General features: G+C 35.7%; 4 protein-coding genes and 2 long non-coding RNA genes across 9 annotated transcripts; 5 read left to right on the top strand and 1 right to left on the bottom strand.

Annotated features, from left to right (window-relative positions):
- Positions 1-22,874: 22,874 nt before the first annotated feature.
- On the top strand, positions 22,875-25,935 carry LOC140006266 (uncharacterized). The gene is made up of 3 exons (XR_011813905.1): positions 22,875-23,093; positions 24,877-24,953; positions 25,742-25,935. It is a non-coding gene; the product is annotated as an uncharacterized lncRNA (long non-coding RNA).
- A 15,213-nt stretch (positions 25,936-41,148) lies between these two features.
- Positions 41,149-41,825, top strand: LOC140006986 (zinc finger BED domain-containing protein RICESLEEPER 2-like). Its single transcript, XM_072049655.1, has 2 exons — positions 41,149-41,724; positions 41,820-41,825. The coding sequence occupies exons 1-2, from the start codon at positions 41,149-41,151 to the stop codon at positions 41,823-41,825; spliced, it is 582 nt and encodes a 193-aa protein (XP_071905756.1).
- A 42-nt stretch (positions 41,826-41,867) lies between these two features.
- LOC140006985 (zinc finger BED domain-containing protein RICESLEEPER 2-like) lies at positions 41,868-42,551 on the top strand. Its single transcript, XM_072049654.1, has one exon. It carries the CDS (start codon positions 41,868-41,870, stop codon positions 42,549-42,551), a length of 684 nt encoding a protein of 227 aa, XP_071905755.1.
- A 1,693-nt stretch (positions 42,552-44,244) lies between these two features.
- On the top strand, positions 44,245-46,727 carry LOC113743396 (L-idonate 5-dehydrogenase). 4 transcript variants are annotated; one of them, XM_072048532.1, is made up of 6 exons: positions 44,245-44,506; positions 44,995-45,062; positions 45,199-45,435; positions 45,642-45,932; positions 46,050-46,243; positions 46,366-46,727. In XM_072048532.1, the coding sequence occupies exons 1-6, from the start codon at positions 44,401-44,403 to the stop codon at positions 46,457-46,459; spliced, it is 990 nt and encodes a 329-aa protein (XP_071904633.1). In that variant the 5' UTR covers positions 44,245-44,400; the 3' UTR covers positions 46,460-46,727. The 4 variants fall into 4 exon arrangements, with proteins under 4 accessions (XP_071904633.1, XP_027127187.2, XP_027127188.2 ...); XM_027271386.2 differs by having other exon boundaries at positions 44,252-44,506; positions 46,349-46,727; XM_027271387.2 differs by lacking the exon at positions 44,995-45,062 and having other exon boundaries at positions 44,252-44,506; positions 45,269-45,435; positions 46,349-46,727.
- Positions 46,728-48,345: 1,618 nt separating this feature from the next.
- Positions 48,346-49,650, top strand: LOC140006265 (uncharacterized). The gene is made up of 2 exons (XR_011813903.1): positions 48,346-48,607; positions 48,736-49,650. It is a non-coding gene; the product is annotated as an uncharacterized lncRNA (long non-coding RNA).
- Positions 49,651-59,972: 10,322 nt separating this feature from the next.
- LOC140006984 (uncharacterized) lies at positions 59,973-60,698 on the bottom strand. Its single transcript, XM_072049653.1, has one exon. The coding sequence runs from the start codon at positions 60,696-60,698 to the stop codon at positions 59,973-59,975; it is 726 nt and encodes a 241-aa protein (XP_071905754.1).
- Positions 60,699-72,089: the final 11,391 nt, after the last annotated feature.

Here is a 72,089-nt window from a genome sequence, read left to right as displayed (position 1 = left end):
CCTTCATTAGGTGGTACTCGAGAGTCTCGATGCACACATGTCCTAGTGCTGGAAGATTGATTGGAGAACAAAACATCACCAAATCTTATTGAATGCTTTGGATCTGGTACAAATAACAAGATATTGGTCATGTATATTTACTTTATCTTGCCTGTGAATTGTATATGAACTGCAGTAACAATATATACCTGAGTAGTGGGTATACTACCCTCATTAGCATTGGTATTAATGCTCAATTGTGAGCCTCCAGTCAGGGGGTCATTTGTCCACTAATTACACATGACATTAGTTAGTTCAAATGCAGCGAAAATTAAGCAAAAATGTACAAAAATATAGCTAAAATACTTACCATTTGAATTGTCCGGGTTTCAGAAGTGTTATGAGGTTGCATGGCCACCCTTGCCACCTGTCATTAATGAGAAAGACATTAGTATAAGTTAAAAAAATGACAAAATCTGGAAATATACATAATGCCTAAGATAGGCCTTGTTTGGCACTTGATTTTTTGTCAAGTTTGTCTGCTACAAGTTTTTTAAAAATTTTAACTACAGTAACCTTAAAAAATTTTTCAAAGTTTTTAAACTATATATTTCAAAATATTTAAAAATTTACGCACTTTAAAAAATTTTTACAGTAAATTACAGTAAAGTTTTAGATAAATACCCAAAAAATTCACTTGCCAAACAGGGCCATAATATTAGATCACCATATCAGATGGGATGAAGTTTTTGCCATCAAACATGCCAATACCATTCCAATTTCCAAATCCAAAAAGCGATGGAGGACATCCTGAAAATGCATCTCTCCATCTTTTCCCTGTTCCCCAACCTCTAGTTGATGATTCCATTCCCCTACCATTACCTCTTCCCCTTCTATTACCCCTTCCATTACCACTAGTCATATTGACATTAGCATTTTGTGTGTCCACATTAATCGTTCTCGGTCTTCCACCAACATTTCTTAGAGGAGCTGTACCTCCGCCCCTTCTTGTTTGAGTGGCATCTTCATTCAACAAAAGTAACCAAATTAGTAAATAAGCTAAGTAAGGAAATTATTAAACACAATTTAAGGCATCATACACAACTTGTCTTGGTTGCTTTTATGTCTTTTTATTATGACTAGGCATATTACAGTTGCTACAGTGAGCTATAGTACCCTTTCTGGATACCACATCACTATTCACAAGCTCATCTTCACTTTTTCTTCGTAACTTTCTTGGTCTGCCAGGTTTTCTCCTTAGTTTTGGTAGTTGAATTGGCAATCCACCTGTTTGAACCTATAGACTATCTTCTTGAATAGGAATCACCATACCCTTATAAGCTCTACAATAGTACTCTACACTATAGTATGGATGGACAAGGTTTGGTGGTTCTTGATTAGAATCTATAATTGCTGCACATGCATGTACACAAGTAACACCAGTTATATCCCATTCTCTGCAAGTACAAGTTCTTGCATTCAGGTTAACAATTTTGTGCCCTGCATAGCCTGTGATCTCCTATATGCCTTGACTAGCTTGAACAGCTTAATATTCTATTGCTCGTGCCTTAATTTCCTTCACCTTGTCATGGATTCTTGGACAAATTTTTCCCTTGACCTTAGATATGAATTCTCTCTTTTCTTGGTTCTACACATAATAAGCCTTCTAATCGTTTCAAATATAGATAAAATTGGCTACTCCCTTACCTCCTTAATAGGGTGGTTGAAGGGTTCACTAATGTTGTTGTCCAAAAGATCGCACTTTGATCTTGGATTGAACATGCACCTTGACCAAAGATTAGTTGGAATAGCACTCAACTAGTCATAAGCTTCCCTATGAGCAACCTGGAGTTCTATCATCTTTTGTGTCTAACCATCTGCATCATATGCCCTCGCAGTAGCCATATGATGTCTCTACGAGTTTTGTCCTTAAACCTAAATTTGAAATTGGCATACATATGCCTAACACAAAACCCATGTTCCACCCTAGGAAACAACACATCAAATGTCTCTACTAGACCCTATAAAATAGCAACACCATCAATCAGATTGGGTTTAATTGTATAGTAGTAACAAACTAATGTATGAATATTGGGAAAATTTAATGGCAAGTTTACCTTTTGTCTGTTAGAAATGAATACCCAATTCATGTCAGCTGGTGATCCAATATGAGTAACCAAAAGTTCTAGAAACCAATGCCAGCTTTCCTTACATTCAGATTCCATGCATGCCATTACTATAGGATACATCTGATTATTTTCATCCCTCCTAACAGCATGCATTAGATGTCCTCCAAATCTTCCTTTGAGATGGCAAGCATCTAAACTTATAACTAGTCTGTAGCCATTGATAAACCCATCCTTTTGTACACCAAACATAACAAACATTCTCTGAAATATATGATTGATAGAGGCTGGAACAACTTCTGTCATTACATAGGCTATAGAAACAGGATTTTTCAACATAATGGTTGCACAATAATCTCTAAGTCTAGAATATTTTGTTTAAGGAAAATTACTTATCTTGCTCTTGGGCAAAACCATAAAAAGATTTTCGCACGCACTTCTGTTCTTACAATCATGTAATTTTGCATGATAGTTGATCAATGCCAAGTAATCAGAGAAGAAATTTAACAACTGAGTTCTCAAGACCAACCCCTTTACACTTCACGATTTTGCCTGAAGATATTTAAATATTAAGAGATGTGATCCTTAACAATTTCAGTTCTCATGCCCCACTGGACAGATCGGCTGGCATGGACTGGATCTCTTGCTGGTCTAAGGAGCCCAAAGATGATAACAGTGATACTTCAGAACATTCCTGCTATATGTCATTTTGTTAAGGAACATATTGAATTCTTACTAACAATTTGTACCTTAAAATCTTGTAACCCACATGCGAGCATAGATTGCTTCGATTTCCAAATTTACACTAACAAGTAACAACTAGACCCTTTGAGCTCACTGGATTAACATAATGGGAAATATATTGTACCTGTGATGGCCCCACCTCCTCCTAAGGTGAACCAAAGGGTCGGCGGACCGCCTGCCTAACTCTCGTCAGGACTACAGATCAAATCATTCATAAACCTTACCAAACGGTCCAAGAAACTTCGAAAAAATGAATCATTGGAAAACGCAAAGGACTGCGGCCACGTCAAAATCCGACCAAATGTTTTTTCTTCCTTGTTCAAGGTTCGCACTCGCTCGATTTTCCCAATGGATACAAGAAAGTTCACATAACCATAGAAACATACAATCTCATACGAATACGCTTGAAACCCTTGATTAAACACTTATATACATATATACATCAGAGTTTTCAACGAGTTAACTTGAAATACAAGTCATAGTAACCATACGTATATAAAATTACAATTAGGGTTTCGGTTATAGAGGAGCATGATTAAAAAAATATCTACACTAGCTAGACTCTTTCTTCAAAAATCATAACTCTCAAAATATTGAACCCTGTAAGGAAAACAAAGATAACGGGAACGGGGTGAACTTACACTCAATGAGTTACCACAAGTACAAGTAGTCAAGAATCATAGTATTTCACTCTCAAGGCACATATACACAACATATAAGGAAATGAACAAACACCTCAATAGAAAGGATACAAGTAGCTCTTAGGAGTCAAAATTTTCATTGCAATATTTGATCCCAAAACGTTGACGCTCCGTCAACGTTTGAAGACACAAACATGACCATAGACCCCACTTGACATCAAATTCCGTCCACCGAACATACCCCTTGCCAGATCCGAACACCACATACAAAACTGAGGTGGTAATACTCGAGTATACCGGAAATTCAGAGTTTCCAATACCTAAAGATTTCCCAGAAACAGACTATCGTGACTCGTTATCTAATCGATCAGACCCTTGCTGGCTCGACTCGAGTAACTAGCCACAGGATTTGAGCTCAGAGGTCACAGAAGGGTTATTGGATACAAGCCTCCAAATGACGTCAGAACAGATACAGATAACAGATTCAAATTCACACAGTAAACGATCACACAGGCAAGAGAACGAGTGTGATAAAGTACACCCTCGTCTCATTCAAAATAAACAGAGTTCATAGTCATTCAAGTCACAAATTTCAAGTACATAGCAACCAGTTAAGCAACAAATCAGGGGAGTGGTACACTCACCAGTTCAAGCAAAGATAATTTCAAAAGTTTTCTTCCAAAGGATGGCTTTGATCACCATCACGTCCTAGCAACAACCAAGGTAAAATAATTATGGTTCCCCTATCCACAAACCCAGGAACGAAATGTACAAATGAGCCTCGACTACAAGTCGTGTGCCTAGTCAAGTTAACTATTAGGGCAAAGAAATAACAATGTGGCGTTGGAGTAAAAAGGTAGCAGTTGGTCTTAAAAACATGAACAACCCTAAAACCTTTCGCTCAAGTCGCGAGTACATCCAACTAGCTTTCGAATGAAAATTTGGACAGCACGTCATTTGTATTTACCTATTTTTCAATCATTTATGGCTTCATTATTTTCCTCAATTCAGCCCCAAAATCACACACAAATAATCTTACCACAATAGCCTTTCACTAGGCTCCATGTCATTCAATTACAAAATAATGCTAGCAATGCGACCGGAACTAATGTTCAAGACAAATAACAAAATAATAGGTTTGACATCTCTTGGTGTTTCGGTTACAACCAAAACTACGCTTATTGAATTGGAATAAACTTTATACCGTTTTGAAACTAAGACAGAGAACTACATTTCTTATGAAGATATCAACATTCAATTCGTGCATTTTCAATATCAAAATGTGACATCTTTGAGGAAAACAAAAAATTGTCCGCAAAACAGTACATTTGGCAGTCAAGGGTATTTTTGTCATTTCATATGCTACAGTGCTCTGATTAAGCTAAAATTTTGTAAGCAGATAGTTAACACAATTTTCTACAACTTTCATTTTTTGACCTAAACCTGATTCGACCCCTAACATGGACGTACGTACAGGTCAGTTTCAACCTTAAAGCTGGAAATTTGAACTTTTACTCTAAAAATTCATATCTAGCAAGTACTCTATCATCGAAACCATCAATTACTAGTTCAATAACATCAATTAATAGGCAAATAACCATAATCAAGGCTGAAAATGTAAACCCTAGCTAAACATTCTACCATATCATGCACAATTCACTAATTAACCGTCATAACCCAAGATTAAGAGTTTCTATCCAAACTTTAGCAAGATTAAGAAGAGAAAAAGGGAAGACAGCCAAGATACCTTCCAAAGAGTGCTTGTAGGTGAGAACCACACCACTTTCTTCCACAACTTTTACCACACAAAACTTCCTAAGTACTAAAATGAAAGTTTAATTGGTTTGAATTTTGGATTCCAACTCAAACAAGATGGATTCAAGATGAAATTGCTAACTTTCCTTCCTCTCTTTTCTCTCTTCAACTCACGGCCAAATGTACAGAAATGAAGGCTGAAATGAAGCTTCAAAAAAGATAAGAAGGTAGGAATTGATTTGGGTCAAAGTTTAACAAGTGTCACATTTTGATTGGAAGTCAAATTTTTTCTTCTTTTTCCTTTCTTTTTGGTCAATAATTTCGGTTCTCTCTCTAGGATAATTAAGGGCTGATATTTATGAAATAATAACAATAGAATTAAGGTAATAAAGTGGTAATCAAGTGGTGTATTCAATCGGTAGCAAACGGTACATGTCGGTTCAAACCGATTTTTCTTAAATCACGTGTACTAGAGTTTTCACTTACAATTCGCTAACTTATTACTATTATTTCTTATCACACACTTTTTTTTTATCTAAAACTCACTTTAAACTATCAAATTTAGTACACGCTTCTCCATAATTAATCACACTAGCGGGTCCCACGTCCAATATACACTACTAACGTCACATAGACTAACTTGTACTGGAAAAATGTCTTAACAATTTAATTTCCTTATAAAAATCTCTCAAAAATTAATATAACAAAAAAAGATATAGAAATGGTATGCAAGAAAATAAAATAATGACTAGAAAATAAAGAAATTTTCGGGTCCTCACACTCTCTCCATCTTAAAGAAATTTCGTTCTCGAAATTTTCTTACGACCAGAATTTATCCAAATCTTAATTAAACGATGAAATACAGGAATCATATCTTCTACATCCTCAAACGAGTCAGGGACCCGATATTGCTCTAGGGAATACACCTGAGTCGGTACTTTCGATCCAGTCTCTTCCTTTTTTGACTGTCCAAGGTTAGTCTTGGTTGGTTGTTGGGTCCCTTTCCTTTTTCGCAATCGAACTGGACAGTCAGCAATGCGATGATCGGCGCTCCCATAGCGTAGGCATTTTTCCTCTTTCTTCCAACAATTATTTTCCGTGTGATTTGGCCCCCCGTAAAATTCGCAGGGACTACGGGATGTAAAAGACGAGCCTCCCCGTGAGGCACCACTCTGTTCTCGCCCAACCTGATCACCTCTGGCCTAGGCTCCCTTTGACTCCCTGGGAAGTCTTACTCCTCCAGCTCCTCTTCCAAATTTGGGAGGGGTATTTTCATTCTCTTATCCCGAACTACTTCCAGGCCATCCCCGTTTCTTCGTTTGGAATGTTCAAAGTTGAAATCTCGCATTTTCAACTTGTATGGCTTTCTCTACATCATCACTAAATGTATTGATCTGGGCTACGGCTAAATTCTTTTGAATCTCAACGTTCAACCCCTGAATAAATCGCCGTATCCTCCTCTGCTCAGTCACAATAAGTTCAAGAGGGAATTTAGACAATCTAGTAAAGTGGCTCTCGTATTTTGCCACGGTTTGAGCTCCCTGACGAAACTTAATGAACTCATCCTCCTTTTGGTCTTGAACTAGAGGAGGAAAATATTTGGCATTGAACTCTCTCATGAAATTGACCCAAGTCCTTGGTGTTCGCTCTCTCCCCTACTTCATTCTGATCACATTCTACCAAGAACGGGTTGCTCCCTCCAACTGGAAGACAGCAAATGTTACCTGTCTCTCTTCAGTATAATGCAGAGTAGCGAAAATGTCAATTATCTTCTCCAACCACTTCTCGGCCTCATCTGGGTATGGTCCTTCAATAAATTATGGTAGAGAGAACTTTTGAAATCGTTCGAGAGCTCTATCCTCACTCTCTACATGGTTTCCAAGGTTTTCAGGTTGAGAAATAGGGTTTTGACTCTGATACTCCACTACGTGGGCCAACAGATCGGTCATACGCTGAATAGCGGTGGCTACCTGAACATTAGGGTCAATCCCCGATTTAGGATTCTGTTCAGGTACCGGTTCACGGTTACCCTCTTCATTCATGGGTTGCCTCGATCCGCGCCCACGGCCTCGTCCACTACGAGTACCCTCCATTCAATTTAATCAATCTAAAGTTGAAGCGCGAAGGTAATATGAAAAAGAGATAAATGCATGGACAAGTTACAACAATACACACAAGTCAAAAATCAAACAGTTAACACAACTTTAGTATATATATCACACAGTAACAGTCATATACAAACAAAAGTAATCTCATGAAAGTAGGGAGTCATTCAAAAGTACAATATACAAATTAGGCTAGAAGTACAAAAGCATCTGAGCTTTCCTAACTGCCCCTCACATGGAATCAAACATGGCTTACAGGAGGTCTAACCTAGTTCCCAATCGAGCTAACGAACTCTCCCTCATGGGTAGAACTAGATGTGTCTCCCTCTCTAGGAGCTCCATCCGTAACCAACAAGAATAACGCAGTTTATATCGTAGACAGGATTAATCATACTTAATGATACCTTAACACATCACACGGAATTCCGTAGAATCAAAGTCCTAGTTCGCCTAAGTCATTTCTAACCTAGGCTCTCATCTTTAGTATTCGGGTACAAGAATCCAAACTAAGATAATTCACAACTTGAGCTAGCCAGTCCCAAAAGTAAATCATCTACATATGAGATTTCTACCAGGCATACATATCTATTATCTCCAAATTCCATGATAAAGGTTTGAAACTTATAACATTTCACGATCCATAGCTTATACGCAAAAGAGCACTTAATCCTTTACACTCATTCACGATATCAGGACCATAACACCACTCGACCCAAACTCACTCCGCTCAGAGACCACGCGAAACAGCTCTGATACCATCTGTGACGGCCTCACCTCCTCTTAAGGTGAACCAAAGGGTCGGCGGACCGCCTGCCCAACTCTTGCCAGGACTACAGATCAAATCATTCATAAACCTTACCAAATGTTACAAGAAATTTCGGGAAAACGAATCATCGGAAAATGCAAAGGACCGCGGCCACGTCAAAATCCGACCAAATGTTTTTTCTTCCTCGATCAAGGTTCGCACTAGTTCGATTTCCCGAATGGATACAAGAAAGTTCAAATAACCATAGAAACGTACAATCTCATACGAATACGCTAGAAACCCTTGATTAAACACTTATATACATATATACATCAGAGTTTTCAATGAATTAACTTTAAATACAAGCCATAGTAACCATACGTATACAAAATTACAATTAGAGTTTCGATTACAGAAGAGCATGATCAAAAGAATGTCTACACTAGCTCGACTCTTTCTTCAAAAATCACAACTCTCAAAATATTGAACCCTGTAAGAATAACAAAGATAACGGGAACGGGAAGAATTTACGCTCAATGAGTTACCACAAGTACAAGTAGTCAAGAATCATGGTATTTCACTTTCAAGGCACATATACACAACATATAAGGAAATGAACAAATACTTCGATAGAAAGGATACAGGTGGCTCTCAAGAGCCAAAATTTCCATTGCAATACTTGATCCCAAATCGTTGACGTTCCGTCAACGTTCGAAGACACAAACATGACCGTAGACCCCACTTGACATTAAATTTCGTCCACCAAACATATCCTTGCCGAGCCCGAACATCACATACAGAAAAGATGTGGTAATACTTGAGTATATAAGAAATCCAAAACCTCCAATACCCAAAGATTTTCTAGAAACAGACTACCGTGGCTCGTTATCTAATCAACCAGACCCTTGCCGGTTCGACTCGAGTAACTAGCCACAGGACTTGAGCTCAGAGGTCACAAAAGAGTTGTTAGATACAAGCCTCCAAACGACGTCAGAACAGACATAGATAATAGATTCAAATTCACACAATAAATGATCACACAGGTAAGAGAATGAGTGTGATAAAGTACACCCTCATCTCATTCAAAATAAATAGAGTTCATAGTCATTCAAGTCATAGATTTCAAGTACAAAGCAACCAGTTAAGCAACAAATCAGGGGAGCGGTACACTCACTAGTTCAAACAAAAATAACATCAAAAGTTTTCTCTCAAAGGATGGCTTTGATCACCGTCACGTTCTAATAACAACCAAGGTAAAACAATTATGGTTCCCCTATCCACAAACCCAAGAACGGAATGTACAAATGAGACTCGACTATAAGTCGTGTGTCTAGTCAAGTTAACTATTAGGGCAAAGAAATAACAATGTGGCATTGGAGTAAAAAGATAGCAGTTGGTCTTAAAAACATGAACAACCCTAAAACCTTTCGCTCAAGTCGCGAGTACATCTAACTATCTCTCGAGTGAAAATTTGGGCAACACCCCCTTTGTATTTACCTATTTTTCAGCCATTTATGGCTTCATTATTTTCCTCAATTCAGCCCCAAAATCACACACAAATAATCTTATCACAATAGCCTTTCACTAGGATCCATGTCATTCAATTACAAAATAATGCTAGCAATGCGACCGGAACTAATGTTCGGGTCCTCACAGTATCAGTCTGAGCCATTCAATTTATAACATTAGGAATCACTTGCACGAATTGGTGACAATCTTAAGCATGGGTGGTAGCAAAGACCCTTCCATGAAATATTGTTCAACAAAATTTGTTGCCTCTCATTGGGAGTGAAGAAGAAGAACTCCAACTCAGATGTCTGTCTCGATTTAGGACGCTAGTAATTTTACAAGAATGGAAACAACAATGGATACAACCAAAAGAACACCGTACTGCAAATCAAATACCTCATGTAACAACAAACACAAGCATAATCAAACAAATAAGTGATATCACAACAAACAGGAGAGGTTGGTAAAACTTAGGCCAGGTCATGATGGATTGGAACCATAGGAGGACAGAAATGACCTAGGCAACAAGTGGACACTTACTATCAATTTACCAGTCATGCCGGTGATGTGAACCTGGAGTCGAACATAAATCAATCAATTTGATAGTGATAATATCACATGCATTATTGCTGATGAGACCATGGGATGGGCACTAGAGATTGCAAAGAAAAATGGGAAGCAAGACGGTAGCCTTCTGGCCAGATTCAGCAATCAGCTTCGCTGTTAGCCTTGAAATTCAGCATCCCCAAGCTCACAGATGATGGGATTATAAGTAGCAGCGGTAACATTACTGGCTCGTTTCAGATCATCTAAGTCTAGAATATTGTTTCTTATAATCTCCCAACATTTCAGAAAGTGCATGTTTCTTGGCCCTATACACCTTCCATCTAGAAACTCTTAATTTGAACTTTTTTTTAATTGTCTTTCAAAATCCCTTAAGTTTCCAGTCAGGATCATCAGCCAATTCCTTTTTGAAGTGTTCAGCCAACCATCTTGAATTTGCACTAACATTCTTATAAGACCAAGTACACCTATGAGAGATACCCTTTATGCTTTTGACTTGCAATGCTTTACTTTTCCTATAATAATTTGCATATATCCTCCAACCACATTCTCTGTTACATATTGCAATAATTTTGTTGCTATCATTTTTTTGAAACTTCAACTCAAAACCTTTAAGGATAGAATACATTTGAATTGCCTTTCTGAACGCATGTATGGTTATGAAAAGGAGGCCTACCACAATTTTAGGATCAACCATGTCTCTTTCCTCATTAAATTTAGGAAATTGTTCTCTATTTTCATCATTAAAAGACTGAATGGCAGTTTCTAGTACTTCAGCATCAATAATATTTTCATGTTCAACAAACTTATCCTCTTTCCTAACCTTAACAAAGGGTCTATGCTCATCACTAATTAACTCAGCATATGTTTGGTACTGTCCTAAATTAATATTGTTATCCAACCCATTAGTTACCTTAGTAGTATCATCACCAATATCACAGCCATCACTTAATGTGTCCCCATTTAAGAAATAATAAAAATTTGAGTCACATTTAGGAGATTGCTCACTTTCAGGTGTGTATGATTCATCAGATTCTGTTTCTGATTCATTCACATCATGATCAACCTCTGGTTCAAAATTATCATTCACCCCATCGGCCCCTAAACCACCATTAGCATTCCAAGCTCCTTGATTAGCATTCATATTGCTATTACCTACAGGTCATTATCATAATGCTCGTCCCCATTATTATTTTTTACATCCCCATTATCATTTACCTCTCCAACATAGATATAAATGTATGGTTCACCCTTAAATATTCCAAACATTTCCATGATTGCTGCTTCACTATTTAATAAGGCAAATTATCATCCGGCACTTTATAGCAAACTTGAGTGTTTAGGGCAGTTCTAGTCCTTTTAAAATCGCTTAAGTCTCTAATCTTGACATATAATCTGGATCAATATCATTGAAATATTTTATATTCCCATCCACATATGTTAGTCCTAAATTATGTACAAAATGGCCCCTATAATGGACTTCAAATGAGAACATATTCTCCAACTGTGATGATCACACTAGTATGCGACAAAAAAATAATAATACAAGTGAGGGACCACAAAAGCACCTTTATCGAACTTGGTTAACATACTGTAATTAGCAATAATAAGGTTAAAACGCACTACCAGACACCGACCCATGTTCAACACAATAGAATCTTGTAAAGAAACCTATAAACAACCTAATTATTGCATGAAAAGGACAAATAACAAAATTTGGTCGCAATCAACCCGAAAATAAACCAACATAAGGACCACATGTAATATATTCCATCACAACTATAAAAATACACATTCTAAAACCCAAACTGCAAATTTGGACATTCAAATCCACATAAAAATGGGTAAAAAGTCTATTAAAGAAAGAAAAAATTAGGACTTTGCATATTACCTGATTTGCTAAGTTTCTATAAAGATTCCACCTTATTTTAGAATCTTTAAACCGTTATTTTTTCACTTCTAGTCACCCTCTGCAGTGATTCCACTTTGAATCTTCCTCGATCGCAAGAAAAAAACAAAAAATTTTGACAAACTCGAGAATTTTGGCAGTGAAAAGGAGTTCAGACTTTCTTTTGCCCTGTACTTCCACCCAACATAATGGGTTTAATTGGGATGACGGGTGCTTTTGTCCATTCAGTTATTATCTGAGGATAAAGTTGTCATTTGAGTGATAAATTAAACGGTGTGTAAAGATCCGTTACTTTTCAGTGGAGTTTGGGTGCAAAGTGTCTATAAACGTAATTCCGGATGTATTGTGCAATAGCTATGAAAGTTCATGGGAATTTTCTGCATTTAACCTTAAAAAGAATTATGCAAGCACCTGAAGGCACAAGCAATAGCAATGTTACTGTTGCTCATTGTGATAGTGAATGAAAAGGAAAGGGAATGGCCACAACGCGACCATTTATTTGTAGATGCTAACATTTTCTAAACTTTCAATACAACTGAAACCTATAATGGCATGCAACACTAGACGACTAGTCATCCTTTAACCCCCAAAAACTTCTCAATCAATCATCATGCTAGCAGCCATATGAGGAAATAGGTGAACGTGGTCCACTGCCTTGATCAAGAAACCCTTGTAATTGTTTCTTGCGAGGCCAATGACAATTGTGGGGTTGAAGTCATCATGTGGCCCAAATGTAACGGCACTATACAATTTCAAACTGTGGATTGTCATCTCCAAACTAAATCTGAATTCTTGTATTGGCTTTGTATCTATTTTCATTAAAGTAGTCTCTAACTATCCAATTGTCATAGTCTGCTCTAAACAGCACATACTATTCGAAAACTATGAGCACGTATCATGTTCATGTTTCACATGAGTGCCTTTGGCTTGAAAACGTAAAAATCATACAACATCACACTACCAAAGCGACATTTGGGAATGCTGGGGATGTCACTGATATGATGCCTGGCCAAGGAGTAAAAAACCTCCTCATTAGTGGCATTAGTTAGATTAGTCTTTGCAATGACAAGGTGGATAGGTGGGTTAAGTGTAGTTGGGTAGTTGTTGATAAATACGGCTACCCTTTCTATAAACCACTGGATGACAATCAGGTTCAAGGGATGTATTCCGTCTTGAATGAATTTCTTTGTATCAGGGTATGTTGGGATCGCATGTAGTTGTGGATTAATCTGAAATTGGTGCAGCATAATGGTACAACAAGTCAATGAGGTTGGATTTGCATAGTTAATCAAGTTGTTTTAGTAGTGTGCTGGACTATGCGGTTGAATACATGAGTCGTCCTTCGGCATTTATAACATATTATTTGTTCATTGCCGCATATTATAGCACATGGCTAACATCATATGCCTATTCACATTAAGCTGCAAATCCTATGAACCATATATATCTGTCCACCTCGAGTTGGTAATTGGTTGTATCCGTAGTAGTTCGATGCATCGTTAATTGTGGTTGCCATACAAAATCTCGTATGGACTAATAAGCACCGTATGTTCAATCTTAATCAATCCCATAATGATGGAACAATCGAAACACCAAAGTGGAAACTGATGTTGATTCAAGCAACAAGAAATGCAAAGGCTTTAGTATAATGCTAGAGATGGTAATAATGTGTGTACATACATTAAATTATGTCAGTTGCCTATAAATTTGTGTGTGTGTCCCATGCATGACCGATTCATTGGTCAATTGCTAAATCATTTGGAGACGCATTCTATAAAATTACGTTTTATAGCGATCATACTAATTGTTATTTACTATTACAATTACAATTAATTACAAAGTATTAGTCCTCTTGATTGTTATTTGCAAACACTTATTACTAATTCAAATTGCATGTGTGTGTGTCATGGGGTTTAAATGAATTTATGCATGCTAGCCCTTTTAAAGCCTATTAAATATTTTTTATTAATAACCAATACTACTATATCTAATTAATACGACTAATTACTATTCAATAGGGGTTAATATGAATTTCTGAATACTAGTCCTCTTAAATCCTACTAAATATGGCGTATTAGTAAGTCAAATTACTATTAATAACTAATATGTCTATTTAGTATTTACTAATACATCTATTACTATTCAGTATTGTTAATTGCTACGTCCAATTATTATGTAATAATATTACTACTAATTACTATTGACAATTCGTTATTGCTAAATCAAATTACTATAACTACCTAATACAACTAATTACTATTTTTATGAGACTAAGGACACCTATGAGAGGTGCCCTTTATACTCTTGACTTGCAATGCTTTAGTTTTCCTACAATAATTTGCATATATCCTCCAACCACATTCTTTGTTACATAATGCAATGATTTTATTGCTATCATTTTTTTGAAACTTCAACTCAAAACCTCTATAAGGATGGAATACATTCGAATTGCCTTTCTGAAGGCTTGTATGGTTATGTAAAGGAGGCCTACCACAATTTTAGGATCAGCCATGTCTCTTTCCTCATTAAACTCAGGAAATTGTTCTCTATTTTCATCATCAGAGGATTGAATGGCAGTTTCTAGTACTTCAGCATCAACAATATTTTCATGTTCAACAAAATTATCCTCTTTCCCAGCCTTAACAAAGCGTCTATACTCATCACTAATTAACTCAGCATATTGTTGGTACTGTCCTAAATTAATATTGTTATCCAACCCACTAGTTACCTTAGTAGTATCATCACCAATATCACAGCCATCACTTAATGTGTCCCCATTTAAGAAATAATAAAAATCTGAGTCATATTCAAGAGATTGCTCACTTTCAGGTGTGTATGATTTATCAGATTCTGTTTCTGATTCATTCACATCATGATCAACCTCTGGTTCAAGATTATCATTCACCCCATCGGCCCCTGAACCACCATTACCATTCCAAGCTCCTTGATTAACATTCATATTGCTATTACCTACAGGCCCATTATCATATTGCTCATCCCTATTATTATTTTTTACATCCCCATGATCATTTACCTTTCCAACATATATATGAATGTATGGTTCATCCCTAAACATTCCAAACATTTCCATGACTGCTGCTTCACTATTTGTAAGGCAAATTCATCATCTGACACTTTATAGCAAACTTGAGTGTTTATGGCCAGTTCTAGTCCTTTAACATTCCCCAAATCTCAAATCTTGATATATAATCTGGGTCAATATCATTGAAATATTTTCTAATCCCATCCACATATGTTAGTCCTGAATTATGTACAAAATAGTCGCCAGAATGGATTTTGAATGAGAACATATTTTTCAACTATGATGACCACACTGGTATGGGATAAAAAAATAATAATACAAGTGAGGACCACGAAAGCACCTTTAGTGAACTTGGTTAACATACTGTAATTAACAATAATAAACTTAAAACACACTGCCAGACACCGACTCATGTTCAACACAATAGAATATTGTAAAGAAATCAATAAACAACCCAATTACTGCATGAAAAGGACAAATAAAAAAAATTGGTCACAATCAGCCCGACAATAAACCAACATAAGGACCATATGCAATATATTCCATCACAACTATAAAAATACACATTCTAAAATCCAAACTACAAGTTTGGACATTCAGATCCACATAAAAGGGTAAAAAGTCTATGAAAGAAAGAAAAAATTAGGGTTTTGCATATTACCTGATTTGCCGAGTTTCTATAAAGATTCCTCCTTGTTTTAGATTCTTCAAACCATTATTTTTTCACTTCTAATCACCCTCTGCAGTGATTCTATTTTGGTTCTTCCTCAATCGCAAGAAAAAAGCAAAAAATTTTAATAAACTCAAGAATTTAGCAGTGAAAAGGAGTTCAGACTTTCTTTTGCCCTGTACTTTCCGCCCAACATAATGGGTTTAATTGGGATGAAGCGTGCTTTTGTCTGTTCAGTTATTATTTGAGGATAAAGTTGTCATTGGAGTGATAAAGTAAACGGTGTGTAAAAATCCGTTACTTTTCAGTGGGGTTTGATTGCCAAGTGCCAATAAATGTATTTCAGGATGTATTATGCAACAGTTATGAAAGTCAATGGGGGTTTTCTGCATTTAACCCTAAAAAGAATTATGCAAGCACCTGAAGGCGCGAACAATAGGAATGTTATTGTTGCTCATTGTGATAGTGAACGAAAAGGAAAGGGAAAGGCCACAACGTGACCATTTATTTGTAGATGCTAACATTTTCTAAACTTTCAATACAACTGAAACCTATAATGGCATGCAACACTAGACGACTAGTCATCCTTTACACCATAAAAAACGTTTCAATCAGCCCTCGTCATGCTTGCAGCCATGTGAGGAAATAGGTGAACGTGGTCCACTACCTTGGTCAAGAAATTCTTGTAATTGTTTCTTGCGAGATCAACGACAATAGCGGAGTGAAGTCATCACGTAGTCCAAGTGTAATAGCACAATACAATTTCAAACTGTGGATTGTTATCTCCAAGCTAAATCTGCATTCCTGCATTAGTTTTGTATCCATTTTCATCAAAGTAGTTTCTAACTATCCAATTGTTGTAGTCTGCTCCAAATAGCACATACTATTCGCAAAACTATGAGCACGTATCATGTCCATGTTTCGCACAAGTTGCTTTGGGCTGAAAACGTAGAAATCATACAAAATCACACCAGCAAAGCGGCATTTGGGAATACTGGGGATGTCACCTATACGATGCCTAGCCAAGGAGCGAAAAACCTCCTTATTAGCGGCATCAGTTAGATCAGTCTTTGCAATGACAAGGTGGACAGGTGGATTAAGTGTAGTTGTTTTTGATAAATACGGCTGCCCTTTCTATAAACCATTGGATGACAATCAGGTTCAAGGGATGCATTCCGTCTTGAATGAATTTCTTTGTCTCGGGGTATGTTGGGACCACATGTAGTTGTGGATTAATCTGAAAGGGGTGCAGCATAATGGTACAACAGGTCATTGACGTTGGATTTGCACAGTCAATCAAGTTGCTTTAGTAGTGTGCTGGACTGTGCGGTTGAACACATGAGTCGTCCTTTGGCATTTATAACATATCATTTGTTCATTATCGCATGTTATAGCACATGGCTAACATCATATGTCTAGTCACATTAAACTACAAGTCCTATGAACCATGTATATCTGTCTACCTTCGGTTGGTAATTGGCTGCAACTGCAGCAGCTCGATGCATCATTAATTGTGTTCGCCATATAGAATCTCGTATGGAGTAATAAGCACCATATGTTCTATCTCAATCAATCCCATAATGATGGAACAATCAAAACACCAACGTGGAAACTGATGTTGATTCAAGCAGCAAGAAAGGCAAAGGCTTTAGTATAATGTTGGAGATGGTAATAATGTCTGTATATGCATTAAATTATGTTAGTTGCCTATAAATTCGTGTGTGTCCCACGCATGACCGCTTCATTGGTGAATTGCTAAATCGGTTGGAGACACATTCTGTAAAATAACGTTTTATAGCGATCATACTAATTGCTATTTACTATTACAATTATAATTAATTACAAATTACTAGTCTTCTTATTGTTATTTGCAAACATATATTACTAACTCAAATTGCATGTGTGTGTGTCATGGGGCTTACTATGAATTTTTGCATGCTAACCCTCTTAAATCCTATTAAATAATGTTTATTAATAACCAATACTACTATATCTGACTAACACGATTAATTATTATTCAATAGGGGTTAGTATGAATTTTTGAATACTAGTTCTCTTAAATCCTACTAAATATTGCATATTAGTAAGTCAAATTATTATTAATAACCAATATGTCTATTTACTATTCACTAATACATCTATTACTATTCAATATTACTAATTATTATGTCTAATTATTGTGTACTATTATTACTACTAATTACTATTGACAATTCATTATTGCTAAATCAAATTATTATAACAAACTAATATGACTAATTACTATTCAATAGCGGTTACGGTGAATTTCTGAATACTAACCCTCTTAAACCCTACTAAATATTGCATATTAGTAATTCAAATTGCTATTACTAACTACTACACCTGGTTACTATTCACTGTTACGATGAATTTCTGTGAGACCCCGAAAATTCACTTGTCTTTATAACCCTTATGTGAACTCACTTGCCTTTGATTCTTGGTTGCTTTAATGGTTGAATTTGAGCCAAGGGAGTAAATTTTGTTAAGAAAAGTTTTATAATCTCAAGTTGTTAGAAAATCTAGAAATTTTCGCAGGAGGCTCTGTGCAGCTTTGGGAAATTGACTATAACTTCGTATTGGAAAGTCGGAATTGAGTTCCGTTTGTTGCGTTTGAAACTAGACTAAGAGGGCTTCAAACGGTGTAAAATTCAGAGTTTGATTCAATGTCTATAAATTCTAGAAAATTGGCAAAATTGACTGAAAATTCTGCCCTGCACAAGTAAACATAAGAATGTTGTAGTAGCTTATGGCTCAATTTGGACCAACTTATGAACTAAATCTCTTTGAGGTATCTTCTAAAGATTCTTAGTATTTGAAGTCTAGTTTTTAACAAGCCAAGTTATATAAATTTTTGATATTTTTAACTCAAGTTATAATTTTTCTAAAGAGAGGGCATAAATTAGAGTTTTTGTGCATACTAGGGTTTTGGTGTGTGTTTTTGTGTGCATTTTGGTTGTGTGATTGTGAAGACTTGTAAATTCCTCATATTTTCTTAAAAATTCCCTTTTATTTGGAATCCATTATTTTACAATAGCTTTACTACTCATTCACTTCCTCAACAGTTACAATTAATCATAGAACCAAGGGTTTTCCCTTTATTTTCATCGTTAAGGTAAACTAGGGTTTTTACGTCTTTTCGTAGTATAATTATTCGGTACGGAGTGTGTATCAAATTTAGTGACTTAGAATGAGTTTTATATGATATTAAGTGTATGATTAGAAGTAATAATAATAAGTTACTGAATTGTAAGTGAAAACCCTAGTACGTGCGAAATAAGGAAAAACGGGTTGAATTGATGTGTACCGTTCGTTACCGATTGAGTGCATCACTTGACCACCACTTTATTACCCTAATCTCCTTGTTTAGTTGAGTTAATTAGCTCTTAATTAACCCTTAAGTCAGCCACCATTATTGACTAAGGAAAAGAGAGATATTTTGGTGGAAATATTTGTGATTAAGCCATTTGTCAAAAATCCAACCAAGGTCTTGACCAAGACTATCATTAGTCTTCATCTTGTAAAATAGAACTAAAAACACCTCATTTTCTTCATGCTTGGTCGTGACTTAGGAAAGGAAAAAGAGAAGAGAGAAAATTTTCCATTTTTCCAACTTGAGAGCTTGCTTGATTCTTGAGAAAATTACCGTTAAACTTGATTCTACTCCGATCAATCATTGGGAAAGCTTGGAGGTGAGCTTGGTGGAACTTTTGGGAGGAAGAAAATTCTTTTATCACAAGTTATTTTGGAGATTTTGAGGTATTATACTAGAAACCTCCCTTGTTTCTTTCTTATTTTGCTATTTAAGCAAAGCATGGCTTGATTGTGGTGGATTGTATGGAAGATTTCATGGTTTGGCTTATTAACTTATAATTTTCAGCTAGGGTTTGTAATTTTCTATTTTTATCAGTGTTATTTATCTAGAATATGATGTGAATAAGCTTAGATAGAGAGTGGTAGTAGTGGTTTTATACATGAATAAGAAGATTATCACTTGAATGCATTAATTCCAGCTTTAAGTTTTTGTACTACCATGTTCTGACCAGTTTCATTCGGCCATGATGGAGGCCGAATTGGATTTAGCTCAAAACATGAAAGTTGTGGACAATGATGTTTTATAGTTGCCTGTAAAATTTCAACTCAATCCGATTACTGTATCATGTGAAATGATAAAAATACCCTTGACTGCCATAGGTATAGTTTTGCGGGCAGTTTTGACATTTCATCATCCTGACTGCGTTTTTTTCACTTTGATCTGTTTCAAATTAGCCTTTGGCCAAAACATGAAAGTTTTAGCCCTATGTTTCAGCTTTCCAACGCAACCAAAAACACCTAAAACGGAATTGTGTAGCCTGAGTTATTGCGTTTGAATTCAGTCATGAACTTCTGGTTCTGTAATTTGTAGATTCGACCTGGATAAACTGTGAACTAGGTTGAGTTGTCTTCATCAAAGTTGTAGCCCTTTGTCTTACCTTTGAAATGGTACAAATTTTACCCCAATCTGATAAGCATAGTTTCGGTTGTGACTGATACGCTAAGAGACGTCAAATCTGCCATTTAGCTATTTGCTTTTAAACTTGATTTCCGGTTGCCTTGTTAAGACTTGTGTTGTAATTGGATTATTTTGGAGCCTAATTGAAGGGCTATGGTGGTAACATTACTTGCGTGTGATTTTGAGGGCTGATTTGAGAAAAATAATAAAGTCATAAATGGTTGGAAAATAGCTAAATACAAGGGGCATGCCGCCCAAATTTTCACTCGAAGGTTAGGCGGATGTACTTGCGACTCGAGCAAAGAATTGAGGTCGAATTGCACTTGAATTGTCTAGGGTATTCGAGTCTTCTTTCGTAGAGGTATATAAGTTGGAATTTGGCCAAAACTCGTACCCTTGGAAAAATAGAAATACGTTTTCCTCGTCTTTTCAACTCAAATGGGGATTCTAAAGTTTTAATCGCTTCCTTACCTAAACTAAAAGAGCGAGCATGAATTTTCGAGAGTTTAAGAAGTCATGTGACTACTACTTAAACAAGTTTCATTTACTTGATCTTCTTGAAGTGAAACTCCTATGTTTCGAATCCTAGTGGATTTTAAATTCTTAAATGATATTTTATCGCAGATTTGGACTCCAACCAAGGAGTTGGATCTAAACGTGATTTTGAAAGGCACTACATCTTTGGTGAGTGCTTCCAAATACCTGATTGAACCGGACACTTGTTTTCAATACTTGACCCATGTGATTTAATGATATGTAATTTGTTGGATCGGACAAAAGTCTATTTTATCGCACTTGTCCTAATATGATCTATACTTGTTTATTGTTGCAATTGACTTGATATACTTGTACTTAACTTGTAAGTGCTGAGCGGCAACATGTACCACACTTAATGTGAGTGGGAGGTACCTCTCATTCCCGTCTCCGTACTTTCATTTTGATTTAGTCGATTGGAGATGTTATCTCATCGACTTCTTGAGGACCCAAACCCCACTGTCTAGTTAATCGAGTCGAGTAGGCAAGGGTTTGGTCGATTAGATAACGAACCATGGGTATCTAGTGTTGTCGAGTGGAGTGTTATCTTCTCGACTAATTGATATACTTGAGTATTATCATTAGTGTTTAGTTGGTGTTCGGGCCCGGTAAGGGGGTTGAATGGTGAACGGATTGGAGTTAAGCGAAATACTACTGGATTGGTTACTTTACTTGAAAGTTGACGGAGTGTCAACTAATACTTGATCAAGCTCTGGTGAAGCAATGGGAACTTGGCTCCTGAGAGCCATCCGTATCCTTATACTTTGACATGATTATTGCTTATTGGATTCTTGTTTTTTTTGAAAAACAAAACACTTTACACTCGTTTATTTTGAGATTTGCTACTTGAGGCGTTATTGCTCATTTTCTTGACTTGTTATGCTCGCTAATTTGCTACGTTGATATTTGTACTTCTAAAAATGGTCAACTTATTATTTGGAACCTCACTTGGTTTTTAGCTCATTGCACCCCATTTGTTTTCCTTACAGGGGGTGCGAGCAAGGCGTGAGACTGGTACAGACTAACTTAGTCTAGTTTTTAAATTTTTGCAATTGTTCTCGTGCTAGTGCTAGACTAGGGTTGGATGAACTTGGATTGTAAAGATTTTAATGTATTTGGGCATGTATGAGTCTTGGAGCTGGATTTAAGTATTAATGTATACTTTAAGCTTGGAAATTATTATTCTAGTTCCTTTCTATGGCTGTAAGTTGTTTTCTTTCAGTGAGTGAGTCATGGTGAGAGTTGGACAGGCGGTTCGCTAAACCCTAGGGGGAGGTGGGGTCGTCACAATTTCTGCACGGTAGTTCTCTTAAATCCTAACAATGATTGCTTGTTAGCAGCCAATATTACTATTACTTACTAATATGACAAATTACAATTCACTATTACTCTGAATTTCTGAATACTAACTGTTCTAAATCCCATTAAGTATTGCTTATTAGTTACCCATATTACTATTACTATTCATTATTACTAATTACTATGTCTAATTATTATGTACTATTATTACTACTAATTACTTCGCACTATTATTACTGCTAATTACTATTGATAATTCGTTATTACTAATTTAAATTACTATAATTGACCAATATGACTAATTACTATTCAATAGGAGTTACTATGAATTTCTAAATACTAACTGTGAGGACCTAGAAAATTTGTCAATTCACCTAGTTTAAATACATGGTATTTTATTTATTTGATCATCTATTTGTTTATTTTTTGATTTGATGATGATTTTTTCTTAATACTTTTATTAAATTTTACATGTGAAAGTTAATGTGTGGGATAAAATGAAAATTTTCTTTGTAGTGGGGTGAAAAAGAAATTTTTGGAAAAAAAAGGAGGACTTTAGTGTAATAAGAGAGAATTGGGGCACTTGGAGTTAGAGAGCTCTAGAAGGACAAGTGTTGGGACACTTGGAGTTAAAGAACTCTAGAAGGTGATAAGTGTCACCATAGGAACCAAGGGAGACTTTTGATCAAGTGTTTTTGTCATTTAATTTTTTCTTTCTTACCTTGAAAAAAATAAATAAATAAAACAACAAAAATCAAGAGCAAAGGAGAGAGAGATGACCGAGAGCTAGGAAAATAAAAGAGAAGAAAAGCTCAACTTTTTTTCCTCCATTTTTGCTTCAAATCTTCCCCAACTTTGGATGATTCTTGGAATCTTGCTTGAGTTTGGAAGAAAGTCTTGCTTGGGAGCAACTCTTGGAGGAAATTTGGACTTGTCGCTTGATTGAAATTGCTAGGAAAGGTATTGGTTTGAAACCCTCTTTTTCCTTCAAGTTTCTAGTAGATTTGTAGTTAGAAAAATTGAATGTTTGATGGGTTGTTGATGGGTTTTCTTGAAACCTTGATTTAGGTAGATGATTTGAGGAAAATTCCTTATATTTTCAAGGCAAGTTAGGTAGATGACTTGAGGTTTATTCTTGTGCTTTTATGATGAATGTTTATGGTAGATTTTGGTGTTTAAAAACTTGATATTGTGGCTTGTGTGTATATTTCTTAGAAAGTTTGAATCTTGATTGGATTTTGCTGCAAATTTTGGTGAAAAAAATTCTGTTTTGAAAGCTTCTTGATGGCCGAAACTTTTGAGTGCTGTTAGCCCTTATTTTCAAGAAATTTTGGGAAAATCTTACTCCACAAACTATGTTGGACATTAAATTTTGATTGTGAGTTAGATTTGAACCAAAATCATGAGGTTAAATGGGAAGGTTGAGTCAAGGATTGCTGAAAATTTTTTCCCGTAGGAGACTTTGAGCAGTTTTGAAAAATCTGTTATATCTTGGTGAAAAAAAATCTGAATTGAGTTCCGTTTATTGCATTTGAAACTAAACTCTCGGCTCTTTTAACCGTGTAAAATTCATGGTTTGGTTCACTTTCAATAAATACCAGTAAAATTTCAAAATGGGCTGAAAATTCAAGACTGTCCTGTTTTTGCACTTAGTTAAGCAGTGAATTGAGACTGAGATTTGACTAATTTATGGGTCTGAATTTTATGAAGGTGTCTTCTAGAGAGTTGCAGTCGTTTGAGTCTATTTTCTAATGGTATAAGATTTATGATTTTTGGGCTTATGAAACTCAAGTTATGACTTTTCAAAAAGCATTACAAAAATTGGAATTTTTCTTATGAAATGACAAAAAACTTGGAAGGGTCTTGGAAACATTTTTTGGTTTTTAAACCTAACTTTCTTGATTACTTGCACTCCATTTCACACTTGGATTATGGATTTATTATGTATATGAGTTTTCTCTTGACTTGAATAAGAAAACTTGACGTTTTGGATCAAGAACTAGTGGTTTAAATCTTGAAAGTTATTAGGCCTTTTAAATGTGTTTTTAGTGGTGAACTCTCATGGTTCACTCAAGTTGATAACTTTGCATTTTAAAAGTGAAATGAGGAGTTTTTCTTAAACCTTGTTTGCTGGAAATTTTGGAAGGTTTTGGCCGAATCTTGGATTGAAATTTGTCCCGTTTTCTCTAGCTTTAAAGTGAAATTTTGCTCAACATAACTTGCTAATCAATTGCCCTCGAATGTGCTTTTAAAAGGAGCAACAAGTTTGAATTAAAAAGGGGTGAAAAGTGGAGCATCATGCCAAGAGTTTTGTGGAAAAATTTCACTTGCTTGATGTTCAAAACTTGGAGGATTTGTTGGTATCTTTGCTAAGAAATAAATGATGGTTTTGGTGAAGTTTTGACTTCATAAGTTTTAGTAAACTTGAATGCTCATTTATATATATCAAAACTTGAGCAAAAGATTAGGAGTTAAGGAAGTGAAAGTGGTTTTCCCTCCCATGTGTGTTTTGTTAAACTCTTGAGAGGTTTGGCTAACTTTTAAATCGAAAACTCTTGCCATATTTTGACTTACAAATGGAACACTTTTGAAGCTTTTCTTGAGTGTTATCTTAGTGGTTAAATAACGAGAGTTTCTCTCTTAATTCAACAAGAATTTGAGCATGCTTGAGTGAAGGGTTAAGGGGAAATTGTTTGGCCTTGGTTGAACGATTATAGGTAATCGTTGATTATGTATGTCTCAGGTATTCAAGAGGAATTCAAGGGAAACCCCGAGGAAAACTTGTGAAAGTTTTCTCTTGTCTTGCTTATTTGACTATTGGTGAGTGTCAAGTGTATGTTTCTTGATATTTTGATTTGAATGATATCATGTGTTATGTGTTGAATATTGAACTTGATGAGGCGAGGGTGTACTTTATCACACTCGTCCTCTTCTTCTTGAATGATCTTGTACTTGTTTGAATTTGATTGACCTGTATTTGTGTTTGTACTTGTGCTTGACTTGTAAGTGCTGAGCGGAAGCATGTACCACACTCAATCCGAGTGGGAGGTGCCTCTCATCTCGTCTCAGTACCTATATCTTGATTAAATTGATTGGAGAATTATCTCATTGACCCTAGTGTTGAGCGGCAGCATGTACCATAATCAATCCGAGTGGGAGGTGCTTTTTATCCCATCTCAGTACCTCCATCTTGATTAAGTCGATTAGAGTGTTATCTCATCGACCATACTTGTTCTTGCTTGGGTATACTTGAGTATTACCATCACTATTTCTATTTGGCTTTCGGGCCCGGTAGAGGATGAAACGGTGGATGGGGATTCGTGTCAAGTGAATTCTATAGATTTGTTACTTGTATGGTTGGCGGAGTGTCAACAAAAGAAAATGATATCCAAGATCGTGATATGGCAAGCTTGTGGATTAGCTCCTAAGAGCTCCTGTATCCTCTTAATGAACATGTTTTAGTCCTTTTGTGGCTTTACGTGAAACCATTGTTGTTATTCTGTACATGTGCTATTTGAGTTGAATTATGGTACTTGCTCTACTTGCTTGCTTGTTTCTTGGCCTCACTAAGCATCTGCTCATCCCTTTAAATTGTTATTCCTTAACAGGAATTTGAAATGAAGAATTGGAGGCGCTAGACTAGCCAACTTTTTTCTAGAGTTAGTGTGATTCCCTGGGCAACTTTTGGATATTTGAAAGTGTAGATTTTATTTGTATTTGAAATATTATAATTGTAATAGTTAACACTATTGCCTAAGGATTGTGGTTGTTGTTATTCAAGTACTTTCTTGGTTTTAAGAAATTTTTTGGCTTGAAAATCATGATTTGGTTCGAGTGAGTAAATGAGTTCTGACGAGAGTTGGGCAAACGTCCCGCTAAATTCTCTGGTTCGCCCTAGGGGGCGGTGGGGGACTAACCCTCTTAAATCCTACTAAATATTACGTATTAGTAACTCAAATTACTCTTACTAACTAATACATGTAATTAATATTCACTAATAGGTACTAGTACTATTCACTATTACTAATTACTACGTCTAATTACTATGTACTATTAATATTATTAATTACTATGGATTATTATTACTACTAATTACTATTGACAATTCATTATTGCCAACTCAAATTACTATAACCAACCAATACGAATAATTACTATGCAATAAGGGTTACTATGAATTTCTGAATACTAGCCTCTTAAATCCTACTAAATATTGCATATTAGTAACTCAAATTACGATTACTAGCTAATACATCTAATTACTACTTACTATTACAATAAATTTCTGCATGGTAGCTCTCTTACATCCTAGTGATGATTGCTTATTAGTAGTCAATATTACTATTACTTACTAATACGACAAATTACAATTCATTATTACTAAGAATTTCTGAATACTAACCCTCCTAAATCCAATTAACTATTGCTTATTAGTTACCAATATTACTATACTATTCACTATTACCAATTACTATTACTAATTACCACGTACTATTATTACTACTAATTACTACGCACTATTATTACTATTGACAATTCGTTATTGCTAATTCAAATTACTATAAACGACTAATATGACTCATTATTATTCAATGGGGGTTACTATGAATTTTTGAGTGCTAGTCCTTTTAAATCCTGCTAAATATTGTATATTAGTCACTTAAATTACCATTACTAACTAATACGTATAATTACTATTCACTGATACGTCTAATTACTATTCACTATTACTAATTACTATGTACTGTTATTACTACTTCTATGTACTATTATTACTACTAATTACTATTGACAATTCGATATTGCTAATTCAAATTACTAAAGACTAATTACTAACATGGCTATTATTATTATTATTATTTATTACTACTTGTTACTATAACTATTACTAATTACTATAACTACTTACATATGTATGCATGGATGCTATGTCAAATATTCTGGCACGTTAATGCGGGCGCATACCACCACACACACGTAAAGCATGTGTGGTGGATTGGGCCACAACTGATTTGGACAGTGACACTTACATGGCCTACTCATGAGATTCCTTAAGAACTTATCCACAAATCTGCAGGTTTGGCCTATTACAATAACAACTGGATACAATTAATCAATAGCAATGTCTTCCCCAAATTATTACAGTGTATCAGTTCACAATTAATGACAACACTGGAATAGGTGAAATATACGGCTGTAACTGTTCAATGGACATGCATGCACAACTTCATGCTTGCTGGAAATCCCTCATCATGGCATGTTGGATGATTATAATAAAAGCGCTTTGTTAATACAGGCCCCAGACCATGTTAGACTGTTGCTGGGATGGTAGATGATCATATTCCATACCCACCCACATGTTTTGGCCATAACGACACACACACACATATATCATAATTTACTTTCATATATATGTATACATGCATACATTTGATATATATATATACACACACACATAATAAGGACTTCAAACCTACATCAAATTCATGTTCACCCTGTTTGACGATACATTGTGCTTGTTGATACTATAGCCTAGAATACATTTTGACTTATTACGTCCTGTAGTTGGAGGTGTATATGAAATTAGTGGAGCCGACTCCCATCTTACATGTAGATGGCTTAGGGTTAAATAACAAATCATTGTACACAAGTGTTCCAACACACTTGTAGTGGATGCCCTAAAATGCTGACATCTCCCTGATGTGCCTGTGTTTGTGAGCTCCTAGTCCAAGCTATTTGATTGTAATGCTTATGCATATGCTCATATTGCTCTCTAATAAAAGGTATGCCCTGAAAAGATTGATTTTTGACGTATCTCATAAATGCCTGCTCGTGGAGAGCAGGTTGCCTAGGATAGTTTTGAATGTCATCAAGTTGGCATTCCACTCCATTTTCGTCTCCATTTTGAACGTGTAAGTCTGTCGGACAAGTCCGAGCATTTTGCCCATCTCTGAGTCTGCGTCAATCAATAGGTTAGAAAACACTCATTGGTATAGTTATGCAAGGAATTAAAACAATTTATGTGCATGTACTTCTACATGTCGATTTTAATTTTTTCAGTACACAAAACTTGTTGAGCATGTTAACATGTCCTCATGCGTGTTAATTTAAGCAATACCCGCAATTGCCACATCTGATATGCTTTGTCCGTGCCTTATACTTATTTGTGTGATCTCCCTTAGCCACCATTTTAAATTGGTCCCTTATTCCACGAATACGATCCTTGGTGTTTGATTTTTTGGATTCTCCTCCAACTGGGTGTCCAAACCCTCTCTCTATATAAGATGTTCACCACCTATGCGTGAGGTTGTGCAATACTGCCCTAACTGAACGAAATCCATCTCCCATGTGAAATGCAAAGAAGCACAACCCTTTACTGGAACTCATAAGTGAACCACACTTAGCCGATTGTAGCATTTCGTCATAGAGTCCTTTTGGTAATTTAGCATCACAATCCCCTTCTTCCCGCTTTGCCCATCGTATCCACTATGACATTACACATGTTGCAGGAATTTTTTGCATGTTTTCGATGCCTATTACTCTGAACATGTGTGCATATGGCAATTCTTTCCACTCCATTTTTTGGCACGAGCATTTCATGTGTTGATTTTTTTATCTAGTTCTACATACCAGGTTCTTGAGTCCTTGTACTTAGATAGTGAGAATACACAACCACTCATGGTATCAACTCTATCAAAGTAGTCATAAAGACTCTGATTGGATAAGTGCTTCTTAATGATTATGAAGATCTTCCTTGTGTAAATCATGGATGCGTGACGATCAATGGGTTGCACTCGGTAGACAGCTTCAAAAATATATCCTTAGCGTTGTGCACTGCCTGGGCCTCCTTGTCCCTCAGATAATAAAGCACAAATGTGTGGATCTTTACAAACTCATACACACGCATTCTCTTATTAATGTACCTCTTCAAGAAGGCGTTCATATTCTCACATCTCTGAGTGCTCTATATGCTTAAAAAAATGTACCCCTTAGCAAAGTTTCAGCGCACATATGCCTCCTACCAAACATCATTCCAACCCATTTTTTTCCATCCAAGCCACAAGCTGACACAACTGCACGCCACACTTCTTCAAATTTCTCTACCGAGATAGCCTTCTTCATAAACTTTCCAAACATTTCCATAAAGGGATAACATTTTTTATAATTTGACTCGGCATTCTTAGCAAGATGTCATGAACATAGCCCATGTCTTGGTTCTGAGAGGATATTTTCAATGGCACGTCTCATTGACTTATCACTATTTGTGACAATGGAAATGGGCTTCTTAAAGTTGTTGCACTTCAATAGCGAGATCAACACCTATTCATATGCCTCAATGGTCTCTTCCGATACCAAAGCTAACCCAAACACAACAGTGCCAAAGTAATTGTTCACTCCCGCTATCACAACGAGTGGTTTGTGATAGTCATTTGTTTTATATATAGAATCCATCACTAGCACAGCTCCAAAGCACTCATAGTCGGTCATTGATGTTGGATCAGCCCAAAATATATTCGTCAACCTTCCTTCTACATCTAGCTTGTACTCAAAGAAGAACTTCGATTCACCTAGCTTTCTACCACAAAATTAAGCTAACTTGACTCCGCATCTCCATCCTCAATGTTTTTTCTCTTATCCACCTCCATGCGGTTGTACAGATCTTTCAGAACGAAACCAACATTCCTATAATTACCACATTGTATAGCGAAGAATTTCATTTCCTAGCTTGTTTTTATGTCAGCCATTGTCATTGCACTGGGTTGTGCATAATCGGCATCCGTAACTTTCTTGTAAGATCGTAAATATCGGACACTCGATTTTGCAACCATTCTTGGTTGTGATGCTTCACAAAAGTCTGTGACAATGTACACTTCCTTCTTCTTGTCAAACTTAATTCTAATACATGCTTGGCAACCTACCCTTGTTTCAGGTCTTTCTCGCCTCTTTCTGCCGATGCGTTGGTTGTACTTATTATCCTTCTTCCTTGGCGAGAGCATACCAACTTCCTATACTGCATTGACTTATCCGTAAATGCCTTCACATCTACCTTTCTCACACTGAATCCGGTGATATTCATATGCATATTGTAGAAGTCATATGCTTGTTCTTCGGTCTCAAATGTCAACTGCATTACTTCGTTTCCCAGTATATCATCGTTGATGCAATTTTGTATTGCTTCTTCTGGCTGGGATATAACCTCAGCTTCTTCTCCCCTATCCGTCTTAACATCACTTCCGCTGCTCATCCTTTCCTCATCAAGAAGGTCATCTACGTTAAGGTTGAACATTTGCCTTTTTCCGTTATTGACGTTTATCTTACTCCTGCACCAAATCCAGAACAATATACATCTTAGTTAGTGGCAGGTTGCCTGAATTTTTCTAATTTTCACTTACCCATTTTCCATTGCATTCTATCAGGTCCTCATAACATGTGTAATGCGTCCACCATGTGGCGTTTACTTTTTCAACGGCTCAGATGTTTAATTCAATAACCCATGACTTTCCATTCTACACTTCATTTTTTAATAATTAATGTACTATATATCTTTTTCCATATGAATGGTACATAACGGGTACATGCATTTAATTAAGATTGCTAAGTCATACCATTAGACAGTACACAATTTACTTATTTTTTACAATTACAAATCTTTTCTTTGCTACTAATATTGAATAGATTATCATGCAATTTTGCCATGGATCATTATATTTCCTATTTCAAATCAGTACATCGACCCTCCAACAATAAATTTTTCATTCTACTTAAACATATCTTTCCATTTCGGCTAATACAATTAAATTTACAGTCATATGCATCGTTCTAGTTCCAATTAAATCATTATGTCGACCCCTCAACCATAAATTTTTTATTCTACTTAAGCATATCTTTCCATTTCGGCTAATTCAATTACGTTTATAATCATGTGCAATGTTCTAATTCCAATTTCAAGCCCACTAAAAATTTAAGAAAGCTTCTCCACCACGATCACATCAACTATATTACAAGCTGCAATTAACATCAATAATTTGGTCGTCTAACATCACTCAACTGCTACCTTTCGTATGCCACATTGGTACTCTGTACAACATAGTAGTACAAAAATCAAATCTCGTACCATACATCTATTTAGAAATATCATTTTAGTTCGACAAAAAAAAAAAAAAAACTGCACTCTAATTGACTAATTGTCTTTCTTTTCATTTTCTCAACAATCCATTCATTTCAATACATTTCTACTGATCCCGTAATTCCATTTCCATTTTTCACTTTTCCCATTTCTTTTTCCACTAATTGCGACCAACACCTACATCTATGTCATCAACATTCAATTTTTCCATTTTCTACACTTTGCATGACAACTTCACTTTCGTACCTTGTTTGCTCGCCTGACTCCTATGTTCTCCATGCCACTCTTGCGTGCCTTTATTGTGACGCCCCCACTTCTCCCTAAGGCGAACCAAAGGGTATCCGCGGAACGCCTGCCCAACTCTCGCCAGGACTCAAGTAATTTTCGTTCAAGCTTAATGCAATACTATTCAACAACACTAGATAAGTAAAAAAGTGCGAAAAACTTCCAAACTTAACAACATATATAACGATTATCCAACCCTTTCATCAAGTTTCCAAAATATACAACATCCAAGTACATCAAATACCCAAATCATACATTAGATTCCCAAAAGTACAATCAATAAGAGGTCTAGTCCAAATTACATTAGAAACCCTAAGCCAGAAGTACACCAAAAGGGGTTTTTTCAAGTTCAGTCCACGTCCCATCCTGTTAAGGAAAACAAATCTACAGGGTGAGCAAAACGCTCGTGAGGCCAAGAACACACATGCAAGCACATTGTTCAAGTAACAATCCCAATTTAACAAATAGAGCAATAATATTGCAATAAATAACAATTCGAGCGGGAAAAGTAAACAGAAACAATTCAAGGATATAGTAGCTCTCAGGAGTTAAGTTCCACTTGCTTTGCCACTATCATTCGTATACCTTCCCGCGAGGACACTCCGTCAACTGGGTCGGTATTTCCATTCCGTAGATCACCACTTACTTCCATCCGTCCACCGCACATACCCCTACCGGGCCCGAACGTCATTTATAAGGCGATACTTCAACGAGTATGCCAAGCAAGATCTCTCCAATAGATCAAGCTTATCAGGTAATTCTCATGACTCGCCAAGGTTCCCGACCAAACCCATGCTGGCTTGAGTCCAAGGTTTGCCTATGAGTTTGGACGTCCCCCAGTTAACATTTATAAGTCGAGGAGATTCACTCTAGCGACGTATGCAGCCATAGCATACCATTGCATTTCATTCATTCATTCAATACATTTCAGTCATTCATTTAAAATAAGAACGAGTGCGGTAAAGTACACACTCCCCTTCATTTTTAAAGTCTCCAAACAATTACAACAATTAAACAGGTATCAAGTATTCATACACTTGACACTCACCAATATAAGTAATGAGGAAGAAATGTCCCTCGGAGCTTTAGGCGTTCACTGTGGGATCCTCTTGAAGGTCCTCATGTGCGCCCGAGCAAATAATAATAGACTATCATTCACAAACCCCTACTATTAAAGAAGATCGTACCATAGTACAATCTTAGAAAGTCTCGTGAAACGAGCCTAAATTATCCTAAATCGAGACTCTCAAGTAGGGTTTCAAAGTACAAGAGAAATTTAGTTTTCATCTTGGAAATTAGGTATAAAACGTTCAAGCAATATCGAAGGAATAAGGAGTATTTGAAAAACCCCATTTCCTTGAAATTCGAAAAATTTCAGTTTTGATACGATATTTTGAAAAATCGTATCTCACGCTTTACAAGTCGAAAATTGGAAAACTTGGTACTGTTGGAAACTTCTTCCAAAGTACTAAAAATTCATAGGATACACTTTTTCATGATTCCAGACGGAAAGTATTTAAAATTTGGCTCAAAGTTGCTGTTTTGAACATGAAGACAGTTTTCGGGGTTGGTTTTTGGCCAACTTTGAAAATTCGGCAAAATTCACCCATTGGGAACCAGCCTTTGAAATTTGGAACTCAATTAGATTTACAAACAAGGTTTAAAAAAAAACAAGCAGAATGAGAATTGATTTTTCGAGCACCAAGATATGGTAGCTCAAAGTTACCCAAATTTCCTGGCTAAACGAGGGTTTTCCAACATCAAGTCATGAACTTTGGAAATTTAGTTGAACTATGAAACGGCCTCGGAATAACACCAAAATTAGCAGTATAATACCACCATATAAGGGTTGTTCCTTTACCAAATTTCATGGAAAAATAAGCACAGAAAGTGGGTTAACAAAACTGTTAAAATCACAAGAAATTCTAAGGCTAAGCTGCCTTTGAACTTTCGTTTTGCCATTTCCAAACATTTGGTCAAGGAACATCTCAAACATGGTTCATTCCAGTAGGTAATGTCCAAAATGTGTTCAAGGTACATTCGATAGATGATTTACACTAAGAAGCTTCGGATAACAAGTCCCAAACCACAGTTAGTTTCAAATCTGTCCAAAACACTGTTTTCGTTCACAAAGTCAGTTTTGAATTTCGATCACAAATCACTCAATTCAACTCAGAATTGAGCGTGGTTTGTGGCGTTACAAAATAGACTCATAAGGATATATTTTCTCAGAAGAAATTATTTTTAAAATCTGTCCATAACCAGCTCATACGTGAGCATCAAATCGCAGTTCATAATCTGCCTCCCAGTGACAAACGAAACAGGACAACAATTTTTAAACGAATGGTTTGGCTCACTCGAGAGGAACCAGAACTTGAATTTTACACCAAATGAAAGCTGGGAATGTCTAGTTTCCAGTGCCACAAACGGTACTTGATTCCGACATCGGAGCGATGACTTATAGCCGAAATAAGATGACCGTCTGGTAGTGACGGGAATCATTTTCCAGTTTTGGCAAATTTTCTAAATCTCAACATGCACTCACCCAAATCACGTAAAATCTTGAGGAAACTTTATACACAACCTATATTACACATTTACATCAGAAACAAGTCAATTGGACTTCAAGAAAGTACACTAAAATGCACGAAAATGGCAGGGCAGAATCGGCACCTTCACATGCAACCCCTCATTTGACTTCCTTTTCACTTTTATCACTTAACTCTGCTAAATTAACACTTAATCAACACAATTAACATCCAATCTTATCAAATCAGATCATCAAAGTCATTGTGGGATTTCATAGAGCCTACTCACCAATTTTCTAACAATTTGAAGCTGCCCATGAGAATCCAAGAGCTCATGAGTGTAATCTATCTTCCATAAATCAAGAATTAAGTGGTTGATCATTACTTACTTTCTTAGAGAGCCAAGACAGAAATTTCGATCACTTTGAGCTGGAGAAAAACCGTGAGAGGCAGCTCCTTTCCTAGCTTATCTTGATCACTAAGTGATTTGAGTGTTGTGTGTAAAATTTGGAGGTAATTTGAGCAAGGAATTGAGGAGAAAGAGTGGAGGAATTTTCTGGTCTTGTTCTTCCTTTGTTGCTCGGCTGTTTGAGTGTATGTGAGGAAGGAAATTCTGATGTTATTAGCTTCTAAGGTAGGCTTAAAACTTGTGGCTCAAATTTGCTCAAAGTTGTCCCTTAAAATAATGCACGTACACGTGCGTTTTGTGCTCGATTCCTTTTGAATTTATTGCACTAGTGTACTAAATCTCTAATGCACTTACATTCATATTATTATTATTCACTCTTAATAGTCCCAAAATAATGGTTTAAGGCTCCTCAATTAATCGCGCGCGTAAAACGCGTATGTCCAATTTAAGCGCGATATAGTGAAATTTCTAAGAAGTTCTTATAACGGTAATATAACTAACTAACCTTTGAACACTTATACATAAAAATACCTATTTTAGGACTAATGTACAAGTCTCCAATTTTCCAAGTTTATTGTATTCTCGAATCGATTATTGACTCGATACGCGTATTCACTAATTTCAATTAACGAGCTTCCAAAATTTAAATTTTGAAACAAGTCACTTTAAAAATATAACTAAGCTATAAATCCATATAATTAAGTGTAAAAAGGTTAGAAAATAATATTCAGGGCAATTGGCCAAATAAATAATTAAATGAGCTTGAATTAGGAGTTTAAAATAGATGAATTTTGTGAGTCTTCACATGAGTCTTGTATTACTTCCTCAAATCTCCAATAAATTTGTATCAGCGCGTCTTTCGGAAAATTATTGACGCGCAAGCGGTATACACTTACTTAGAACTCATTCACCTTTAATTCCTCAATTAACTTTTCTTTATCTACTATTGATCATTCTTAATTCTCCAATATTAATACACTTCCGATTCAAGTATAGCCTCGAAAAATGTGTACTCGTTATTCCGAATTAAACAAATTTTCAAAAATTGAATTTTCCAACAAAACGCTTTAAAATATAAAAGATGCGTTGTTCCATATAAATGGATCTGTAAAAGGTCGAAATAAATAATTCGGAGAAAATGAGTAAATAAATATTTAAGTAAACTTGTAATATTCGATAAATAAGAAAATTTTCGGGTCCTCACATTTATTCTTTTCCTATCGTCCCTGCCTTCGTCATTGATCCTACTTCTTTCCTCTACATCACCCTTTGTACACATTTGCCCTTCCATTTTATAGGCTATCGTATTACATGACCCATTAAATTTTTTTGGTTACATACATATGTAAGTATACTTAAGAAAATGCCTTTAATTTGGTTGCTAGGAATTCATTCCTATTTCACTCTGCCCCCTTCAATTGCTTTAGCTGCCTCTTAAGCCTTTTAAATCTTGGACTGCCACCATCATTTCCTCCAACTGCCACTTAAGATCTTTGCATCCTTTCCGTACCAGGTTTTCTCAAAACAGATTTATTTCCCCGTCCATACCTCGAACTGACATCTTCTTACACACCCTCAATTCTATGTCCTTTCCTACATCAAACCAACCTGTCGCTTCTCTTTTCCTGGTGTTCTATTTAACCACTTTTGCGGGTCCCTTCATCTCTCACCATTTTGGACTTCGTGCTCGAAACCACTTCACGCAACTTCGATTTCCATTCTCTCTTGTCTGTCCACCTGCCATTGGATGGTCAGAACTTTACCACAAAAATGGTAGATACATGGTTTTGGCTATGGTGGAAAGTGAACAGTTTTGCTCATTGTGGCTAGAACCAATATGAGAAGGCCAATAGTGCTTGGTAGGGCCGAGTAGAGGGAGACAGCCTAAAGCTATGCTATGAACAGGAAAAGGCAGTTGCTGGTGGGACCAAATACGAATGTAATTCATGTGTTGGGTAAAAAAAAACTTTTGATATTACAGGGGAAGCCCTTTTACAAATTTGGTCATCATAAAATGGCCCAATAATTGGAGATATTTTGGAAACTCTCCAGATATAGGGGACCCACCAAAAATGAAAATAAAAAATGAATGGCATCAAAGAAACAAGAAAGAAAAGGCGGACCAAGAATAAAGAAAATGGTAAACTTTTTAAATATAGTGCTACAATTTTGTACTTGAAAACAAAAAAAATAATGACTCATAAGTATTGTAGAAAGATGAGTTAATTAAGTGGAATGTAAAGATAAATCGAAGAATTAGAAATTTAGATGTGATTACATTATCTGGCAATTAACGAATGCGGTAAATATTAGTATTATGAACAAAAATGTAATTAGAAATTGGATGAAAATTAAATTTTTGAATATGCGCATGCAAGAGTTGAAGTCCCCCATATTGTTTAAAAATGAGTAATAATGTTTCATTGTAATAAAAAATAAAACATATTGCATTAGTAAATAAATTTTTTATTTAAATAAAAAGAAAAAGAAAAAGAAAAGAACCAAAGAAAATTTGTACCATGATACAAATGATGATTGCGACAAGTGTCAACTAATGAAATATTACTAGATTTAAAAAAAGATTTAGGTATTAACATGAGGCTTAGTTAGGCACAATTGAAAAGTTTGCTTGAATTTTCGGAATAAGGAGAAAGAAAGAGAGGGACAAAAAAATAAAAGAAAGTTAATGGATTCACTTAAGGATTAATATTCTATACATTGACATTATATTTATTATCAGTTTTGGATGAATGACAACTATACAAATTTTAAATTTGAAATCTAATGAAACTATGAACTTAAATTATGTTAGTAATTAGCCAATTGAAATTAATTACCAAATAACTAATCACCACATCATATATATCCTTTACAAAAACTAATTTTGATTACTTCTACACACCTAGAACATATCATATGCAGTAATATAATATTAAATACCAATCATTCATTAACTTTTCTTTTTCTTCACTTACAATTTCATGAATTTGGGGATTGTATTACATATTTCATGAATTTTCACAAAAAAATTTATCTACACAAATTGTGCCATCAATCAAGTTTAGCATAAGTCAATTTGTTTCATGTACTTAGAAGGTGTTTGGAAAATTGGTTCCTCAAGGAATGAGTTTCAAAATTATTTATAGTGATACTTGTCATTTGATGAAGGTTAATACTTATTCGGAATGAGTTGATGGAGATCATAGGATCATTTTGTGATTGACCATTATTTTAAAAGGAATCAATATTTACTCACCAATGTAATTGATATTTTTAATTAAAAATAAAAATTTTAAAAATACTAGAAGAAATTAAAAGAGTGAAAAAAATTTAGAAAAAAAGTGGGGAAAAATATAAACCTATATCTATATTTTTAGTTATACAACACTCTATGGGTTTCAACAATAAAAAAATCCATTACTATTAACTGATAAATAATAATGATAGTGATAATGATCACAAAAGGTTAATTTAATTTGCATGGTTCAACAACTGATGATGGTTAATTTATCAATTGAGTCTAATGTATATCTACATTTATTGTTATCCTTTAGAAAGCTCTACAGTTTTTTATTTTTCTGCTACATAATTTACTTACTACAACTGGTTGCCTTAACTTAGTTGGACCCACACGGCTTGGACAATGGTCCCACATTGAGTTGTTGTGATTGTAGTGGCTCTACCCACAGTGGGAAGTTCATCCCATTTTCCACCATAGAATCAACCGTAGATATATCTATACCATATTGTAGAAAACCATAATTTTTTGGGTTTTGGCTATGGTGGAAAGTGACCAGTTCTGCTCACTAGAGCTGTTAATCGAACCGGGTAGCTCGCAAGCCGAGCTTGACCCCCGCTCGATAAGGGCTCGACTCGGCTCGTTGCCCTTATCGGCTCGTTTATTGAGAGAAACAAGCCGAGCTTGACTTCAACTGGATACTCGTTTAATAGACGAGCCGAGCTATGCTTGACTCGTTTAAGCTCGACAGGCTTGAATTGTAGGGGCATTATCGTCATTTCATTGTATATTTGATACTTTAACCTAATTCATTCTCCCGTTTCTAGCCCTAATTTTTTCTTTCCTCTTTCGATCTTTCCTTTTCCCGTTCCACAGCCGCAGCCGCAGCGGCACCCTCCATTCTTACCACCGTCACCGACTCACCATTCCATCCATCATCTCACCTCTATCACCAATCCGTCCGCCATCTCACCGCCATCATTCAATCCGAGTTTACGAGCACCGTTTAGGGACGCACCGCCACTTCTCATGAATCCGTGAGTTGCGCCATACGAAGCCACCTCGGTAGAGCCAGGGGCTACGACCATATCCCGATTCGCTGCATAATCTGGTAACCATTTCTTGCCATTGCAATTTATTTTTGGTTTTAAGAGGCTGTGTGGGTTTTGGTTAATAGTGGATAGCCCCGTATCCCGTATGGCTTCCTACTGTGTTTTAACTAATGGGTCACATCAAATTTCTTGCTTTTTTTTTCTAAGTATTATTGCTTTATCAGTATCAAATATATATAGTTAGGAGCAGTACCAAAAATGGTGCTTGGCTTGGATTGGATGGAGGGTGAAGACGGAAAAAAGAGTAGTAGATTCTGTGTCTTGGGTGCAAGTAAGAATTGGGTGTTTTTGGGCTGCTGCTCAAATTCAAAGGGACTAGGTAGTACTTAAGCGGATAGACAAACAGCAGCTGAAGATTGTGGTTTTTTAACTTATTCCGGGTTATTATTATTACTATTATATAATTGTGATGAAAGTTGGTATCATGGGATATGTAAGTGAATTGTAGTCCCCATTAAATGGAATGTCACTCCACTCTCTACTGTAAATATGGATGAGCCAAGTCTATGCTTTCTGTAATTCCTATGATCAATATGATTATATGATTAAATCCTCGGTGCATTGCTGCTACTATCATCATTTTAGGCTTCTGCACCTGGGCCTTTTTGAAATTGCCTTTGTTCATTTTTCTTGTTTCTCATCAAATTGCTTGCTATCATCACTGGAAATTGTACTCTGTACATAATAGGTGGTGGTGGTTACTCGCAGATAGATGGATAGATTACTACTGCTAGGTAAAATCGACTGCTTTTATTAGATTAGATGATATGATCATACGTGGAGCATTCACATGAATGTTAGTATATAAGGGGAACGGACAGACGTGGTAAAATATTTTTGCTTCGCAGTTTGAGTGTAATGTGGGCAAACAAATAACAAATGCTAAATGGAGTTATCCTGGAAAGGATATTCTTGCACTTGAGTTGCCTTTTCTGGTGGGGCCTTGACCAAGTCTTAAACTTGGTCAAAGTAATCAAGCCTTTGCCCCATTGCATATCTTTTGTTGCTTTTAAAATTTCAACCTATAACCATGGTAATTAGGTAAAGGCAGCTGTAACCAGTGTATATATATATATGTAAGTATGTATCCTTGTATAAATCCTATATGTATACATATACGTAAAATACTTTAATTGAGAATCTTATGGTCTTAAACCATATAACAAACAGCGGACAAAACTTTAACAGTGCTAGTCATCTTCTTTTCTTTAGCATGTGATATTTCTTCCTGTTCTGCACTTTTGATTTAGCTTGACAGTGAAAGCATACTTGACCCTAGAAGATTCTGCAAGGCAAACATAAATTCAAGCAAAACTTTCTTCATTTTAGTTTCTTCATTTCAACAAAACTAACTTTTTGTTTGGATTGCTATTTTTAAGAGTTTTTCTCTGTTATTTCATTAATCTGAATGTAAGCTTGAGAATTGAGATAAGAACAAGTTAAAGGAATGTTAAAACTGGCTTGAAAGGAGATTATTTCTTGGAATCTATTTTATTGCTTTTGTACCTTATTTCTTAGAAATGTTATTCTAAATTTCTATTTTGGCTAATCAGAATCTGTATTGGTTATTGAATGTGTTTTGATTAAGGAATGTACAGCTCTCCATTCAACTCATTTCAAGGTTCATCATCAAGTCCTGTGATGGAGCAAAATAATGAAGACGTGGAACAATTGAACTATACGAAGAAAAAGCTGATGAGATGAGTGAAAAAGAGATAGAAATGATAGAAGATGAGGGCAATGAAGGAGGACAGAAAGTAGATGGAGATGAAGGAGTTGGTCCTTTTGAGAAAAGCAAAGGAAGAAAAAATCCAGTATATGGGATGAAATGACAACAGTAGTGCTAGATAATGGGATAGTCAAAGTGAAGTGCAACCATTGCAAGGAACTTTTTGCCAAGAGTGCAACCGGAGCCACATCTTAGCACAAGAGACACTTGAATTCTTGCCTACAAAGAAAGTTGGCCATTAGGGAGCAAAACAAACAGAAGCAACAAGTGCTATCATTCACCGAAGGCCCAAGTGATGGTATCACTTCCATCACAAATTTCTCGTATGATCATGCCAAGATAAGAGAACTTGCATCACACATGATTCTTGCACATGAGTACACCTTTTCTATGATGGATCATGCAGTTTTCAACAAATTCATGAAAGCGGCTTCTCCATTTTATAAAAAGATTAATTGGTAGACTGTAAAGGAAGATTGCATTAGTACTTATACAATTGAAAAAGGAAGCTGGAATCATTGTTGAAAGGTGCTGGTAGGAATAGTATTACCACAAATTTGTGAAAATCTGGTCAAAAAATTCAATATATGGTTGTGACTGGTCATTTTGTTGATTCTGATTGGGTGCTACAAAAGCGTGTGTTGAATTTTTGCAATGTTCCTCCTCCTCATACTGGAGTTATTATAGCTGATGCTCTAAGTAAGTGCTTTATTGATAGGGGGATTGAGAATAAGGTTTCAAGCGTAACTGTTGATAATGCTTCATACAATGATATGTGCATTAGGAGACTTAGAGAGGATTTTTCTCTAAGAAAGAGATTAAATATTGGAGAAAATTTTTTTCATGTTAGATGTTGTGCACATATACTTAATCTCTTAGTGCAAGATGGTCTTGGTCAACTTGGTGGTGTGATTGATGTTGTTAGAGAATGGATAAAGTACTTAAACAATTCTGAATCTAGGCTTCTTGAATTTGCTAAAATTAAAAAACAGCTTCAGTTGCCCTCTAGAAAGCTAATTTTGGACTGTCCAACAAGGTGGAATAGCACGTATTTGATGTTAGCTTCGGGCTTAGAGTTCAAGGATGTCTTCCCAAGATATGCAGACATTGACCCCAGATTTCACTATGTTCCTACTAATTTTGAGTGGATGAAAGTGGAAGAAGTGTGCAAATTTCTAGGAATATTTCATGAAATCACTGATATGATTTCCGGATCCGAGTATCCAATAGGTAACATTTTTCTTGTGGAGCTCTGCAGGATTAAAGAGCTTTTAAATAAAAAAGCTCTTATGAGTATATTCGAGCTATGGCTGGAAGTATGTCTGCTAAATTTGATAAGTATTGGGGGAAAAGTAATGTGCTGCTATCTTTGGGTGCAATTTTGGATCTGAGATACAAAATGTTTCTTATTAATCATGCTTTTCCGGTGATTTATGGTGAGGATGCAGCTCCTAGATTCATGGCTGAGATTAGAGACATTCTTTATGAGCTTTACAATGAATATATTGATTGTCATATTGTTTCCCATTCTGAACAACAACAGAGGCAGGTTGTAAAAAGGAGACAAAATAAAGATTCTAGTTCATCTAGTAAGAAAGCTAGTAAAATAGCTGGACCAGCCATTTTAACTGGTAAAGAAAAGTTTCACATGCATGTGAGTGAAATTAACAGGGCTCCACCAGAAAAATCAGATTTGGTTGTTTATTTAGAGGAAAGTAGGTATGCTTGTGATGCAAATGCGAATCTGGATGTTTTGGCTAGGTGGAAAGGGGAAAGATTGAGATTTCCTATCTTGTCGAGGATGGTTGTCGATATACTCTCCGTTCCTATTACAACTGTGCCTTCAGAATCTTCCTTCAGTACCGGAGGTAGAGTAATTGATGATCAACGAGCTTCTATGTCAGTTGAGACGGTGCAAATGTTGCTTTGCGGCAACGATTGGATCCGCAGTCTTCATGGCCTAAAGAATAAGTCTCGCATAAGTAATTGATTGGAGGTTTTTGTTGTTGTTACAGTTTCATTATATCTGATTTTCAAGAATTTTATAACTTTCATACTTTTGTTTTGTAGGAATCACTTGATGCGGTCGAATCAATCATATTTGAGGAAGTTGAACTTCCTGAATCATTCACAACCTGATTTGGTGGTTGTTGATGTTGCAAGGTGCAAGCTGATTCATTCACATGCTGATTTCCCAAGCTGATTTCGTTCAAAAGCTGCATCATTCACAAGTTGTTTTCACCCAAGAAAGTGTTTTTAACTCTTGGACAATTGAATGGTATCAAAGAAACATGAAAGAAAAAGAGGATTGGGAATAAAGAAAATAGTGAACTTTTCAAATATAGTGCTACCATTTTGTACTTGAAACAAAAAAAATAATGACTCATAAATATTGTAGAAAGATAAGTTAATTAAGTGGAGTGTAATGATAAATGGAAGAATTAGAAATTTAGATGTGATTACATTATATGGCAATTAACGAAAGCGGTAAATGTTAGTATTATGAACAAAAATTTTATTAAAAATTTGATGAAAATTAAATTTTGGATATGTGCATGTAGGAGCTGAAGTCCCCCCATATTGTTTAAACATGAGTAATAAGGTTTCATTGTAATAAAAATTAAAACATATTACATTGGTAAATAACCAAAGAAAATTTGTACCATGATACAAATGATGATTGTGACAGGTGTCAACTAATGAAATATTACTAGATTTAAAAAAATATTTAGGTATTAACATGAGAATCAGTTAGGCAATCAGTCATTGACTTTTCTTTTTCTTTACTTACAATTGATCATGCTTTGGGGATTGCATCGCATATTTCATGAATTTTCACAAAAAAAATTTATCTACACAAATTGTGCCATCAATCAAGTTTAGCATAAGTCAATTTGTTTCATGTACTTAGAAGGCATTTGTTAGGTAGGTTCCTCCAGGAATGAGTTTCAAAATTATTCATAGTGATACTTTTCGTTTGATTAAGTTTAATACTTAATTGGAATGAGTTGATGGATATCACAGGCTCATTTTGTGATTGACTATTATTTTAATAGGAAATCAATATTTACTCACCAATGTAATTGATATTTTTAATTAAAAATAAAAAGTTAAAAAAAGAGTGAAAAAAATTTAGAAAAAAAGTAGGGAAAAAAATATAAACCTATATCTATATTTTTAGTTATAAACACTCTATGGGTTTCAACAAAAACATCCATTACTATTAACTGATAAATAATAATGATAGTGATAATGATCACAAAAGGTTAATTTAATTCGCATGGTTCAACAATATAGATGATGATTAATTTATCAATTGAGTCTAATGTATATCTACATTTCTTGTTATCCTTTAGAAAGCCCCACAGTTTTTATTTTTCTGCTCATAATTTACTTACTATAGCCGGTTGCCTTAACTTAGTTGGACCCACACGGCTTGGACAATGCTCCCACATTGAGTTGTAGCGATTGTAGTAGCTCTGCCCATGGTGGGAAGTTCATCCCACTTTCCACCATAGAATCAACGTCCAAAATGGTATCCCAGTCAGCAAGTGCATTAAGTCAATATAGAAGCAGAGAAATGGTTGACCTTGGGACCAAGATTTGCTTACTTGGCAAATACACTATTCTATCAGCGGAGCGGAGAAAAGGAACGGCTGACAAGTATAGAGAAAAGCTAAATCCAGCGGGTAAAGTAAGAAGAAACGTACAAAAGCTAAATCCAGGACGAGTATCGACAAGAATGAGAGTTCAAATGATAAACTTGATAAGCTTGATCAGCACCACCACCACCATCAAGAACCTTGTGCGTACTTAGTACACAAAGAGAACGAGATCCAATGTCTCGTGAAAACAAGACCGAAGAAGATGGAAAAGAAAACATGGCAGCTTGGCTTGTCGGGATAAAAACGCTTCGAATTCAACCTTACACTCTCCTGCCACTTGGTAATTTTTTCTTCCTTCTTCTCTCAGTTTTTTATTTGGTAATGTCTTGAAATTTGTATTATCTTGAGTTATCATTGTATTATTTCCTGATCCACTGCATCATAGTTGTCGGAACTGTCTCACTACTCACAAATTCTTCGTCACCTCAAAGTTGTCCTCTCAAATTTTAGTACCAGAGTTAATAAATCAAGTTGAAATACTAATTGTGAATTACAAAATTATGCAATTTGTTTCTCCTGTTTGAGGTCATCGCTCTTCACGTGATAGCATGAAGCATCATCTAACAAGATTTAGTGGTTCCATTAGGTAGCCCAGTGACTGATTGCGTTCTGCTCTTGATATATAAAGCTATTGCATACTTCCCACAACTATCGAAGGCTATGAAAAAAGCAATTCAATCTATATAAGAAAATGATGAGTACTGTCAATTGAGCATAAAACAATCTATTATTTTCATGTGAGTTCACTGGTTTAGTTACGGAATTTAGGCCCTCACGACGCCAAAATTCGCATCAAAGCGGTTGGGATTTGTGGAAGTGATGTCCATCACTTCAAGGTAAACCACAAAGTTCAAGTTTTGAAAGTTTAAACATAGGCTAGTATATAACGGTGACTACTGCATTTTTTGGTAATTCGCCTTAACATTATTAAAAGCTGATAGTATGGTTACTCTCGTCGTGTGTTCCACCCAGCACATGAGGTGTGCAAATTTTGTGGTAAAAAAGCCTATGGTAATCGGGCATGAATGCGCTGGTGTTGTAGAAGAAGTAGGCAGCCAAGTGAAGTCTCTCACTGTGGGCGATCGTGTTGCTTTGGAGCCAGGCATTAGTTGCGGGAGATGCAATTCTTGCAGGGTTGGCTGCTATAATCTCTGCTCAGAAATGAAATTCTTTGGCTCTCCTCCAACTAATGGTTCTCTAGCCACTATGGTAACTTCATCATAGCATTTTTTTCTGAATCAATCCTAATCCTATTCAAGTTAATCAATTGCTGAAACTAGAGATTCATCGACCTTAATTATCTCTTCTGCCCTGCTTAGCTTGAAAGTGACGGGGAAACTTGGATTATTAATAGTCGAAGATTTGATTTGTCATCGATTCAGTAGAATGTATTTCTTTTTTCTTTGCTGAACTAGGTCCTCCATCCTGCGAACTTGTGTTTCAAATTACCCAATAATGTAAGCTTAGAAGAAGGGGCGATGTGTGAACCTTTGAGCGTAGGAGTCCATGCTTGTCGGCGTGCTAATATTGGTCCAGAGACTAAAGTATTGATCGTGGGAGCAGGTCCAATAGGTCTGGTTAGTATGCTGGCAGCTCGAGCTTTTGGAGCCCCCAAAATAGTCATGGTTGACATAGATGATTGCCGCTTATCATTTGCCAAAAAGCTTGGTGCAGATGGAACAATCCTAGTTTCCACGAAGATTGAGGTTTTGAGCATCTGTGCAACTTCATTGACACATAAGATGTCATAAATTAATCATAAATTAATTTGTGTCTCGCTTTTCCAGATTGTCTAAATTTATGCAAATATACTGTGGTTTCAGGATGTGCAGGATGAAGTTATTCAGATTGAAAATGCAATCGGTACCCGTGTTGATGTAAGCTTTGATTGTGTTGGCATGGATAAGACCAAGACCATGACAACTGCCCTGAGTGCTACTCGTGCCGGCGGGAAAGTATGCCTCGTGGGGCTTGCCCAGAGCCAAATGAATATCCCTCTTACTCCAGCTGCCGCAAGGTAACTTGATAACTTTCCTGTTTTCATGATGCTCCATTTCTAAAGCTTCTGGTTTTCATATTCTAGATATTCAGACCATAATTGTCGTTGTTCTCTATTGATCAGGGAAGTTGATGTTATAGGCATATTCAGGTACAGGAATACGTGGCCACTTTGCATCGACTTCTTAAGGACTGGCAAGATAGATGTGAAGCCTCTCATAACTCACAGATTTAGCTTTAGCCAGCAGGATGTGGAGAAAGCATTTGAAACCACAGCCCGGGGTGGTAATGCCATCAAGGTCATGTTTAATCTATAGCTTTGACAAATTGTGCGTTAAAAGTGTCAGACTGAGAGAGCTGGCTGGCTTTTCTTCCCCAGGGCTTCATGGCCAGCCACCAAATCTATCTGAATCTCCTTCCCTTTTCTGTGTGCTAAATAAATAACAACAGATTTCTGCGATTAAGATATTGAAGTTGCTATCAGCGTTGCAACTGCCTTCAAAGATCTTGCTGTAAATTAGGATACAATTTGTAATATTGGTAATATGTCTAAAAAACGTCCTTCTCGATTGTGAAATAAGCACTATCCATGGCTTGAAAAAGGTCACCAGGCGTTGCCAGAAAAATGCAAGTTTTACCATACAACATGAGGCTAGAAAGGTACAATCAGATCTCCATCTGTAAATGCTTGTCTAGCTTTGACAATAGATTTTTTTGTCATCAATTCTAAATCACCATTGCACGGTGGATAATTGCAGAATGCCCTGTTATGCCCAGTTACATATCAGAGCAATTTTAACAAAACCGAATATCAAAATTAGTGTAAAAAACTATGATGTGTTGTCCAAATGTTTAATGAAAGTCTTTTACTTGACAACAGGAAATAAGTTCTACAAAGTTACGTTAATCCAAAATAGCATCTCAACTAATTGAATTGGTATTGAAAGATTAAAAGAAATAACCACAAAAGTAGAAGAAAATATATTTATTATGATAATTAATTGTAAATACAAATAAATGACTAAATATAAAATGGATTTATTTCTAATTCCCCTGCTAAAAAATCTTACAAAGGGGAAGAAAATTCAAAATCATAACTCCAATAGTATCCAAGGGTAGACCTACCTGTACCCTTCATCATTCACATCTACAAAGAAGAGTGTATTAGAAAATTGCACATGACACATATTTTGTCATAGAACAAAGCATCAAGATAAGGAAAAAAAAAAAACAGCACTCATTGCGTGTTCTATACTTACCAAATCCTCCCAAGTACTTGGCATAAAATCTACACATTTGTAGGGCAATATAGACTGGGTGTCTTTGCCAACCCAAAATCAACCAAGAAGTATTAATGCAACTATATATCTATGGGCAATATCAAAAGAAACAACTAAGGATTCCTTACGAATTAAAAACTTAGGACTAAAAGCTGAGCAAAATTTATTCACATTATCTTACCAAGAGTTGACAATAATCTCCACAAAAATTATCATAGGACCAATTTTGACAGCCTAAAGTATATTGTTTCTCAGGTAGTTCGTCATATAGAGGAGTATGCTGCTTATAGATTCCAAGGACTAGTTCAAATTGTAGTCCTCTATTTGATCATCTCATATTTTAGGGAAAACCAAATTTTAGTTTGTCAAATTGTTTATACCCTTAATTTCAGTAATTGGGTTATTTCAATTCCCATCTAAAATACCACTTAGAAGCCAAAAACAGCAAAAAAAAAAAAAATGAAAGAAAAAAAAATAAAGAAGTCTTGGATACAATCATTGACAAAAAGTAAGGAAAAGCAAAAGATTGTTCCCAAGTGTGCACAGGCCGTTTATTTTTGCGGAGTCGAAGAATGCCACTCCAACCTTCCAAACTACTACTTTTTTCAAAGCCATAAAGAAACCAACCAAAGCCAACAGATTCACAATATGGGAACTTAAAACAAAAAAAAAGGAAAAAGCGGAACCTTTTAATGTCAGGGTTAATTTCTGTATTATTTTAAGGGTTAAATGCAGAAAACCCCCTGAACTCTCATATGAGTTGCACAATACACCCCTAAATATGTTTATAGGCACTTTGCACCTAAACTCCACTGAAAAGTAACGGATATTTATACACGGTTTGTTTTATGACCCAAATGACAACTTTATCCTCAGATAATAACTGAACAGACAAAAGCACCCTTCTTCTCCTCCAAACCCATTATGTCGGGCGGAAAGTACAAGGTAAAGCTGAATCTTGAGTTTGCCAAAATCTTTTGCCTTTTACTTGTGATCGAGGAAGAACCAAAGCCGAATGACTGCAGAGGGTAAGTAGAAGTGGGCAAAAGACGGTTCGAAGAATTTAAAACAAATGGAATATTTAGAGTATCTCAGCAAATCAGGTAATATGCAAAGCCCTAATTTTTTCTTTATTTAATCGACTTTTTACCCTTTTTGTGTGGATCTGGATGTCCAAACTTATAGTTTTATGCCCTCGTTCTATTGGTAGTTCATTGTTGTTTTTTACTAGTTGGTTTTATGTTCTCCTCGCCATGATAAATTAATGATCGAGAGCAGTGGTCGGCGGTAAACTGTGAAGCTTGCAACTTTTTCCCTTTTGTTCGCCGCTGCTTTCAATCAGTAGTAGAGTTCAAGTTGTGTTGTTTAACGATTGCCACTGGGTTTGTTCCGACCTCTAGCATTCATGGGTGAGTTTTTATTTTTACATTTTTTTTCTTCATTGTTGCTTTCTGAATGTGAGATTTTGACTGTTGAGTTTTGCTATGCTTTTTCCTTTATTGTTTCAGGCTTTTATTCTTTTGGTATTTCAAGTAGCTCAGAAATTTGTTCATTTTTCTCTGTAATTTTTTTTTTTTAGTCTTTCATTTGGTTGTTAGCTAATTTATTGGGTTGGCTTTGGTTTTTTAATTTGTGGCTTTGCTCTTGCGCATCTTCTTTTCACTTTTTTTTTTCTTTTTGTTCACTGTTGGAACACAACTTTTATCTGACTGCACTTCCCTTGGTTGAGGCTTGAGAGACCATTTGTATTGCTTGTGCTAATTTAGAAGTTTTTGCTTTTATGTAAAGTATTTTGAGTCAATTATTTTCACCATGGTCAAATCATTGTTCTACGGTTGGATGAAATATTTTTTGAGATAAAGATAAGCCATATTGAAGGATTAGATCACTTGAGCTGCAACTATGTGGACTGTGTTCCATGTGAGTAGAAGAAGAATTGTGCATCTGTGAAGAAGAGGAAATACAAGGGGGGAAAATGAGAAGTGATGGTAGGTGGTTCTCATTTATATTCACTGGAAGGAGGGCAATTCTGTCAGCAAATTCAACGGATAGAAAGTGGCTTCCACGCGTTTTATTTAACCGTGAAATGTGTGAACGGTCATTTTCTCAGGGTGCAAAATGCCTATAAACATATTTCGGAGTGTTTCGTGCAACTTCCATGAAAGTTCATGGGTGTTTTCTGCATTTAACCCTTATTTGAAACATGACATTTCTCTTCAATATAGTGGCAGCAAACAATTACTACAAGTAAATGTGATTCTCAGCCAGAACTACTAATTAAAAATTTAATTATCAACTGAGTATTTAACTATTCATCGGCAAATTGTACCCAAATAATAATCAGGTACAATTACGTAATCATAGTGCTTCCCATCTCTTTCTCTGGTAATATTTTATTCATCATCCTGTACATAATATTTGTAGATTTTTTTTTATTATTTTCATTTTTCGCCACTGGTTAGTAATTGAATAAGATACATATCGAATATAGTCCATAAATAATACATAGGACTCAGCAGTTGATGTATCAGGCAGCGTGCAACTTATTGTCTTCCAATCACTCCTAAAATATTGCAAATACATTATCAAGTTTCACTATAAAAAATTTATTCCCAGGCACTATAGAAAGCAAGAATTATGTAGAGTATAAAGATTCAATAATTTTGCAAGTAGAAGAACACAGTTAAGACAAAAATGATTGACAATTATCAACAGCATTTTTTCTAAATGGAAGAACATATTTAATATAAAAATGATTGACAATTATTAATAACACATAAATTATTAATAACACATAATATGACTTTCACATGATTAATAACTGCATTATTTTCAGTTTTATCATTTCTTTTAATTTTCTTGGCAATATACCCAAAAAAAAGGGTGGGTTAAAATCCAAATCATATGAATAAGCGAAACTGAGAATTCAGTCAAACACGACAAAAGCTCTAGAAGTTTATTTCTGTGAAAGAAATACCAAAACCAAAAAAAAAAGAAAGCCACTATTGAAGCAGGAGTAACCTTCCTTTGGATGGGGAAATATTAAACATAAAAAACACCAGAACTATCAATTAAAAAAAATTTTAAAAAAAAGCCTAAGCAAAAACTAACAAAGCTTATCATCGAGAAAGAGCATAAAGTCCTAAACCTTTTCATCAAACCAACCTAATCCCCCGTTATCAAATTTATGATAGCTAGTTTTCTATTTATGCATGTATTCACCACCGGACCACTACCTTTTAGGGAAAAAAATGAACTTAATATAGTTCATGTTAACCCAACATCATCCACACGAAGTGCACGTCCGTAATAGAAAGGCCAATTTGGTGCTATAGGAAGAAGCAGCCTATACTATGAACAAAACATCCTTAAGACAATAATTACCATTTAGGCATTTTCATCTGTCTCCTGAAATAATAATGTCATATGCTACCGTCATCTTCTCTCCCCTGATTACAAGCTCAACCTGAAATCGCTTAGGATAAAAAAAGTTTAAATCATCTTCCTTATCAGCTATTACTTAGAAATCAACAGCGAAGTGGGGAAAGAAATCCTAGTCCAAGAAAAAGTAGGTATATAAAGAAGAAATGACAAACTTAAGTATTAGTTAGTCACAACTTTCATAACTTCCTTGAAGTTGAACAAATGATTGCACAAACATAAACTATTATAACATGCATTTATAGGTTAACAACGAAATAACTACAATCTTGGTTGGCAAAAGGATACTATAATAAATACCATAGAGGAGAGAAGAGATGGTCTAAAACCAAAGTAAAGTCCAAAGGCAAGGTTTTCAGAACTTTCATTCCTTTATGTCTGAGTACACTTAGAGGTAGGAAACAAGAAGTATAACTATCGAAAAATAAAGAGTTACAGCAATCTTCTGTCATACTTCACTAAGATTGCCGGGGTTTAGTTAAAATTGTTCTTAGCTGTCCAACAAAACAAGAATGATTCCAATCCCTACTCAACCACTTTAACTTGTCATTCCAACGATAAAGACGAGATTGCTAATGGGGGACATAATAAGAAAAAAACGATCTATTGCTTCATCATATATGTGACAATGCAAGTGGAGAGTGTAAGTATTATAGCCCTAACTTCTTAATCAATCTCTAATAAGTAGTCTTCTACCACAATATAACCAAAGTAATAATTAAAATTAAATCTAGGAACATAATTTTTTTTTTTTTTTACCAAACCAGCCTTTTTCAGTCAACATTTTCACCATGTCTAGGACGCCCCTTCACCTTAGATTACAAATTGTACATTTCACAGAACCCAAAATCCAGCTTACCATATTTATCTGGATGTACTTAGGTTTTTCCACGGTTAGAGGTATTAAGTTGATTAAGTTGTGCACTTGAAATGTAAATCTCCTACCCCAAGGCGATTCCATTGTCCTTTATTAATGAAGGAATGTACCTTTACATTTATAGAACTCCCAAAACCAGTAATAAGCTGAGAAGAATAAGGTTGGAGTGCAAGGCCACAGGAAAAAAAATTATTGATTAAAGTCTTCTATTACATTTCAAGAGAGTTACTGTGCTTAGCTTGTGAATAATCCACAAGATGAACAATATAGATTATGCATTACCATTCATCCTCCAATGCCAACAAAATTCTGTCACTTTAATCTCCTTTTTCGATAAAATAAGATAAAATGTTTCTGTTTTTTTTTTCAAAATACTTTTGTTTGTAAGGCATGGCAGCAGTGTACAAGTAAGAGTCTTCTGATCATTCAATTTTTAAAATCTCCAATTCAAACTGAACATAGAGCGTGGGCACGTGCTGTTGAATGGAGTGTTCTGGAAAATCTTTCCATGTTGCTAGGAAACCTTATGAAACAAGGTGTGGGCATGTTTTATCTCAAATTCAAAACTAAACATAAGACGTGTGCACGCCTTATATGACAGTGTTCTGGAGATGCTGTTCATGCTCTAAAATACTACACAAAATTAGGTGTGGGCACGTCTTATAAGGGAAAGTCTTCTACCTATGAAATTGTGAGTAAAAAATGGCTCCTTCCACTCATCACAGAGTACACCTGCAACCTACAATAAAATGTCCTCTGCCGAAAAAAATGAAATAAACCTAAATTTTTTGACATGTAGAAAACCACAAAATGAATAAAAAATTAAATATAAATGCTTGGGTTGCCTCCCAAGTAGCACCTTTCTTTTACGTCTTTGGCTGGTCTAACTCTTTGTGCATCAATCTTCCTGGTAAATTGGATCAATCAGTTGAATCTCCTCATAGTATAGGCAACAAAATCTTCAATTAAAGGCATAAGTCTATGACCATTCACCTTAATTGTTAGTCTCTATACTTTAAATTTCAATAACAATATGATGAAAAATATTCATACAACAAATGGCCCAATCGATCTAGATTTGAATTTACCTGGCATAAAGTTCAACCTTGAGTTAGAGAGCAATACCTTTTGACCAATAAAAAATTACTTGCAATATAATAACTTGTCATGAAAGTACTTAGTCCGCTTTTTATACATTATTATAAGCTTCTAACTCAATCTCCTTTTTATACATTATTATAAGCTTCTAACTCTTGGAGTTGTAACTTCCTTTCTGCTTCAACCTTGCTAGCATTTAAATTACACTGCTTAACTACCCAAAAAAGCACGATGTTCAATTTCAACTGGTAAATGACACCACTTACCATATACCAACATGTAAGGTAACATTTCAAATGGAGTTTTGTATGCTATTCGGCATGCCCAAAGTGCACCCTCTAATCACAAACTCGAGTTCTTTCGATTAGGTATAACCATTTTTTCCAAGATATTCTTAATTTCCCGATTTGAAACTTTAGCATGCTCGTTGGTCTGTGGATGATATGTTGTGCTACTCGATGATGTACTCCATATTTTTGCATTAGTGCTCCAATAATTCAGTTGTAAAATGGGTACTACCTTGATCACTAATTATTGCTCTTGGAATTCCAAACCTACTGAAAATGTTAGACTTGAGAAATCCTACAACAACCTTAGAATCGTTAGTATGAGTAGCTTTTGCTTCTGCCCATTTCAAAACAAAATCCACAACAAGCAATGTATAAACAAAGCCAAAAGAGCTAAGAAAGGGTTCTATAAAATTCATTCCCCAAACATCAAATATCTCACAATATAAAATAGGAGTTTGATGCATTTCATTCCTACGGAATAAATTACCAACCCTTTGACATTTTTCACAACTCTTGTAAAATTTATAAGCATCCTAAAAAAGAGTTTCCCAATAAAATCCACTATCTAAATTTTTTCTAGCTTTCCTTTTAGGACCAAAATCTCGATCACATGCATTGTTATGACAATAGGCAAGTATGGAATGAATTTCTTTATTAGGCACACATCTGTGAATAATCTAATTAGAACCTATTTTCCATAGGTATGGTTCATCCCATATGTAATAGTTAAAATCATTTTTTATCTTGTCTTTCTTTGCCTTAGTCATATCATGAGGTAACATTCCAGTAACTAGAAAATTCACAATATCATCAAACTAGGGTTCCTTAATTGGAAATGGTCCTTTCTCGCACATAAGTCTGCTCAAATGATTTGTCACAGAATTATCAGCTCCTTTTCGGTCCTTGATTTCTAGATCAAACTCTTGCAACAATAGAATCAATCATATGAGTCTTGGCTTGGATTCTTTCTTCGCCAATAGGTACCTGATGACTACATGATAAAAAAAACTATTACTTTAAACCCTAACAAATATGATCAAAGCTTATCGACAGCAAACACTATAGCTAAAAGCTCCTTCTCTATGGTAAAATAGTTGCATTGGGTAGAATTTAGCGTCTTTGATGTATAGTAAACAATGTGATTGTTATTTCCATTTCTCTGCCCAAGTACAGCTCCTACAGCATATTGGCTTGTGTCACACATAATTTCAAAAGGCATGTGCCAATTTGATGATTGTATAATTGGTGCCGAATCAACTTGTCAAAAGCCATTTCGCATTCATCTCCAACATCGAATAAGGCATCCTTTTGTAATAACCTTCATAGTGGTTGTTCAATTTTGGAGAAGTCCCAGCAACGGAACCATGTCATGTCCTAGAGCTATGCCTTGTTGGATGACGAAATGGCATTTTTCATAATTCAAAACCAAGTTTGTGTCAATGCAACATTTCAAAACTTTAGACAAGTGATCAAAAGAATTGCCATGATAGTAAAATCATTCATAAAAATTTCAATGCAATTCTCAATCAATTCAGGAAAAATACTCGTCATGCAACTTTGAAATGTAACTGGTGTTGACCTTAATCCCTGATTTTGATGATATCCAAACAAATTGATGATTTAGACTAATGATTTTCCCTAAGAAATTGTCCAAAATAGGCGTCAAGTGCAAACAAAAGAAGCAAAGACTTATACCAAAAGGAGCAAAATGCTGCTGAGTTTATCAGATGCACACATCGTTAGATTGAACGTCCGATAATTATCGAGAAAGTTTCAGACTAAAGCGGTTGGACATTCAGCAAAACTGTAAGACGTCCAATAGTCAAGAGAAACTATCGGACAGAAATGTCGGATGCAAATCACCTGGATCAGCTGTCCGATAAAATTGAAGAAAAATGTTTTGCTCTATGATCTCTATCAGATGAAGGACATGTCAAATGCACAAACTTCATGGGCTGTCCAATAGGTATTGATAAGCTCTACCGGATGCACAGAAGTGCACTGGATGTCCGATACTCCCAATGGCTAATTTCTTCTGCATTTAATGGTTGACCATTGGAGAAGAAAAAAAAGTACTTTTTGGACACATAAATACCGTTAAATCTGAAGTTGTTAGATATTGAATTACACATTGAATACAATCTTCTAAGAGTGATTTTGAACAAAAATACTCACCTAATTTTTATTGTACTCTTTGTGTAGTAGATAAAAAATATAGCTTTTCAATTGTGAGTAGGTACTCAGGTGTGTAGCTTAGTGAGGGTTTACAAATATTGTAGTAAAATCTTTTGACTCAACCAAGGAGTGTTTGGAGTGAGCAAAAAGAGATCCTTCCTTGTACAATTTGGTGTTCATCAAATTGAAGAAACTTTCTAGTGAAGAATTGGATTTCAAGTTGGGAGCAACTTGGTAGTTCATTTAGTTTGCACTTTCTTTTTCATTTATTTATTTAAGCTTTCATTGCTATCGCTTATTTACTCTCTATCAATTGTCCTTCATGTAAGTGTTTGATCACCTCGAAAACTTGGTAAATTTAAATTATACTTCATTTTCCATAAACCAATTTAGGATTTTAATCAACCTAATTCAACCCCCCCTCTTAGGTTGCACTTGGACCTTACAATTAGTATTAGAATTTGGTCTCCTGGAGGCTAAACTCAATCGGTTTAGGAGTGATCCATGGCAACCAATAATGCATTATTTTTAGAGGGTTAATCCATCACTAGATCTCCTATGTTCAATGGGGTAAACTATGTGAGTTGGAAGGATAGAATGGAGATATTTCTACAATCGATAGATATTGAGTTGTGATATATAGTAAATAAGAGACCCTATGAGGCCCCTACCATAGATGCAGCTACTAATAGACCTAGACCAAAAATAGGCAAGAATTGACCGACCAAGACAAGACAATCTCACATTGAATGCAAAAGTCATGAATATTTTGTACAATGCATTAAATGCAAATGAGTCAACTTGGGTCAAAGGTTGTAAAATGGCTAAGGAGATTTGGGACAAATAGAAGGAGATAAATGAGGGTAGTGATAGTGTGAGAGAGGAAAAGAATTCTCTTTTGGTCATTAAATACAAATCCTTTAAGATGGAACCTCATAAAAGCATATATAAGATGTATTGTAGGTTCAATGACATTATTAAGGATTTAGAAGTATTAGGTAAGGAATATATCATAAGTGAGAAAAATAGGAAGATTTTAAATGTTTTATCCAAAGATTGAGAGAATAAGGTGACCACCATTGAAGAAGCCAAAGATTTGAGTACCATGTCTATGGAATTACTTATAAGTTCTCTAACCTCTTATGAAATAAAACTGAAATCCAAGATTCAAAAAAAAAGAAGATGCAAGGATGAAAAGGAGCATTGCATTAAAAGTTTCTCAAGAGAAGGTTGACTCATTCTCTTTCAATGGTGAAGATGTTGAAGTTGATGATAATGATTTGGCATTCCTCATCAAAAGTTTCAAGAGAATCTTTAGTAGGAGGAGATTTAGAAGAGGAGGATCTAACAACACCAATCCTAAACAACTCAACTACCAAAGATGAAAAGGGAAGCAAGAGACTAACAAAAAGTAAGGAGAAAAATGCTATAAATGTGACAAATTTGGACATTACATGAATAACTGTCCCATGAAAAAGAAGAAGGAAGGCAAAGGAGAAAGGAGACAAAGATTCAATAACTTCTAAATCACATGAAATGAATTCAACTCTGATGGAGAGATTGAAGAAGAAAAGGAATCCGCTCAAATGACCTTCATGGCCATAGGTGATGATGAGAAATCAACATGCAATTCCTTTCTTGAAAATGATGATGAACATGATAATGATCTTGAATTGTTTGTTGTAAAGTTGCATGAAAATTTGAAAGATTCTTATGCAAAAAATAAAGATTTGAAAATAAAAATCAATGGATTACTTTATGAAAACTCAAAACTTTTTCAAGAAAATAAAAGATTGAAAAAGAAAAATAATGACTTGAAAAAGCTTAAGGTTGATATGGATTTGCAAAAGAAATTTGATGATAAAGCAAAACTTTGTGAAAAGATCAAGATAAAACAAAATGATTTAAAAAAAAAATGGATGATTTGAACGAGTTCCTCCAAGGTGAAAAGCAAAATTTTTCTCAAACACAAAAAGAAAAATCTATCAAATCTACTTGTGTGAAGGACACTAACATTGTACGTAATTATTGTTGTCAATTTGGACATATGAAAAATGATTTTTATGTTAGAAAAAATGTATGGAGATTTATGGTATGCGTGAATGGTGGCTGCAGATTTTGGTAGTGGATCGACAAGAAGATGTGTAGCCAGTCAACGGAGATCATACCTGGCCTTCTGAAAAGAATTAATGTAACTGAACAACAAAGAGATGGGTACGAAGAAGAAGTAAGAAGACAAGAAAAGAAAGTCACAAAATTGAAGGTTAAAGTGAAAGAACTAGAAAAAGAAATCCGTAGCAAGAAGTAGGTGAACAAGTGTTTGATAAGATTGCTTTTGTTAACATGGATGCTTACAACTGTACTCTTAGTTAGTTGGGGCAAAAAAAATGGAAATCCCATGGTTTTTAGGCAAATAGAAGGAGCAGTATGAAGATGAATCAAGTGGATCCATGTTATGATTTTTCTACTCTGTAATGATTGTATCCATAGAAAGGCAATGAAATCTAAGTTTTTATTTCTTGAATGAAAAAATCAGGCATGCTTTGTTGGAAAAAATCAGCCTATATTTGCAAGGCTTTGTTGTTTGGTTGAGAGTGTTGTAGTTTATTTCATGTACATTTATGGTTGAAGTACAATTCCATTAATTAAATATTATAATTAGACAAAGACATGAAAAAGTGCAAAAGTGGGGTAAGCATATATAAAAATCATTATATTCTACTGACCCTGTATACACAATACTGCTGTCAATGGTCTACAAAAATATAGCCAGCATACAAAACATAATCACCACTAGCAAACAGTTGATTGAAATTCATAAACTAACATCCAACAAGATTGGAGATTGTAAGACAAAAAATCATTGGCAAAAAATGTGTTATGGTCCCCCTTCCATCAACTCTTGACTGTTGCCCCTCTTCCATCAGCTCTTCCCGTCCCATTTCTTTTCTGGTTTGTCTTCCTCTCCTTCTATCTCATCCACTCCACTTTCCTTTCCAAGGACCAACTGTGAACGGTGACTCCTTACCTAAATATGCATAGTTAGCATTTATGGCTCCCTTTTCTGCATCAGTGAGTGGCTTCCTAGTTGAAGTTTTCCTGCTACGGGTTGTTGGACATGTCCGTTCACTCGGATGTGGAGTAGATGTGTGGTGCTGTTGTTGTGGTTGTTGAATTTCTTGTTGTGGTTGCTGGTGCCTAGGTTCATGAGCATGGACTTGATGTGGCTGTTGCTGGCCTTGTTGTGGCTGCTGATTCACAGCTTCATGAACTTGCTGTTGGTGTGTCCTTGTTGACTGCTTTACTTGCAAAGTTTCATGAACTATGTTAGCTGCTAATTAGGAAAAAGTAAAAGTCAGTTTTGTTTGGTTGTACTTACTGTTTGTCTTCTCCTTTTTGCACTTGATTGCCGCCTCACAGGTTTAGTTGAAGTTTCTTGCTGGCAATGTTCATTGGTTGGTTGCTTGCATGTTGCTGCATTATGACCAACCTCCCCACATTTTTGACAATGAATGATGATCCTTCTTCTTAGTCTTTTACCATGATTTTTGCCTTCAATTGTGTCCCTTCTCCTAGCTTTTCTAGGCCTTCCAGGTTGAGCTACTGATACGGGGGGCTCCAATTCAGGCATTGTTGATGGGGGGCCAATGATCCTCACCACTAATTGGTTGCAATACATTTTGATAAAGATTCAGGAATAGCCCCCTACTATAACAAACATTCAAGTACTCTCGTGGATCTTCATTCCTTAAAAGAATGGCAGCAATGGCATGACAACATGGAATGCCACTAACCTCCCATAACCTGCAAGTGCAATTCCTTTTCTCCATATCTACAGCAAATTGGGCCCCTCTTGGTCCTTACACTTGGTAGCCATGTAGTGCATTCCAAATAGGCATCCATTGACTTGAAATTTTGACCTTATTTTCAATAATTTCATTGATTAGAGGTCTAGTTGGGCTATTATATATTTCCATTGCTGATTTTCTCTTCTGGATCCTATTTATAAGGTACTCCCTGATCATTTCCAACATTGTTATAATAGGCTGGTCTCTAGTCTCAAGAATATGTGCATTAAAAGACTCACACAAGTTGTTGACCAGCATGTCACTCTTTGTGTGACTTGGAAAGAAGGCCTTGCACCAATGCTGAGGAGCTGGAGCATTTTTCATCCATTGATATGTCTAGTTATCAAAATCCTTGAGTTCAGCCATTGCTTTATTGTAGAGTTCCTCTGTTGTACAATTAGCAATGTTCCATAGCCTATTCTTAAGTGGCAATCCTGGATGCTTCTTCTTGAAGTTTTGATACATGTGCTAGACACAATACCTATGCTCACAATTTGGAAGAACTTTAGCTAATGCTCTATCCAACCCCTGTAAAGGAAGAAACAAAGTATCAGCGGTTGTTACTATGTATATATATACACATACACACACATGCGTATATCATTTTAAGTGTATATGTATACATCTTTTGTTGGTCAGAAATAAAGGTATAATGAAATTGATTTTCAATTTTCAAATCATTACTAAGATATTTCAAGAACCACGCTTACTGCTCTGTAGCTTCCCTCTCTATAACTGCCTAGGCAATAGGCCACCACCCATTATTAGGGTCAGTAGCAATAGCAGTCAATAATTGCCCTCTATAAGTCCATTTCAAATGGTACCTATCCAATCCTATTACTGGCCTACAATCATCCTTAAATCCTTTCTTCATTGAGCCTAAACAGCAGTATATTCTCATAAATTTTGGGTTGCCCCCAAGCCCTCTAAATGGAGTAAACATCACCTCCATTGTGCTGCCCTCATGTGTCTTTTTTATCTTAGCACAATACTCCCAAATTCTCTTATACTGATGTTCAGCTGATCCGTTTATCATTTCAAGTGCCAGTTTTCTTACTTTGGCTGCTATCCATCTGAAAATTTGGGCTTGGTACTCCTCATTCACAGTTTGCCTGCTCTCTCTAACTAGGATTTGAGAGTTCGGCCTAATCCTCTCCATGTACCTGTCAAACAACCACTTAGCCTTTAGGTTTTTATTTTTCCAGACGTGATTGCAATTTTCATGCTTGTCATGCATGCTCTTGACTACTAAATCATTCATGCCAAGTGCTTTTTCAATTGAGACAAACACAAACCATTGGCATGGGGCCTTGCACTTGGCTCTCACCCTTTTACTCTCATTTCTCTTGGTGTATACTGGCCTCTCCATCTTGATACCATATTCTTGAACAATTGCTTTAAACTGGACTCTTGAGCCAAATTTTATACCCAAATCAAATCTGGTATCAATCTTGAATTTCTCCATAGAAAAATCTTTGTACCTCCTTTGTAATTGGTCACCATTTTTTGTTCTTCTGATATGCCACCTTCACTGCTAAAGTGGTCTAGGATTACATCTGCACCCAATGTATCAGATTCTGGTTGACTTTCAGTTGTTTGCTGCTATGCTTGTACATTTTTCCTTCTCCTAACTTATTTTTTTTTGTCCAAGCTGCTGTGCGTCATGATATTGTGAAGAATATGTGCCTGTTGCTTCATCATTGGCTTGTGAATCAGGCTGCTGTGAAGCATTCATTATTGTTTCATGGTTGGAATGTATTTGTGTCTCATCAAACTACTACTCTGAAGTTCCATCCTCTGTTGTCTCAAACATAAGACTATCCAGTAATGTCTCATTTCCACAGTAGTCACCTGTGCTAAACCTGTCAGAGTCATGGTCTAATTCTGATTCTGATTCTTCAGCATCTTCCATATCCCCTTCCTCTTGAATAGGTTGTTGAGTGCTATGATGGCCAATAGGTTGCTGGATAGTAGAAGCTTTTACACTACTACAATGCAGGTCTATTGAAGCAGAGGTAGTGGCTCGTTCTGGATCTAGTTCACTAGCAGGCTGCTAGATGCTCTGCCCTTGTACACCACTATAAGGCTGTTTAGTTGAGACATTTTGATTCTACTGTATGTGCATATTTTGTTTAGCGCGTTGAGTGTCTTTTATACCACTACTTTCGTCAACAAATAGCCTCTTTCTAGAAACTTTGTCAAAACATGGTTCCCCTATTATTCTTCCCTGCTCATCCAACTCCTCAATCACAATACCATAATGCTTTTTTTCTACTTGTTTAACAATCAACAAAGACCTAAAATGTTCAATTTCTTAGGTGTTAGGTGGTTACAAAAGACCTCCATAACTTTAAACTTGTAAGCCCATCTTGAAAATTTGTTAACATCCTCATCAGTGCATAACTCTCTTAATCCATTGGATAGATCTTTATTTGGTTCAAGATAGTAATATAGTATGGCAGCTCTACGATGTCCCAATTTTGTCACCATTTTATTCAGTTCAAGAATGGACATTTTTGGCGTCACAAAGATCTATATGATCTATATCTCTATCAACATACCATAAGTTTATCTCAATCCGTATCTTTTGATGATTACAAAACAAATGCATGTTACTAATATTTCCTAAATAGATTATTTCAGATTTGGAGCAAAACAGGCTAACATATACTGAAACATGTGTCGGACGCACAAAAAGTCTGCATCGGCCGTCCGACAACCTTCGAGTAACTTCGAACGCATAAACAACTCACTCTCGGACGTCCGAAGATAATAAACCGAGTTCTCTAAACTCATTGACTTCGTTCGGACGTCCAACACCTGAGTACCGGACGTCCGACAAACGTTGCGACACTTCGGACACAAAGTATTAAAGCACCGAACGTCCTAAACATTTCAAAAAATCCTCTTGAACTCACTGCCTGCAATCGAACGCGAAAAATCAGCCTATCGGACGTCCGACACCACCAACAGCTAGTTGACTCTTCAACTGCCTTCTATCCGTTAGCAGCATTAATTGAAGTACTTTTTGGTCTCTTATAAATAGAGAAAAGTCAACCACTAAAAAAGTACTTTTGCACATTGAGACTACATCAGATCTTGAGTGATTCAAGTGTGAGAATACTCCAAAAAGAAGATTTGTACTCTTTGTTGTGTAATTTTCAATAAATTTTTCAAGTGTGTTACAATTTCTTCAATAGTGTAGTTTTGTGAGGGTTATCCGAGTGATAGTAAAACTTTCTTGCTTGACCAAGTGCTGCTTGGGGTTAGGAAGGAAGTGATCCTTCCTTTGAACACAAGAAATTGGTTGTAAGTTGATCAACTTGAAGGAGCTTGCTATATAAAGTGATATTCAAACTCAAGTGGAGTTTGAAACTTGATTTGCTATTCTATCTTTTTATTTACTGTTTTGCAATATAAATTGTCTATCTCTTCTACTCCCAAGCACTTGTGCTTATTCATCAATTGCTCCATTGTGTGGTCCTTTAGAAAAAGAGGGCAAGTTCTAGAAAAAGTGACTCATATCTTGGCTAGTTTTAAAACCACCTAATTTACCCCCTCTTAGGTTGTTCTCGATCCTTACAATTGGTATCAGAGCTTGGTCTCCTAGAGAATAAGCTCAATCGACTTTGGAGTAAAAATGACAACCAACAATGCCATGTTCCTTGAGGGACAATCAGTCACCAGACCTCCAATGTTCAATGGATCAAATTATGTGAGTTGGAAGGAGAGGATGATTATTTTGTTACAATCTATTGATATTGAACTGTGATTTATTGTCAATGAAGGTCCATATGATACTTCTATTATTGATGAAGATACTAATAGGCCGAGACCAAAAATAAGAAGTGAGCTGACTGCTGAAGATAGAACTCATCTCACTCTAAATGTCAAGACGATGAATGTACTATACAATACTTTAGATTCAAATGAGTCTATTAGACTCAAGGGCTGCAAATCTGCAGAAGAAATTTGGGATAAACTTAGAGAAATCCATGAAGGAAGTGAGAATGTGAGAGAACAGAAGAAGTCATTCGGTCACCAAGTATGAATCTTTTAAGATGGAACCTCATAAAAATATTGACAAGATGTATTGTAGATTCAATGATCTTATTAAGGATTTAGAAGTGCTTGAGAAGGATTACTCTCTAGGTGAGAAAAACAGAAAAATTTTGAATACCTTATCAAAGGATTGAGAGAGTAAAGTGACTGCCATTGAGGAAGCCAAAGATCTAAATACCTTACCTATTGAATCTCTTATTAATTCACTGACTTCTTATGAGCTAAAACTCAAGTCCAAGGTGCAGGAAGAAGAAGATACAAATGTGAGAAAGAATATTGTTCTGAAGACTTCACAAGATGAAGATGATACAACCTCCCTGGATGGAGATGACATGGAAGGTGATGACAGTGATATTGCACTCATTACACGAGGTTTCAAAAGAATACTCAACAAGAGAAGATTCAGAAAAGATGGACCAAACAATTCCTTCCCGAATCAGTTCAACAACTTGAGAAACAAAGGAAAGCTAGAGTTCAACAAAAAGTAAACTGATAAGTGCTTTAAATGCGGCCAACCTGGATACTATGCAAATGAGTGTCCAATAAAGAAAAAGAAGGAGAGCAAAGTTGAACGAAAATCAAAGTTCAACAATTTTCAAATTACCTGGAATGACTGCAATTCAGAAAGTGAAGTCGAAAAAGAAGAGGAATCTGCCCAAGTGGCTTTCATGGCCATTGGTGATGAAAAGGTAACCACGTGTAACTCCCAAACTGATAGTGATAGTGAATCTGATGATGATGTTAATTTATTTTTGGAAAAAATGCACAACAGTTTGCAAGAATCCTATATTAGAAACAAGAAACTAAAACAGAAAATTAACTTTCTGATACAAGACAATGCAAGCCTTTTTCGACAAAACAAATGTCTGAGAAATGAAAATAAGAACCTGAAAAGAATTGAAAATAATTTGCATGCTGAACTTGATAGAAAAACAAACTTCTGTAACATACTCAAAAATGAATAAAGTAATTTGAAAAGAAGAATAGATGATCTTAGTTAGATATTTCAACATAAGAAACAAAACTATTTTCAAAGGAATGACGCAAAACCTCATTTTGGTACTCATCAGATAAGGCTGAATCACAATGCAAATGAGTTTGCTATCCATAGGAAAAGATAAGTCAGATTTATTAAACCTGTTCATTTGAATAATTCTTTAACTGAGTGTAGCTTCTGTTGTCAATTTGACCACATAAAAAGTAATTGTTATGTTAAGAAAAATATGAGAAATGGCATGAGATGCATATGGATGGTTAGATAATGCTAACTCTCAAGGACCCAAAAAGTAAAGGGTACCAAATATTATCTTGTGGATCTCTATGTAGGTAAACCTGGTGAACATTGTTAAGGAATCAAAGTGGTTCATAGATAGTGGATGCTCAAGACATATGACTGGTGATACATCACAGTTCATCAAACTCAAACCAAAAGCAATCGGAAAGATAACTTTTGGAGATGACAACAAAACCAAAACTGTTGGAATTGGTGATGTTGGTAAGAATGGTCAAACCTTTGTTCACAATGTTCTTTTAGTTGACAATTTGAACTACAACTAGTTAAGTGTTAGTCAATTGTGTGATAGAAATCTGTTTGTGTTATTTAAAAAGTATGAATGTCTTTATCTTGACTCAAAATTCAACACTGTTTTCAAAGAAAAAAGAGTAAATGACATTTATGTAGTTATCCTTGAAAAAGTTGATTCCTCTAGCCTTAGTTGTCTCAAAGCAGCAAATGAGGACCCCTGGTTGTGGCATAGAAGGCTCTGTCATTTCAATATGGATTTGCTAAAAGAAATTTCCAAAAAGGAACTTGTTAGAGGGCTTAAAAAAATCAAATTTGAAAAAGACCGAATCTGTGATACTTGCCAATTTGAAAAACAAGTCAAGGTATCTTTTAAACCCAAGAAATATGTTTCTACTACAAAACCTCTAGAACTTTTATATTTTGATCTATTTGGTCCTATTCAAATCACAAGCCTAGATAGCAAAAGATTTTATTTTGCTGTTATTGATGATTATTCTATATACACTTGGGTGATGGTTCCTGCACACAAAAATTATGCTTTCAAAAATTTTATTTCACTATTTGCAAAAGTTCAGAATCTGATTGGTTTGAAAATCATCAAAATAAGGAGTGACAATGGCTCAGAATTTCGTTTTTACGATTTTCCAGAATTTTGTGATAACAATAGTATTACACATGAATTTTTCATTGCAAAAGTCTTCCAACAAAATGAAATTGTTGAAAGAAAAAATAGAACTCTTCAAGAGGCTGTTAGAACCATGCTTAGTGCATGTAATTTACCAAAGTATTTCTACGCTGAATCTATAAACACAGCCTGATATACCATGAACAGAGTACTTTTAAGACTAATTTTGAACAAAATTTTCTATGAGCTAATGTTTGATAAAAAGCCTGTTGTTGGATATTTTATAGTCTTTGGTTGCAAATGCTTCATTCTAAACATCAAGGAACATCTTGAAAAGTTTGATAAAAAATCTGATGAGGAAATTTTCTTGGAATATTGTGAGAATAAGAGAGGTTTTAGAATCTATAATCGTAGGACTCTGGTTATAGAGGAAGCTATACACATTACTTTTGATGAATCTAATGGTGACATTTCCATGAGTTGTGGTGAAAATGATGATGCAGGTGTTCAAGAAGAACTAAAGAAGCTAACAATCAGTGACCAAGGTACTGCTTCACCAGAAAATGATTCAAAGGAAGATGAAACTCAAAACAGTCCAACTAGGGAAAACAACGACAGAGACGCTACCACTCCTAATGATCTTCCAAGAGTCTGAAAATTTATCCAAAATCATCCTAAGGAATTCATCATTGGTGATCCATCCAAAAAGGTCAGAACACGTTCCTCCTCTAGACAACTAATAGATAACTTTACTTTGATCTCACACTTTGAACCCAAAATTGTTGTTGATGCATTGAAAGATGAGAATTGGATTTTAACTATGGAAGAGGAGTTAAATCAATTTGAAAGGAACAAGGTTTGGACATTAGTTACTAGACCACAAGATCATCCTATCATTGGCACCAAGTGGGTTTTTAAAAACAAAATGAATGACAAAGGTGAGATAGTAAGAAATAAGGCCAAACTGGTAGTTAAGGGAAACACTCAAGAAGAATTAATAGATTTTGATGAATCATTTGCACCCGTAGTTAGGCTAGAATCAATTAGAATGTTTTTGGCCTTCGCATGTTTCAAGAACTTTAAATTATTTCAAATGGATGTTAAAAGTGCTTTCTTAAATGGATTTATAGATCAAGAAGTTTATGTTGATCAATCTCCTGGTTTTGAAAATGAAATTTATCCAAATCATGTTTTTAAACTCTCAAAAGCCTTGTATGGATTAAAACAAGTTCCTAGAGTTTGGTATGAACGTTTGAGTGATTTTTTAATTGAAAATGGTTTTAAAAGAGGCATTGTGGATACTACACTTTTCACTAAACAAAATTCACGTGATCTTTTAATTGTGCAAATATATGTAGATGATATTATATTTGATACTACTAATGAGAGCTTGTGCAAGGATTTTTTCAATATCATGCAAAAAGAGTTTGAAATGAACATGATGGGAGAATTGAATTTCTTCCTTGGACTCCGAGTGGTTCAATCCTGAGGTGGAACATTCATCAATCAAACCAAATACACCAAGGAACTACTAAAAAGATTTGGAATGGAGAATTCAAAGCAAATTGGAACACCTATGTGCACATCTACCAAACTTGACAAGGATGAAGAAGGTACAAAAGTTGATGAAAAGAAGTATAGAGGTATGATTGGTAGTTTGCTTTACTTAACTGCTAGTAGACCTGATATTATGTTTGATGTGTGCCTATGTGCTCGTTTTCAGTCTTGTCCAAAGGAATCACATTTGAATACGGTAAAAAGAATCTTTAGATATCTAAAAGGAACCTTAAGTTTTGGCCTTTGGTATCCTAAGTGTCATGAACTTCCTCTGTATGGATTCTCTGATGCTGATTTTGGTGGCTGTAGGGTAGATAGAAAAAATACAACAGGTATATAAACTTTCTTGGAAATTGCTTAGTGTCTTGGTTTAGCAAAAAATAAAATGCTATTTCACTATCTACAACTGAAACTAAATATGTTGCTGCTGGTGCTTGTTGTGCTCAATTGTTGTGGATGAAAAACACATTGAATGATTTTGGTTTAGTGTATGATTGTGTGCCTTTGTATTGTGATAATACTAGTGCCATCAATTTGACAAAAAATCCCATTCAACATTCTAGAACTAAGCACATAGAATAAAGCATCATTTCATTCGCGATCTTATCCACAAGGGTAAAATTTGTGTTCAATATATTTGTTCTAAAGATCAAATTGCTGATATCCTCACAAAAGCCCTTCCACTGGATCAATTTGTGTATCTGAGAACAAAACTGGACGTTTCAGAAAAAACATTCTAAAATTTTTTTCAGGTCATTCTTTATCGGACGTCCAATGGGTTAGAACGGACGTTCGACAGTGTTCTTCATCCCTTTTCCAGAAAAGTTTTGGTTCGGACGCTTCATTTCGTTCGGCCGTCCGACACTCAAAAATCGCGTCTTATAAAGAAACTCTCTGCGTCATTCAGTTCATTCTTACCCTTTTATCTCGAACGCAACTCTTCACATTCTCTCAAATTTCAAAATTCTAATTCGTCTCTCCCTGGAACAAGTACCAAAAAATCACTCTGACCGTCACCTTCTCACACCTATTGCGGGTTTATTGCACTTCGTAACTTCCCCCAAGCGTCAACTACACTATAATTTCCAATTAGTACCTGAAACCCTAATCACAAAAACTCACTCTCTGTGGACTGTTTGTGCATCCATTGTAGTTCATACTAAACTTTTCACCGTTTGATACTCATTTGCATCATATCACGCAACACAAACCACACTGCACTTCAATCATGGTGAGGATTAGAGGGGGATCCGTGAGTGCCGGACGCACTTTCAGGCTGCGTGATGAAGAGGATGAAGATGTTCAAGTTGTTGAACCCTCCATCAAATCACCCAAGAGGAAAACTGAAAACCGAGGTGGAAAAACGAAACAATCTGCAAGAAAAAAACAGAATGTGCAAACTAGAGAGTCATCTGCTGAATCATCTAATGAGCAGATGGAGGAACAACAATCTAAAGGGCATCTAGTGAGTGACAATGAAGAGGAACCAGTGCAGCCCACCCATGCAGATGTAACAGTAACTACATCACCCAGAAAAGGAAAAAGGATTGCCAAAAGGAAAAGCATTGCTCAACCCAAGGAAAAGCAAACTGTTGATCCTTCCGGGGATCAGCAGAATGCAAAAAAAAAAACTGCTGAGGAACAGCAAACTGAGGAACCATCTACCAGGAGATTACCAAGGACAAGGTCTGGTGTCCAGAGTGCTGCACAAACTGCTCAGCGCAGTGCAAAAAAAAAGCGTCCTGAGCAGCCTGAGACCCACACTGCTACTGAACCCACTCCTCTACCCAAGTTCATCTACGATGAAGGCAGAGAAAGGTTTGAATGGATCTCGTAGAAGGGCTTCATCACTCAAAGGACCATTATCCCCTACGAATTCCGTAAGCTTGATCTTGAACCTGTTCTCAACCTGTTTGAATTCCAAAAATGGACCCATCTTTTAACCATTCCAAACACATTCTACCCTGATATGCTCCATCAATTTTTTTCTAATCTTAGGAAAGGCAAATCACACACTGATCTCATTTCTCGTATCAACTCTGTTAACATTGAACTGAACCCTGACATTGTTAACTCTGTTTTGGAAACCAAAATTGAAAGTGATTTTAAAGGCAAAGTTACAAATTTCTTTTCTTACGAAGAATTTTTCTCTGCATACCATCACTTTCATGTTGCAAAATTGATGACCTATTTTCAATCTCACTTTAATACTCCTGTTGAGGTAAGATTGGAAGATCTTAGTCCTCAAAATCTGATCATTTTTACCATCATTTCAAATCTGTTGGTGCCCACTGATGGTCACAGAACTGATGCAAACAAAATGAAACTTTATCTGTTCTACTATTTTCTTGAAAAAATTCGAATTGATTTTGGTTTTGTCATGTGCAAATTTCTGCTAAAAATCAGTACTAACAGCCGTAGGAAACTGTCTTATGAAAAATTTCTGACTTCTATTTTTAATCATTTTGAAATTCCTTTCACTGGCAAATCTCCAAAAGAGAGTGCATCAACTGTGTTTTCAAAGGCTTATTTTGAAAGGAAAAATTTGAAATTTTTTTAGAGTCATTGGTGCTACAAAGAAACTATCTCTGAGTCTAGGAGGAAAAATCTTCATGAAACCCCTGTCACCCCTAGGATTCCTCGTGACTAGTCAATGTATGTGACACCCTTCACCATTCATCCCAGAAAATCAGCATCTAAATTTCCTTCATCCAACCTTGAGGTCATCACTCTATTTGAGGATCTCAAACAACATATCCTGCTTCTTAAAGATGGCTTGATGATGACCATGGCTTCTGATCAACAAGCCACCTTCGTTGCCAAAAGGAATCTGCTCGTACCTCCCATTCCTCCAGAAAATGAAAATGTACACCGAAAAGAGCCTAGAACTGAGCCAACCACTGAGACTACCCCAGAGTACGTGCCTCCAGTTCTCAACCACAGGACAAGGGAAAAACTCCGGCAACTGAAGAGGAGGATGATGATGATGAGGATGAGGACACTGAGGAAGAAAACCCTGCTCAGTGTCGTCTAGCTAGAAGAAGGCCTGGATCCTCCAAAATCACATTTTAGGCACCCCTAGGCACATGCACCTCATGACAGTTCATAATAGGCTCTTGGCATCCCTTGCGTTTCAAACTTTATGTGTTTTGTATTAAGATTTCTACTTTCCCTTTCACTACTGGTCTGTAAGAATATTTGGATATTTTATGTGCTGTGAACTCGTGGTTTGTTATTCCTATAATTTTTGGATGAATGTTTGGCACTTAATGTCTGATATTGTTTGTTGCTGGATGATATTGTTGGTAATATGGCCATAGTTGATTTAATTATGACAAAAACGGGGAGAAATGGATTGGATATGAATTCTCTATGTAAGAGGGAGTCATCTTTTTCTGAGTAAACATGGGTGAACTGTGAGAACCCTGAAAATATAAATACAAATATCATTTCATATTTCATTTGCACTTTTAATTCATTAGTAAATACTAGTATTACCTTCACTTGTTTCAAAATAAGTGCGTAAAAACACTTTTCATGAAAGGAATAATATAATTTTTCTAAGACATGAAATTTCTCGATTTTGCTAGACTAAATTAATACTTTTAGAGATAGAATAAATTTTAGCACCTCAACATAAAATACTAAAAGTACTTAGTTTTATTTTGCTAAAGTAATATCACCTGAGTGGATTAATTTTACTATATTAAAATAAATCCCTTAATTTTCGATAGCTAGCTTTATTTCCGAATAAGGTTAAGAGTAAATAGAACCCTTGGAATTAATGTGCAATCGATAAAATTTCAGACAAAAATGATATAAGTACCCTAAGTATACTGAGGACGTAAGAATTTCGATAACCAAAATCCTTGCAAGATTAGTACATCATTAGGAATTTAATTTACGTTCGGAATAATTTTTGGAGTTAAATTGGAATTGGGGTCTTAAGTGGTCATTAGGAGGGCAATATGAAATGTCTAAACTACCCTCCCAATCTCACCAAAACCGCCATGCAAACCCAACAAATTTCGGACAACATGATTTTCCTCACCTCCCTATTCGGCCAATCCCACATTCTCTAACTTTACACTCAAGCTCATTCCTACACTCCAACTCCATTAACCTCGCACCACTCCATCCTCTTCATAGCTTCATTCCCTTCTCTTCACACCACCACACTCCACCATTTTACTTAGCTCCGGACCAAGAACAAAGAGGGAGAGAGAGACTTACCCTGTGAGCAGCAAAGAGGAACCGTGAGAGCTGCAATCCGCGAGCTGCAAAAAAATTTTCTGCTTCGGGCCGCAAGCTGAGGGAGAAAATTGTGAGCAAGTCCCACCATTCTACACTTCCAGTTCTGCACCCTTCACCTCCAACCAACCGAAATCAACCCCACCACAACACCACTCCAGCCGTAACTCAGGAACTAGGACCAACAAACCTGCGCGTGAAGCCGAGAGGAAGGAAAGAAAAATTTCCAGATTTTCGTGTGTGAACTAAGTTGTGTTTGAGGTAATTTCTGGGCCAAGTTAAGCTAATTAATGGTAGATGATAGTGATTAGTAGCATGCATGTTGAATTTATGTACTGGATGATGGCTTAGAAAAAAAAAAATTTCTGTTGTGCGCACCTTTGGGATTTCCGAGAGTTGATGATGAAATGCTGATCTTAAGTTGATAAATTTTCGAAAATCTGAGCTTGCATGGTTGATTAAATAACTAATCACAAACCAATTAATTTTTTTTAAAGCGTTGCATGCTGAGTTAAAACCACCGGATGATGATATTGGAAAAGAAGATTCTGTTATAAGAAAGAAAACTTTTTGCCGAGTGTTAATTGGATAATGCAGCCTCAATCTGGTTTAATTGGTGTAAGCCGAGCTTATTGTGGTGATTAGACAGGCAATAACAAGTTAGTTAGGCTCTGCATGTAGTTAATTAATTAGTTTAAACCAGAAAAATAAAATCAAAATGCAACCTACCACATGCATGTTCATCCGAGCCAAGCTGGAATAATTTTTAGAAATGTTGATGTTGATGGCTGTTATTCGAACTTGATTCGGTACTGGAAATGTTAATCCGTTAACTA

This window comes from Coffea arabica, chromosome 5e (assembly GCF_036785885.1).
Source record: "Coffea arabica cultivar ET-39 chromosome 5e, Coffea Arabica ET-39 HiFi, whole genome shotgun sequence".
Lineage (NCBI taxonomy): Eukaryota > Viridiplantae > Streptophyta > Magnoliopsida > Gentianales > Rubiaceae > Coffea > Coffea arabica.
Note: the sequence above shows the minus strand (reverse complement) of the source record. Positions and strands in the feature narration are given on the sequence as shown.

Bases quoted from the DNA above. Each gene is read 5' to 3' on its own strand.
- LOC140006986 (XM_072049655.1), top strand. From the start codon at position 41,149: ATGGTTGTGACTGGTCATTTTGTTGATTCTGATTGGGTGCTACAAAAG.
- LOC140006985 (XM_072049654.1), top strand. From the start codon at position 41,868: ATGGCTGGAAGTATGTCTGCTAAATTTGATAAGTATTGGGGGAAAAGT.
- LOC113743396 (XM_027271386.2), top strand. From the start codon at position 44,401: ATGTCTCGTGAAAACAAGACCGAAGAAGATGGAAAAGAAAACATGGCA. The intron at 44,507-44,994 runs GTAATTTTTTCT...TACGGAATTTAG, and splicing joins TTACACTCTCCTGCCACTTG to GCCCTCACGACGCCAAAATT. The intron at 45,063-45,198 runs GTAAACCACAAA...TGTTCCACCCAG, and splicing joins GTGATGTCCATCACTTCAAG to CACATGAGGTGTGCAAATTT.
- LOC140006984 (XM_072049653.1), bottom strand. From the start codon at position 60,698: ATGGAGAAATTCAAGATTGATACCAGATTTGATTTGGGTATAAAATTT.